At 37.2% G+C, this 72,089-nt stretch overlaps 4 protein-coding genes across 4 annotated transcripts; 2 read left to right on the plus strand and 2 right to left on the minus strand.

Annotated features, from left to right (window-relative positions):
- Nucleotides 1–10,186: 10,186 nt before the first annotated feature.
- LOC109080958 (GTPase IMAP family member 8-like) lies at nucleotides 10,187–24,564 on the minus strand. Its single transcript, XM_042748729.1, has 6 exons — nucleotides 23,942–24,564; nucleotides 23,732–23,788; nucleotides 19,942–20,526; nucleotides 18,436–19,140; nucleotides 13,311–13,907; nucleotides 10,187–12,640 (listed from the first exon to the last, which is right to left on the minus strand). The coding sequence occupies exons 1-6, from the start codon at nucleotides 23,973–23,975 to the stop codon at nucleotides 11,652–11,654; spliced, it is 2,967 nt and encodes a 988-aa protein (XP_042604663.1). The 5' UTR covers nucleotides 23,976–24,564; the 3' UTR covers nucleotides 10,187–11,651.
- Nucleotides 24,565–42,724: 18,160 nt separating this feature from the next.
- On the plus strand, nucleotides 42,725–55,961 carry LOC109062234 (GTPase IMAP family member 8-like). The gene is made up of 6 exons (XM_042749512.1): nucleotides 42,725–42,783; nucleotides 44,784–45,473; nucleotides 51,755–52,432; nucleotides 54,314–54,946; nucleotides 55,107–55,881; nucleotides 55,946–55,961. The coding sequence occupies exons 1-6, from the start codon at nucleotides 42,768–42,770 to the stop codon at nucleotides 55,959–55,961; spliced, it is 2,808 nt and encodes a 935-aa protein (XP_042605446.1). The 5' UTR covers nucleotides 42,725–42,767.
- Nucleotides 55,878–61,226, plus strand: LOC122134101 (vicilin-like seed storage protein At2g18540). Its single transcript, XM_042748730.1, has 2 exons — nucleotides 55,878–56,375; nucleotides 58,375–61,226. Exons 1-2 carry the CDS (start codon nucleotides 56,054–56,056, stop codon nucleotides 60,219–60,221), a joined length of 2,169 nt encoding a protein of 722 aa, XP_042604664.1. The 5' UTR covers nucleotides 55,878–56,053; the 3' UTR covers nucleotides 60,222–61,226.
- A 1,130-nt stretch (nucleotides 61,227–62,356) lies between these two features.
- On the minus strand, nucleotides 62,357–64,438 carry LOC109062188. Its single transcript, XM_042748740.1, has 5 exons — nucleotides 64,254–64,438; nucleotides 63,554–63,871; nucleotides 63,027–63,335; nucleotides 62,790–62,933; nucleotides 62,357–62,696 (listed from the first exon to the last, which is right to left on the minus strand). Exons 1-5 carry the CDS (start codon nucleotides 64,291–64,293, stop codon nucleotides 62,680–62,682), a joined length of 828 nt encoding a protein of 275 aa, XP_042604674.1. The 5' UTR covers nucleotides 64,294–64,438; the 3' UTR covers nucleotides 62,357–62,679.
- Between the last annotated feature and the right edge of the window lie 7,651 nt (nucleotides 64,439–72,089).

Here is a 72,089-nt window from a genome sequence, read left to right on the forward strand (position 1 = left end):
TTCTAAAAAAAAGTCAGATCAAACCAGGTGAACTGATTTTTGTACTGATAAAACTAAAGGAAAAACTATCACAGGGTCCATTTTGACCAAAAGAAAGAAAGAAAAAAAACACGGATTCACATTTATTACATTTGCTTGTGTTGCTACAACTAAATAAGATAATATCACTGAGAACATACAGTCAACTATATACGAAAATTTGTTGAGTCATTTTTCTCATAATGAGATCTGACTTCAGACTGCAGACTTTGGTATTTTAGGGAATCTGAGTATAATAACTCTTGAAACTCTTGTTTAAGCACATGTGAGTTTACCTTGGTCTTCTCTTCTGGAGAAACTGAGCAATGTAGAAGCCTGCAGCAGTGTTTTAAGTTACGATAGACAGAATACACAATTATCACATTTTACACTCAACATTTTAGTGAACCAACGTCTCCAATAAGAGAAAAAGAGCCTCTGAAGCGTCGAGCTTCTGCTGGATGAACTGTCGAGAGGAGAAACATTCACAGACTGAGCTGATGTGCTTCCACTGTTATTAACATCCTACATCTATTAAAGGTTTTTTTTTTTTTTTTTTATTACCTTCACCTTTTTTATTACCTTCTCCTATTACCTTGAGTAGTATTGTGGATTTATCTATTGTTATTTGAGCAAACAGAAATGCATAAATCCCCGTTCATCACTGTGAGTTTATCTGTGATGACTTCTGTTTCTAAGAAACCCGGAAATGGGAAAACAATCTGATTGAATTCACAGATTAAATTAAAGTAGGTGATAAAGACATATCTGTCATGACAACTCTAGAAAGTTTAGCTATGGTAATGTACAAAGCAATAATATTGTGTTTGGTATTGCCAGAATAGATCTGCTACACTGCTGCTGCGGCAGAGCAAGTAAAACTTTATTTTGCCAATACATCCACAACATGCTGCTGTGAGCATGTAAGAAATACTGCTGCTGCAGATATAACATATATGAAATAACCCTCATCAAAGCAGGAGACAGAAGAAATGGACAATATACTGTAAGTGAATATATGCATGCTGCTGAGTGTAAGATTATAAAGGCATATATCCACACACATAGAAGCAATGAAAACATGACAATTTCAATATTTAAGTGTAAATGTGTATTAAGTGTAACACATTGAACACATGTAAAAATATTTAATCAGCTTAAAAAATAAAAGTGCAAGTGAGCTTGTGTAAATATATAAAATATAAATTAATTTTTCATGAAAACTAAAAAAAAAACAGCATTAACAAAATAAACATACAAATATGCATCACAAAAAAAATAAAAATAAAAAAATGAATTATAATTTGGATGTTGTTTTTAATTTGGATGGTGTGTTTTATGTTTAAATTTCTACCACAACTTCACTTTCATCTCCCAATCATTCTTTCACTTCAAATTACTTCATAATAGCGCTGAAGTATAACAAGACTTCGTGATGTTATGAGAGACTATTCTGAGAGGCAAGTTCCAGTCATTTCCAAAATCTAAACAGTAACAACAAAGTCTGCACACAAAATCTGTAACAATACAAACTTTTTCTTTATTTGCCAAAAAAGATAAAGAACACAGACGTGAAGGATTTATTATGGAATACATTATGATTAAAAATCTGAGAGTAATTCTTAATTGTTGTCAGGAAATCTTATGCCTTCACTAAGAGAGACAAAAACTCCTTTACAATGGAGAAAACATTTTTTATTATTATTATTTTTATCAGCATTATTGAGTGCACACATGTAATGCAATGTCTGTTTCATTCACAATGGTAGCCAGAGTGGACAATCACACAGTAAATCCATAAGTTAAACTCATAGCAGTTATAAATCACATGATATTCCAGGTAATCCCTAATATGGACAAAGGCATAGACTATCGCTGTAGCTGAATAAAACACAGATAGAGACATTTAAACCGATGAAACATGATGACAACAAATATATGATTGCAAGTAAATGGTTTATCTCTGTTCTTCAAGCCATGTTGGGTATATTTATATGAATAAACTATATTTATAATGCAAGGCTAATCAACATAGCCTTTATCACTGTATAGAATACTATATAAAATAATGATTTTGTGATTAATTGTTCTCTTTGCTGGACAACAGGTTTGTAAACAGGCTCAAGCCAATGCAAAACCCATGCACGCATGCTACAATAGTAAATTTATTCCTCACACAGACAGTATTTTTATAGGCTATGTCGCATTGCAGAGTCAGAAGGTGTGTTCGGCTTGAAGTGGTGCGGCGCAGATTGATCGATGTATGACATCAAAGTACAGCAAGCATGCAGAGTCGTCTGCTCTTTGTAGCTCTTGCGGTACTTTAAAGACATATAATGATCTGTCTGAGACGCTACAAGTCGAACAAACCTAAAAATTCAATTGCCAACCTCGCAATTACAGGACCCTCCCTTAAAGCAGAGCCCTAGGCGACCGTCTGTACCACTTGTGGGACGGGCTGGCACTGAGTCGAACCCCCCTTTGGTTCAGCTCTTCTAGATTTGATGTCATAAACCAAAACAATGACAGTAGCCACGCCCACCAGAGCAGAGAGAACCAATCGGATCACAGCTTCAGTAGAACCACAACAGTGGACACAGTCTGAGGAATAAAAACATCAAACTGAGATCAGCTCAGTCAATAAACGTTAATACCAGCACCAACATAACTAATATCAGCTCTGCTGTACCTGAACATGTGTGACAGAGTTGAGTGATGTCCAGATGTTGAGTCTGGTTGCTGATGGCATTGGGATGAGATCCTGATGAAGATGATGGACAGTCTGAGCTGATGATAGAAACAGGCATACGAGCTGGAAACATGAGAGAATAAATATAAGAGAGGATGAATGAAGATATTCAAGCAGACAAAAAAAAAAAACAAAAAAAAACAAACAAGACTGATCAAAAGTACAGCATTTAAAAACAATCAGATATACAGATTAAACACACACACACACACACACACAAAATGAATTTATATTTATTGATAATGAATTCATTTATATTTACTTCAAAGCTGGAATAAATAGAACAGGTAAAACAGAAATTTAACTCACCATTAACAGTGAAAATATTAATCTTTCTCACATTGTTGCTCTGTACTTCAAAAACACCAGTGTGTTTAGTTGTCATGTCTGTGATGGTCAGGGATCCAGTTTGATTGTCCAGCTTCAGTCTGTCTCTGAATCTCCCATCAAGAACATCATCATATACAGCGATTCTGTTGGTCTGTTTATTGATTTCAGCTATTAAAGTGTTTGTAGGTATAAACCTCCACTGAACCACATTATTAACCATTATTTCAGTATTACTGGAGCTTAAAGTGAACTGATATCCCTCCATCACTGATATGTCATCTACATCACCAATCATGCATGAAGAACAACCTGAAACAGGTCACAAATGAAGACTTTCAAATAATTTTAAAATGGTTTACTATAGTAAACAGCTGAAATTTACATTTGAAGAGAAACATGGGCACAGATGGAAAATGGTGTATTAAGAATTTAATCTTTGTGGTGAATAAAATATGAATCTGGAGAAATGAACAGTTTACTCACGTTGTACAGTGAGAATGAAACTCTTTCTCAAACAGTAGGTCTGTAGTTCATAAACTCCAGTGTGTTCAGGTCTGGTGTTTGTGATGGTCAGAGATCCAGTTTGTTTGTCCAGATTCAGTCTGTCTCTGAATCTCCCATCAAGAACATAATTTACAGTGCTGCTTCCATCTGTTACACAAATTTTAGCTATGCTTTTATATCCGAACATCCAATGAATCACATCCTCATACATCATTTTATGAAGACCAGTGTGTAGAGTGACTGGATCTCCCTCCATCACTGACACTGACTCGCCGAACACACCTGAAGAACAAACAGAAAGAGATTAAGACTTAAATAACTTGATGCTTTACTAAAGTAAATAGTTTGGAATTTACATTTCAAATGAATAATATCCCAAATGACAAGTTGAGTTGAGCTGCACACAAAATCATACACAGAAAACTATTTTACTTCAGATGAGAATCACTCCACGACTGAAACTAAAGCTGCTGTTTGAGCTTCAGTGTTTTGTTTTATGTGAATTTAGTTTAGATAAATTAATTAATTAAATGAAAATTTCATTTTAAGCTAAAAGATGAGATGGCAAAGAAAAGAACCAAATTATGTGAAACATCTTCAAAGGTTTCAGTCCACAAATATGAAAAGACAAACTCTTCAGAACAGGTTCAGTAATAAAATGACAGATGAGCTGATGAGAGACTGATCTGTAGTAAAGTCATGAGAAACTCTACTGTCAGTCAGATTAACTGCCTATTTATTGTGTTGATGTGCATGACCAGCATCAGTTACTTGTGGATAATTTCATTAAGTTTGACCTTTGCGGTTTTCAGCTTCTGCCGATTTTGTTTTCTGTGTCTGTTCAACCGAGTCTCATGGCAGTTCGTGAGACAGTCATGGACATGAATTTCCCTTTTTTGTGTCATTCAGCAGAACTTTCAGTCGTGCATTTCAATAATAGGAAGTATCTTTTGTGCCCGAAGCATGTTTTTCTTCTGGCACTCAGGAGCACTGAAGCTGTATTGTTTTTTTCTCATTTGTTATTCATTTTTTAAATTTTAAGCTCTACATTACTCAACTTTTGATTCTATCCTTGTTTTTAATTGCTTTATATTCTGAAGGCTTTAACCATTGAAAACCATCACCAGTGGTTCCTTCCAGCCAAAATATAGTAAATATATTCTCATTTATTCTCTTGAAGTCAATCCTAATATCAGAAATGTAACCCTTGCAGGGTGCCTAGGTGTTTCACCTACTAAAGAAAGAGGGGAAGGAAAGGGATAGGTAAAAGAAGAACAAAACAAAACAAAGCTGCTTTGGGTTTTACTAGCATGGCCTACAACTACTGTTGAGCTAGGATGTCATGTGCAGCTAGTGTGTCCTGTACCCTTACTTAGTTTCAGGTGTTCTATCTATTGTGAGGATAGCTGCATGTTTCTTCACGGTGGGTGTATGTAAATTTATGTTATGCTAAAATTTGAGTGGATTTAAAAGTGAAGCGTCCACAGCAAGATGCGCGCACAACGCGGGCAGTCAGCTCCCTTGAGAGATGACTCGGCGTGCTTCGCACCCAAGTAAACAACGCAAAGGCTTTGTGTATCCCCACCTGTGATGTAACGAGGGCAGGGAGGAACACACAGTAAATTGCACTAGCAATGGTGATTTAATCTAACGATCGATTAGCTCATATCGCATCAAACCTTGCAAATTATTGTTATACTTTATTCTCAATTTATTAATGTTAACAACATCAGCATTGCCTATAGTCTGTATTAGCGTGTAGATTTAAACTTCTGTACAGTCTAATCTCTAATTGTCATACCATTCAAATTTCATGTTAAGAAATTATTTTAGCCCAAAAAGCAAATTATGCTCCCTTCGAACTTGTTGTCTTAAAAGTACAAATCATGTGTAATCCCAGGCTATCTGTAATCAGAAGCACGTTTAAAACTGGAATATAATTTAATTTCATTCACATGTTTCATAAACACATAATCTTTTCTGGATTACGATCCGCATTCAAAATTATACATTTAATTATTCCAGCTGTTGTGAGAAAAGGCTATAAACGATACACCACCTGCAGGATCCTCACATGCGATAGCCGAGTAGTCGGGACAACTTCTTTATGTTTACAGACGTGACGTAATGATGCGGCAGCATGCTTGAATTTCCAGAGAAAACCTACCCTTACCACGCAAAATAGAAAATATTATTATAAGATAACTGTTGTGAACTCTAGCTGGTCATGTACTTGCTCATTGATTTCGGATCATTTTTAACCAAAAAAAGTTATGGACCGCAGCTTCAAGTTTAGGTATGGCATTGTTAATATATCAATACATTAATATGTGCTTTATAGTAACTAATAAACAGTCGATATGCTAGCAATATGCAGGCTAATAAGCAACTAGTTAATAGTGAGAATTGTTCTTTAAAATAAAGTGTTACCAGAAGTGTTAATTCTACTCTGTAATTTGCATTGTTGCACTGTTGTAACATTGTAAAGTGAATAAATGTTTTGCTTTGAGATGCCTGTTTAAAATGTTTCATTACACTATTGTACAAAAATTTATAAATATTTAAATAAAGACTAAATACTTTTTAATATGTAAATATTAGGCTACTTTAAAAACAACAAGAATTATGACATTGTGTTGTTGTCTTGGGCCTCTTTGTGGAATTTGGCTCTTTTGGGTTGTTTTAACACCAGTCTGATTGAATCTTAAATTGTCTGATTCACTCTGATACCCTTCCAGACACACAACCACAGCGTTCACCAAACTCGGCCCTGGAGGGCCGGTGTCCTGCACAGTTTAGCTCCAACTTCCCTCAACACACTATCCTTCCCACTTGGGATTCATGCATTGGAGAGAGTGGTTTACTACTTTTATCAAAGAATGCTTTTTGCATTGTCTCCTTTTGAAAAGTTGAGCTTTGACTTTCACAGTGCCCTTTGACTTTGGCTTCAGGATCTGCTTGCTGATGGGCATGTTGGTACTTGTTACCCTGCAAATCAGTGTCTGTTCCGGTGAACCCAGTATCTTATCTTGAGGAATGTTGCAGATGTTTAAAAACAAATCTGTATCATCCCTCTAAATGGTTTCGAGCAGTAGCTTTGCACTATGAAAGGCTCTTTCTGTGAGACTGTTCGCCTGGAGATACTCAGGACTGCTTGTGATGCGACAAAGTCCCATGAACTCACAATGTCTCTGAAGATCTGACTTGTAAACTGGGTGCCATTATATGTGATTAGCTTCTGGGGATGCCGTGCACAGAAAAGAACTTTGGTGCCCGTTCGCAAATGTTTTGCTACAGATCGAGACTTTGGAGCGCGTATCACAAGGGAAGCTGTGGCCTAATGGTTAGAGAGTTTGACTCCTAACCTTAAGGTTGTGGGTTTGAGTCTCGGGCCGGCAATACCACAACTGAGGTGTCCTTGAGCAAGGCACTGAACCCCCAACTGCTCCCCGGGTGGCGCAGCATAAATGGCTGCCCACTGCTCCGGGTGTGTGTTCACGGTGTGTGTGTGTTCACTGCTGTGTGTGTGCACTTTGGATGGGTTAAATGCAGAGCAGAAATTCTGAGTCACCATACAGAACCATACAGAAATGGGTCACCATACTTGCTGCTATATGTCACACAAAATATATATATATATATATATATATATATAGTATATATATCTATATATATATATATATATATATATATATATATATATATATAAATATATATATATATATATATCCATTTTTATGTCAAAAAAACGCAAGAGGGCGCTCAATGTCAAATGTAATATAACATAGAGACTCTTGAACCTCAGAGTGAGAAATCTTTATTGATAAAGGCAAGCAAATACAGACAGCAAATGAACAGCAGTAGTAAAGTGAGATCTGTGTGTCTTATAGAAAAAAACAACAACAAAGCCTTTCAAACGGAATTAAAAAATGTAAAGAGAGAGAGAGAGAGCTTTTATGTTCAACCAGTAGGAGTTTGAGACAAGATCTTTTAATTGTGTTTAAAGTCCCAAATCAAATATGTAGATTAGATGGTAAAAAGGGTAAAAAAAAATAAATAAATAAAAAGTAGTAATGATGAGTATTTATCACGACAAACACATTTAATGTGAGTACAGTATTTGTTGCTTTTGCTCTCAAACAATCTTCTAGTCAGCCACTTTATTTTCCTTATTTATTTGAGATAAAATAATTTCTATCATGACAACTCTCGAAATATTTTAGCATGGTAATGGATATGACAATGTTAATGTATTTGGTCTTGGTGGAATAGATCTACTACGGTGCTGCTAAATTGCTGCTGTTGGTTATTGCAGATTATTGCTGCTGCAAATCAAGTACAGGAACTTGCTACTGCCAATACATACACCGATATGCTGCTGTGAGTATTTAAGAGATGCTGCTGCTGCAAGAATAGCATTCATAATAACCTATGTGATCTATACAGGTGGAGCTGGGTAAGGTGGGGGGTTTCAGAGGAACTCTGAAGCGCTGCGAAGTGTTCTAGTGAACGCTAACCAGCCATTTAAACATAAAGGAGCAAGCAGTGATTTATAAAGTACCTGAAAGCCATACTCAAGTAAAAGTACAGACATCTTACCAGAAAATGACTTTGGTAGAAGTTGAAGTCACCGTTTAGAATATTACTTGATTAAAAGTCTTATGCTGCGTTCACACCAAATGCGAATAGAGCGTCTGGCGCGAATGATTTCAATGTTAAGTCAATGTAAAGACGCATTTATGCGCATCTGGAGGTCTCGCGGCGCGAATGAGGCATCTGGCATGTCTAGTTCATGCGAATGACGCAAATTGTGTGTCTGGCGCAATATGTGCGTTACGCGCGAATGGTGCTTTTTGTGCATTTGCGCGTTTGGCGCGAATTCGCGTCTGCCGTCCGAGTTGAAAAATTTGAACTTTGGCGTCAATTCGCGCTGCGTTAACCAATCAGGAGCCTGCTCAGGAGTCACTCATTCAACATGGAGGAACGACTGTAATTGTCAGTGAGCAGTCACCCGGAGCTATATGACACAAGTTCATATTTCTATAGAGACAGGAATAAAAAGGACCTCGCTTGGAAGAGTGTGTTGTAAATACACATTTAACTTTTGAGTCACGTACATGTTTATCGACCCGCGGCCTTCCCACCATTTTTACAACTATTTTCCCCCTAATATACAGCTACTTTTCGCTAACAAGATAATGTATTTATTCAGAGGACGTGTGCAGGAAAAAGTGGAAAAGCCTTGAATGCTCGATCAACATCAGCCATCTTGCAAACAGACAACCGCCTAATTTGACGCTCTATTCGCGTTTGGTGTGAACGCAGCATCAAAGTATATGATATTTATTGTACTTAAGCATGAAAAGTATTTTTTTAAATCTTAAATGTAATTAAGTGTTGAAAGTAAAAGTACAAGTAAACACAAAATGGAAAAGAAGTATATATATATAAAAAATTCTTACACAGCTTGAGTAGTTTTAACTCTTTCTTCCATTTTGTATTTTTGGGTAAGAATAAGAAGCACTTCATCCTGTACTTAGTGTCTTTCATTCCAACATAAGAAAACATTTCTGGAATCTGCATCTGATATAGCATTTAGATGTATTTCCAGTTTATGTATCTCAGAGGGGACATGGGTGCATTTAAACGGCAGTTGCAGATACATAAATAGGCCTAATGTTTTGTTTTTAACATAAAACATCGAATACTAACATTTGAAATAATTTAAAACATGAAAAAAAAAATTGTTGAAATGTAAAATTAAAACCACCGGTAAGTGTCAGCAAGTGACTGTTAATGAGTGAGTTATTGAGATTCAATCAATTCATTCAAACGACTGATTCATTCAGAAACAAAGCATTTGAATGTGTTAATGAGTGAATCACTGAATAATTTTTATCAACCGATTTGTTCAAAAAGCAGATTCATTTAATAAGTAAACACTGTCCATTGCTCAGAGACGCAAAACAGTGCTGTGATCTTTTTTTGGGACTATTTTTGTTGGCAAAATTAAGCAAAAACAAGCAATAATATGTCTTAAAATTAAGTCACTTATTGCTTTACTGAACTTGTATAAAATGATTATTAAATGTGTTCATGCTGATATCTGCAGAAAAACGGTACTCTATATGGATTAAGTTAACTATATTAAATTATATAAATATAAAAAGCATTTAGAAGCATTTTTGCCGTCTACAATTTAGAATGCCTGGAATTTAGATTTTTAATAGAATAATAAATCAACATGCATGCACACTCTGTGTGTGATTTGGTGATATAGCCTACTTGATAATGTCAGATCGCACATCATTACAACAACACTTAGCATATTATCGCAGAAGATATCTTGTATATCAGACACCCCAGACTCGACGTGAGTGAAAATGAATCATTCGCGCTTTTGCGTGCACTTGTTTGCTCATGAGCAAAGGTGTTTTTTATGAGTCTGGAGTGCAAATTGCAAGAGCAATGATTCTTATTAGTCATATTCATGTTGTTGGTGTTTTTGTTTTTTCTGACTATTTTGTAGTAAGTAACGAATATGCTCCAGAGAAATGTATCGGAGTAAAAGTATACATTTTAATTAGGAAATGTAGTGGACTAAAAGTAAAACTTGGCTGAAATATAAAAACTCAAGTAAAGTACAGATACTCCCCAAAGAATACTTAGTATTGTAACGAAGTATTATTACTTTATTACATTACACCACTGGAGCAAGCTTATTGGCTGCATATGCAACATGAACCAATCAGCTTGTGCCAAGTAGTTAACACTGTGGATATCATCAGTTTGGGTTAAGGACCAACAGCCTGCACCAGCTATAGAGTTGATGACAGAACTTGGTATATGAATTGTATTTCTAGATTTTTTTGTCATGTCTGTAATTTTCATTTGCTACGTATCTTAGAACAGCTGCATGAAATCAATTTTATTTTACTTTTATTTTGTCAGTGTTAGAAACTCCAACAGTCTTCCTTAATTTAATAGATGCCTCACTTATTTTTGTTAAATTGCTGAGATTTTCATGACACTAAATTTTCCTCATCCAATTGAGTCAAAAATAGATTATATTCATTGTAGGCTATGAGCCTTATCATAAACCTGGCGCAATGCGATTGCAATTGCTAGTTTCAGCCTGACACGGTTAGCATTTTCACGTCCAGCACCACATTGTTTAAATAGCAATACACTCGCGCTCATCTTTTCACCCATGGGCGTGCAGGTCTGAAAACGAGGTGTGTTCAGTTTCTTTGTTGGCTCAATGCTTTTCTTAGGCAACTGAAAATGACTGCCCTTGACTAAAAAAAACCTGCTCTAAAGTCTATGGTGCAGTATTTTATTTGTTATTTAAAGGGTGCGTTAGTAATACGCATCTATAGTTGGGGCAAATTCGGCCGTGTAAATAGCGAATCCGCCATTGTTCAAGCACTGGATTTTAAAGGGAATTGGAGATGAGACTCTGATTGGTTTATTGCACGTTATGCCCAAAACACACCCATGACTCATTAAGAGACAAGGTACAACCCTTTTGGACCGATCATTTTTTCAGTCATTAAACTAGCATAAGAGGATTCAGACCATGCACTTAGATCGCTAAAATAGGGCCCAACAGCTGATTGTAGATTGAAAAGAATGCATCACGAACGTGCAGACACTGCATGTATAAGCTTATTCTGTTGTGTGACACCACATTCATTTGCACTAACACCTTTTTTTCTCAACAAAAAGTGTTTTCAAACTAATTTTTGAGACATTTGAAGTATCAATGTAGAACGGAAAAAGATTGTTTCAACGTTTGAGAAATGCTTTCAACAAATGGCATTTCCATCAGCTATATCACTAAACATTTTGAATCCTCGGATTGAAACCTGGCTAGTGAGGATGACGGAGATGATGATGACGATGATGATGAATATTATAAACATAAACAAACGAGTTTCTCACAGGCTGATTTCATCAGCAGTTGGTAGCAGCTCAGTTCTGTCCTTTTCTGTCTCTCTTTAATTCTTGATAGTTGACCTTTTAACTTCTTTATAAATGTGTCTCAAATTCACTCTCTTAAATCCCGCTCTTCTTCATTTTCATCCTCTTGTTTTCTCTCCTCTTTCTCTTTCTGCCTCCTCTGTGTCCAAATGGCTACATCATCGAAAGCTCCAGCAGCAGCAGCAGATCCAACAATGGCTCCAACAGCAGCTGTAACACCAGGAACTCCAGCAAGAGCAGCACCAACAAGGGCAGCAACAATAGCTCCAGCACAGACAGCAGTCACAATTAAAACACTGCGAAAAGAATTCAGTTGTGGTTTTCTCCTCCCTTCCTCTCTCTGTCTCAACTCCTCATCTCTCAGTGCCCTCTCTATTTCCTCTTGTTTAAATCTGTGAGCATCTTCATACATCTGACTTCTGTAGTGTCCTCCTCCATTCTGTTCTATCATTGTGTTAGACTTCTGCTGTAGATCATAGGCCTGTTTTCTGTTATTCTGATCTTTATTGTTGAAGATGTGATATCTGCCTCCACACTGATCAACTAGACGTCTTAATGAATTGTTTTTCTCAATGGCTTGCTCCATGGATTCTCCTCTCAGCAGATCTCCATGAGTGAAGAGAATGATGGAGTATTTTAACACTCCCTCTCCAAACATGGTTTCAATCATCTGAGGAATCTTCTGCTCCTGTTCAGTGATTTTCATATTCACATTAAACACAATGAGAAAAGCGTGCGGTCCAGGACTGGATAAATACACACTTCTGGCTATCTCCGTCATTAACTGCTTTGGATTCATCTCTGTGCCAAAGAATGGAGGAGTATCAACTACAGACACTTTCCTGCCTGAAACTGTGGCATGCTTCTCTGTACATTCACGGGTTACTGCATTTGAGCCACGAGTAGATTTGAACACGTTCTGTCCCAGTATTGTGTTTCCAGCTGCACTCTTGCCGACACCTCTTCTACCCAGCAGCACAATCCTTCTGAATGAGTGACTGTCAGCAGAGATGTCTTGGATATTGACTGGAATACTTTGCCAAGGATTTTTGGAAACTGTATGAAAAAAAATTAAACAGATTATAAACATTCATGTATTTCACTTTGGCATGTATGTCTTTGCGTAATAGACCTTTATCACAGTCTGCATGTCATCACATCCGGCTCCGATTAGTAGTGTAAAGGAATTTCTTCATGCATCATGGACAGGCGGCAGAAAATTAATCTAGTTTCTTCAAAACATCAATATTTTATATATATACATCAGATAAAGGAGTTTGGTGTCTATAGAATATGTATATGCTGAATTTGACAAAAAAAGTAAATTGCTACAATTCCCTGCTATATGCACAGCCATTAATAGAGACTGCAGAAGAGTTTTTTTTTTTTTTTTAATTATTATTATTTATTTTTATGCTACTATTTGAACGCAGAAGTATGATAAAGGCCTATTACTACTTTAACATACTACAGTTTCTATACAGTAAATAGCAGTGTATGCAGATGAAAGAGGCAATATCACTAATGCTTAAACAACTTTTGTTTGTTGTATCTTTACATATTTTCTTATGTTTAGGCCACTCTTTTTATTGATGCTAAAACATTTCTTAAAAGTTATCATACTGGGAAACCCCATACTGGGGATACTGGATACTGGATACTGTCAGAAAGCGATTGCCTCCTTGCCTTGTGAACCCTCCCTCAGATCTAGGTATAATAGACTCACATCTCTGTAAGGCCCTCTGGAAAACTTTAGTTATCAGAGATTTCACTTGGTCACTTGGAACTTTTGTCTTGTTGTTGAACACGTGGAATCTGCCCTCATATTTCTGAGTAAGATTCTTCAAGAATTCTGTCTCATTAATGACTTTATTTATGGTCTTGTTTTCTTTATACAGCTGATCTACTCTGGTGAAGAGAATCCAGGTGTTTTCAACGCGTTTTTCTTCCAGCAGCTCCTCAATCTTTTCCACGATTTTCTGGTCTTCTTGAGTGAATCTGTCTCCTTGGAGAACCAGCAGAAACACACACAGGCCTGATGTACAGTTCTGGAGGACCTCTTTATATTGCCCAAGTTCTTCCTCACTCTCTGTACCAGAAAATCCTGGTGTGTCATAAACAATGACTGCAAATCCACAAACTTCACCAACTTCTGCAGCAATTTCTCGAGTGACAGATTTGTAGCTTTTCATTAAACTAAAAGCTTCTCGTCCCAGTATTGTGTTTCCCGTTGAACTTTTTCCAGCTCCTGTTCTTCCCAGCATGACCAAATGTAAGCACACTTTCGGCAGTAAGTTTGTTCCCTCTGTTTTTATTCCACCACCTAGGAATAAATAACATTAACATAGTGTAAGACAAAATAGAACAGTTTGGGTGCATGTATGTATTCTGCCCTACAAAGGCAAAAGACCTTAACTCGCTAGAGTGTGAAACTGAGAAAAACGACTTCTTTTAAACGAGTTTTTTAATTGTCCTGCCTAATTAATTATAGGTAGTACACTGGAAATTTAACAATTAGATGTTTTGGTAAAGAAAATTTTCTACATTAAAAATAGTGAGCTCAAACTTGATTTTTGATTATTTTGAAGTTAAGGAACTCTTTGCATTGTCTGCAAAATGTGAGAAGTCACACCAAGGCAAAAGGCAGTAACTTCCACATTATCAATATTTGGTTGCTAATCACCATTTACAAAATTGTTATATTAACCCCTGTATAAAATCTAGTGATCATGGGCTGTCTCATATATTGCATATAGCAATGTGACTGTATTAAAGGTTTTTTTTTTATTTATTTTTTTTATCGTAACAAGCAGACTAAAAGTTAAACATGAGTGGATACCAATTCATTTTCTATGCTCAGTAACGGATCCTATGTCTATGTTCCCCTTTCTTTGGGTTTGTGGACTCTTATTTTGAAATGTTCTTGTTCCCCATTGTATCTGTGTTCCCTTGTTCCTTTGCCCATCTTGTTAGTTTCTGTAGTAATTGATTAGCTCCTCCCTCCTCGTTACCTCATTAACCTGTCAGTATATAACTCAGTCTCACACCACCATACCATGCCGAGTATTGTTTAGCCCATGTTGTCTTGCCTTTGTGTTTTGTTTTGGATTGTTTACCTGGTTTTGATTCTTGCTTTCGTATTTTTGGATTTACCCTTTGGATTACCCTGTCTGGATATTGTTCGCTCATCGAAGACCCACGCTTGCACATGGATCCGCACGTCTCACGTCTCGTCGGCTCAAACGTTACAAAAAGGGCTCAGGAAATCACTCTGGATTCCTCACATCCAAGTTTTACCCCCTTTTTGAACTTTTGCCATCTGGCCGGCGCTTCAGAGCCGCAAACACCAGGACAGTCAGGCATAAACAGTTTCTTCCCCCAGGCAATCTACCTCATGAACAGTTAAATGTTCCCCACTTATGCAATAAATTATATTTATTTGTTACCCCTCCATCCTAGTACATCCCTGCATCTCACTCTATTCTATTCCATTATCATCTATAGCACAACTGTTCATACAATTTGTTTTTTTTACAATTTATTTTGTTTTATTTTTCTTTTTTTATTTTTTTTTTTTATTTTTTTTGTTTTTTTTGTTTTTTTGTATGTGTTGTCACTAAAACAAATTCCTTGTATGTGCAAGCATACTTGGCATTAAAGCTCATTCTGATTCTGATCTCCGATGATGTCATCACCATGGATTGATTTTATCGGGTTACAAGAAAAGGTAGGATATGGATTTAATTGCGAACTGTTATTAGGCTACTGATTTTATATTGGTCATGCTAGATACAGTATTCAAGGTCCACACACATCCAAGTAGAAGTGATAGCCTGATGAATAATCTGCATTACAAAAAAAAAAATCTTTAAAGGTTATTCATGATTACATATTGTTGCCAAGGTATCTTGTCTTTACAGTGCTTTGTTATATGGAGCTGTTTGGAAGATCGTGATCTATCTAATTCGTTTGTCTACGCCATAATTAAAATGTGGCAGACTTTAATGGACAGTAAAACAAAGGCAGAACACCGCATGACTCCAAACCGGCACCGTAACTTCATATTTATGCTTGGCTAAACAAAGCAAACGCATGACCAGAAGGAGCGGAAGCGGTCGACTGTGGCATAATAAAAGCTCTTTGTCTTTTATTAGCAATTGCTTCAGTAGCCTCGTATCGCTTCTACGGTTTTCCGCCTCACCCTTCTTCATACTATGACTTTAATAACTCTTTACTACATTAGCTCATCCATGAACATGATTTCTGCCCGAGTCCAGTCAGATTGCTTTGGCTGTGGGGATGAAGATGACAACTCCCATGATTCCACACACAGTCACAGTGTCATCTAACTACGCCTTTGTTTGTTTTGAATACGCACCCTCTAGCGGTAAAAATAACATATTGCACCTTTAATAGCCAAAATTGTTTATGGCAAAACTGTAAATTATCCCTTATATATTCACCTCTTTAAATATTCCTCTTATTGACTTGGAATTGCATCTTGACTCTAACTAGAAGTTATGATTGGGTGCTGGGCAGGCAAAGAGCAGGCAAGGGCGCGGATCCAAATGCAGCAGTTTATTCAAAGGCTAATCCAAGAACATTAAAATATGAAAACATAAAACAAACAAACAAACAAAAAAAAAAAACATTAAAATATGTCAGATAAAAACACTGAACTTGACAGAAAAAAAGAATACAAACGTCTCAAAACTTGTTTACAGTTTGGGTCTCTTGATCTTTGGTACAACTGGTATAGTTGTACATTTTTATTTATTTATTTATTTATTTATTTATTCCTTTTTTAATGAAATAAAAAATTTTTCTTGACAGTAAGAGAACATATCCCTCTGTAATCTCTGTATCAGTCAGTCAGTCTCTTAATTCTTAATCTAAGTCATTAAACTACCAGAGTGAAGATTTGATCTTATTATTTTAAAATAAATTACACAGGACAGCACACTTCACTTTTTTTTTTTTTTTTTTTTTTTTTTTTTTTTACAAAATGTGTCCACCGATTTTAAAGGGACATATCATGAAAATCTTTTTTTGTTTAAGTGCTATAATTGGGTCCCCAGTGCATCTACCAACCCAAAAAACGTGAAAAAGAACAACTCAGTATCTTTGTTTTGGTAAGTGTTTTTCTGTAAGCATGTGCAAAAATCTGCCAATCAGATTTCGCACCCCTACTGAAATAGAAAGGCGATCTTATTATAATATTACCACCCCCTGGGTCTCGACTTCTACCCCCTCCGAGTACCTCTTCCAAGCCGGGGCAGGCACTCATTGCCCAGCTTGGGCAAGCGGCTCTTAACACCCTGTGATGTATCTCCCGATCTGGGGAGAAGGCTATCGATATGCAGAGGGTGATGGTCAAACGTAGGGTGACCAAACGTGCCATTTTTCTAGGACAAGTCCTTGCCAGGATTTCTATATTGCCTAAAATATCCACGTTTTGACAGCAGACCAATTGTTGTATGACAAAGTACCGTGAGAACTCTAGAGAGCAGATGGCTTCTTGTGCTTTTGAATCGTTCTCACGGTACTTTGATGGCCAGGACGTGTCCTGGGAAAATGGCACGTTTGGCCACTCTAGCCAGACGGACACTTCTAGCTGTACATACCACACAAATTTGGTGGAGATCTACCATGGGGTTTGCAAGATATGAGCCAAAACATCCATGAGTCGTCCCGGCGGCCATTTTGAACTGGGCTCAAGGGGTAATTTGTGAATTTCTCAGCGGCAGAGCCATCATCTGAGCTGAAGCCGATCGGAGCACCCCTACTATTTAAACAAACTGTACCGAGCTGAAACATACAGTGGAAAAGTGCCAAAAGCAGCAGGTGGTGGCAGCCTAGAGTGTCAGGCTGTAATTGGATGGTATGGTTGTGGAGTCTGAATGTTGACTGCTGGACAGTGAAAGTGTCGTGATGGCAATGGGGAAGTGACCACCTCAGCTGAAGCTCTCTGTTCAGATTTCAGGCTTTGAAGCTCATGACAAAGCACAGCATTCTGCTGACACATCTCTCGGAATGCTGAGATTATCATTAATTTGTCTCCTTGCTGGCAGAACAGGGATTTCTATTTTGGCATAAGACATATCTGTAGCAGCCTGCTCATTCAGCTAGAACAGGGGTAGGTAAGGTCGGTCCTAGAGAGCACCTGTCCTGCAAAATTTAGCTCCAACCCTAAAAAAAAAAAAAAAAAAAAAAACCTGTAGCGTTTGTAATGCTGCAGAACTTGATGAGCCTGTTCAGGTGTGTTTGATTAGCACTGGAGCTGAACTCTGCAGGACTTTAGCTCTCTAGGACCGAACTCGCCTACCCCTGGGCTAGAAGGAACATGGACAAAAAATATGGTGCTAGAAACCCTTTCTCATCTGGTTTGGAAAGGTTGAACAGCTTGCAGCTTTGTCCAGTTAAAATGATGACGTCTCAAACCAGGAGTTGTTCCAACTACATGTATTATGCTTTATTGAGCAAATTAAACAGAATTATAAAGTATCCTGTCAGCAAATTATTGCTTCATTCTTTCAGCATGTCATGTCCCAGTCGTCAAACCCCTCCTATTATATGAGGACTCAACAACGGAATAGACTAGAAAGTTCACCAATGTAGTAAGTTAGAAAGTTCACTAGTACAACTAACCTGAATACTGACTATAACAGTCACCTCTAAATAACAATGAAATACAAACAGACTTCTAATAAAACTAGGCCTTTTTACAAATTTAATCAAGTACTTACCATGAAATCATTAAGAGCAACAGTCATTGCTTTAGTAGAATTAAATTCATCACTGAAGAAACTTTTAGCACGCTAATTTACGTTTTGATGTTAATCAAACCTTACCTTTTTCTTGTAGCTTTCTCCTCTCTTCTTCTCTCCGTCTCTGCTCTTCTTCCTCTTGTCTGAATCTGTGAGCATCTTCAAACATCTGATTACTGTAGTGTCCTCCTCCATTCTGCTCTATCATTCTGTCAATCTTCTGCAGTAGATCATTCACCTGCTCTCTGTTATTCTCATTTATATTGTTGAAGACGTGATATCTGCCTCCACACTGATCAACTAGATCTCTTAATTTACAGTTCTGCTTAATGAAGCTCTCTATGGGTTTATCTATCCGATCTCCATGAGTGAAGAGAATGATGGAGTATTTTAACACTCCCTCACCAAACATCGTCTCAATCTTCTGAGGAATCTGCTGCTCCATTTCAGTGAATCTCATAATCACAGGAAACACAATGAGAAAAGCGTGTGGTCCAGGACTGGATAAATAAACACATCTCTTTACCTCTATAGTTAACTCCTCGGTTTTTATCTGTGCATGAAAGAATCCAGGAGTATCAACAACAGACACAGATCTGCCTGAAACAGTGGTGTGTTTCTCTGAGGATTTACGGGTTACTGATCTCTTTCCCCTCTCAGATCTGAACTCTCTCTGTCCCAGTATTGTGTTTCCAGCTGCACTTTTCCCAGCACCACTTTTACCCAGAAGAACAATCCGTCTGGTTGAGAGACTGTAGAGAGGAATTCCTTGCAGTGGTTTGTTTGCCACTGAAAGAAAAGGAAACAGATCACACAATCACTTATTTGATTCCTACGTGTATTTTACATGCTTTGCTAACTTACTATAAAACTAACTTCAGCTAACACAGAGGAAATAATGGGGACTGTATGTCCCAAAGCTTGCCTACTATTGTTACGCACTCAAAATTAAATGCCAGTATGGGGCAATGATCATTTCAGCCCAACTTCATTAAGATATGTTTGCAATGTGTAAACTGTATAAATTCAATAAATGTATGAAAAACAAAAAAAGAAGCTGCGCAGAATGAGAAAGCAGAATGCTCTCAAATTGCTCTTGTGGTACTTTGATGGCAGACATAACAGTCACATGGCACTGGCACCGTCTCATGTAAACACAATTACTCGCTTGCATGCACTGCTTCAAATCAGATGGCAGTTATTCTGTGCTGTGTTGCATCAAGTTGAAACACAACTAATGTCGGAACTCCAACATGCATATAATAAACAGGAGGTTATAAAGTTTTGGTCATAGTTAATGGGTAATAGTTATATTTACAGTTATCTTTCTTGGTGTGAACAGCCCTTAAAGAATCTAGATATCCATTACGGCATTAAAACAGTTTAGTCCAATTTGATGGATGTATTCAAAAGTTCCTCTACAGACCATTAAAGCTTCTGCATAAATAATAATAAGAATTAATGTAATATTCAATTTAATAATAAAAATCATAAAAAAAAAAAAAAACTTTTACCCACACTTTTTAGATGAACTGATAAAAAAATAATTAACTTAAGGCAGTTAATTTGATCTTTGGCTCATTGTCTCACCTGGTCTTGGTTCATCAGGAATCTTCAGGTGATGGCCTCCGTTCTCCTCCAGCATCTTCTCGATGCTCTCCAGAAGTTTCTGCACCTCTGATTGATCTCCATTCTTCTGTAGATGATGGTGTGGACATCTGCAGGTCTGCTGGAGAGACTCAACGGCTCTGCTGACATTGTCAGAGTCTTCATTGCTTGCATACTCCTGCTCCTCATGCATGAAGACAATAATCACATACTCAGATGCACCTGCACCAAAAACGATGTTAATGAGCTTGAGAGCTTCTTTCTCCAGATCTGTAAATGTCCCAGGCTTAAGGACCAGAAGTAGTGCATGAGGTCCAGGGTAAGCCAAATCAAAGAATCTTTCCATGTCTTGCTTCTCAGGACAGTGAATGGGATCAAGCAGGTCAGGAGTGTTGATCACCATTACACATCTCTCCAGCACCATCCCATCATGCCACTCAAACAAATTCCAGTGGGACGGCGACTCTGAGAACACCTTTTTTCCCAGTATTGTGTTCCCACAGAAGGCTTTAACATCTGCGTTTGACCCCAGCAGAACTATTCTCAGCTCATCTTTGCCCAAAAACACTGAAATAACACAAACAGGTTTTGTGTAAGTTAATAGTAATGTTACAGTTCCTAGGGGTGTATTGGTACACAAAAATGACATTTTAGTACTGTACATTGCTTTCTTTCTTATTAAATGATGGTTTACTGAAAAATCTTGTCTGTCTTAGAATAAAAGAAAAGTCTGTCAATAATGTAGTATTGTAATTGGGGGGAGGAGATTTGAATTGCTTACATTTTTGGATGCAAATGTTAGCAAAATATTGTGGGATATAATTTGAATTACTGCACTGCCATTATAATCCACTCTGTCTATCTGATGCACATGCATGTGTTAGAATTAATTCAGTGAAGTCTGTTACTGTAAGTTAATCGCTGCTGAGAAGAATGGTCAAATTCTTCTCCGTAAAGGTCAAATTCTGGATTCGTTATGAATTCAGTAACAAAAAATTGCATGGTCAAAAAGCATTACAACATATTTTTGTGTCTGTGAATGCTCATTGGCTCTTGTCTGCTTCGTCACAGATTGCGACGTGTCATGTTTCAGTCACTGTACATTTGAAATGGGAAATGCGCACCTTCACTGAAAGAAGCCAATTAATATTTTCATCAATTAATCACTTATATTTTGCTCTGCACATCATACAAAACATTTATATACCGCCAGAAAGGATCGCGACTGCAACTCATCGTCATTTGAACTACTTTTGGTACCGCTTTTGACATTTTCACAATAAATAAATTTATTTGACTATGCTTCTCTGTCTGTTATGCTTTTCTTCACAACTGTACGTAGATTTAAGAAATGTTTATGGGTAGATTTAGCGGTAGAAGTAGGATTATCGGCTCAAAATATTGTTTTAATGCTATATTGTTACTAAAATGGTCATTTTCCTACACATTTCTGACAGTACATTTTATTCTTTTAATATTCTGCATAAAATGGGTATGTTTAGGTTTGTGGGAGAGTTAAGGAATCTGACATTTATCTACATAATGGTAAAAGGAAAATGATACAATACAATACGTCCACATTGAACGTTTCCGCATCTATCCAAACGTACAAAAAACATTTTGTGTCTTTGAAAGTTACATATTAATACCTACGTATATAATAACAATGAGACACACACCTGGAGCAGTGCAGCAATTGGGGGTTGGGTGCCTTGCTCAAGGGCACCTCAGGTGGCTGTTCATTCACTCCCCTCACTTACATTTCCTGCTGGTACTGAGACTCTAACCCTGACCTTCGGGTTACAAGTCAGACTCTTTAACCATTGGGCCACGACTGCTCAAGGGTAGAGTAGGGCACACCAGATAGCTTTATGATTTAGTATAAACTGCTTCATATAAAGCACATCTTGCACTCAATACATCTTGGATCATGCACTTATCCAACAACAACTCAGTTTTTGTCTATTATTTTTCAGATTTGCTTGCAACATTAAAGAGCAGGTCATATCAGGTTTACATCAGGTTTAAATGCATCTAAGGTCAGAAAACATTGTAATTTTCTCAGAATATACATTTAATATTAGAGTCATTTGCCAATGATTAGGAAATGATTCGTTTCAAGCAAGTTCTTAGCAAGCCCCTCCCTTCCTCAAGCCTACTCTGCTCTGATTGGTCAGCTGGCCAAACCTGTTTGTGATTGGCACAAAGATGAGTCCTTGAGCCAGTTAGCCAGCGCTACCGCTACCATTGACAAAGCACCTTTACATAAAACAATAATATGGTCAATCCGTTCTTATAATGACATAAAATACAAAAACACTTATGCAAGCGAATCGTGCCCACAGCTAAAGTTTAGCTGCTAAACTGTGAACAATAGGTGGATACGTTAGCCCAGTGCTAACGTGACTAACTGATTAAACAATACAGTTTGTAAACCAAAATAAGTCTACTGTAATGTTTGAAGAAGGACAGACAAAAGACGCTTGGTCTTAACTTTTAATCAGAACGCAGAACAGTTGTATCACAGGAGCACCAGCCGAAATCACTCATCTCTCCCGCATTAACCCTGTAACTGCCAGTGCAGCACAATAAACAATTTCACAATTATTATAAAGTCTGTGTGCTACACTACATTCTTTATTATTAAACAAAGTAATTAGAACAACGTCAGTCTACAATAATTGACATATTCTTAGGTTCACTGCGATTTTTTTTTTTTTTAGAACTACTTCAGTAAGACAGTAATATCATGCTTTACCTGGAAACCTAAAGCTGCACTAGGTATACATCACTTATTGGCACAAAAAACTGATATTTTGAGCACTCAATTGAAAATGTACACCTAACGTATCAATCATACTACTTACAGGTCGTGGTTCAGAGAGCTTGTAAATCCAAATTAAGAAGATTAGAAGCCAACAAAGATAAAAGCCCAGATTAGAGAAGCAGTTCTTGATAAAATGACAAGCACAAAACAAAAGGTTTGAATTGTATTTCTGTGGTATCCTTGAACACTGCGTCTTCTCAACATGATGTAAACGCACTAATAGCAAAAGTGTTTGTGGGCAGATCAGACTCTGTTCGTATTTCGCGGGCAGGCGGGGATTATGTAAATGTATTACCCAGTGACGTACACTGGTAACAGGCAAAAGAGTCGAAAATATAATGACTCGTTACGGCGATTCAGAACCGACTCTCTCTTTTGAGAGACAATATCTTTATTTATCATGCACTTTTTTGATTAACAACTTTGCAGATTATTTTCATTTAAGGATAGCTATGTTATAAACTGCAAAAGAGAGATTTTTCAAAAACCCATATGACCTGCTCTTTAAAGTATATTGATATAAATAATATTGTCCCATTCTAAGAAGGAAGCTCAGAGTTTACAATTACATTCCACACACAAGTTCCATATGTGCATTGGTTAAAACAACACTTTTTTTCATTCGGTACATATATGTACCAAATATGTGTACCATTATATGATATGTGATATGTGATTTTCACAATCTGATGTAATTCACTGAATTAACGCAGTGCTTTGAGACACAAACACAGTAATGATTGAAACTGGTAACATGACTACTGCATTTAGACTCCTCTTAAAAGAAAGAAACTAAATATGCAGTACATGCATAACCAAAGAACCCAGTTTTACAGTTAAACCCAGAGTATGTCTTGTATAAATTTGCTTAGTCTTTAAAATGAGTAGCAGCAGTTCAGTTAACGTCACATCTTTAAGTTCTCTTTATTTAAATGCAAATCTTACTTTCTGGAGGTTCACGTTTGCTTCCTCTTCTATGGAATGAACTGTCCTGATCTTCTTCTGTTAAAATAAACAAACAAATATTATCATTACACAGAATGATGTTTTGAAGAAATATATTACCTCAACATGAACTGTCCATTATTGCAAGCCTTATAAACAATATGCACTTTCAAAGAACTGCTGTATATAAAAAAAAATAAATAGACTCACCAGGTTGCGAGGATGGTCCACTGCCGTCTGCCATCTTCACACAACTGTAATTTTTGTACAGTGAAGCACTTCAGATGATAGGAAACAATCTGTGTTTCAGCCGTTTTTGCATTACTGTAAGTCTCTATGTTCGTGTTAAATCAAAAGGTTTATGAACTCAGAAACAAGTTGAACAAGTTTGTGTTCAAGTCCGTGTTTGCCATACATTCCATGCAACGTATGATGCTATCAGTGCAGTGTGATCTGATCTGATGTCTGTCTGTATTATATCTAGACAGCAGGGTAAAGTGCAGTGGCTTTTAATTGTAATCTTCTCTGGTTAATTAAACTTCATCACTCAGGTGATATAAGGAGTGTCAACTCAAGAAACACTATTCACATATAATTCTGATAAAAGCTAGTTTGTGATTTTTCTAAACTCCTAAATTGTGCATAAGACTTTAAACCTTTGCAGCAGTCATCTCTCCTCTTGCTCTGACAGCCAATGCAGAAGTGTGAAGACCGAGTCCCTATCCAGCACCCGAGAAGAAATGTTATTCAAACCTTTGCAATAATGTAATATAATCACAAGGGACACGTTTGAACAAGTTTGAACTGTTCAGGAATTTTCCAAAACAGGTTACTTTAACACCATATCTTACTTACTTTAAAGGCACAAATGTAAGATGCATTAGAATATCCAGAGAAAAAAAATAAAAAAAACTTGCACAGTGTTATATATTTTGTACAACTGCGTACTTACCTTATGTTACCAAGAATTTGTAAATTCTGAAAAATTCAAAAATGAATTATGGACCATGGTATGCAGACTTTGGGACAAAAGGAGAAATAAAATAAGGATCAATATCAGTGTGGAGTTTTTGAGATGCCAAGAGCTTCGCAACAAAATTAAACTTGACAGAGACACTGCTCTTGCGTGTGCTTTATTAGACAGGTGATCAAATTTACATAAAATGATTCAATGTTATATAGCTCAACACGATGAAATGTTAGAATATCATCATGATATTCTAATGTTGATCTAGCTTATTGCTAGTCTCATACAGCCAACATGGCCACCGGAAGTTATGTGCTTTGGATGGGTTTGCTCCTGAACTGGACCGCCCACCCTGGCAGCACAGAGTTTGTTTGACTTGTCTCCTTGAGCCCCACACGATCCAAGTCTCAGCCCCTCGAGCTGCATAGAGCTCAAGGAGCCCGTCCAAATGCCATAATCCCTGTGTTGATAGCCGTTAAACCTATTAAAATGCTTTAAAAAGCACATGGCTCCACAGAGCCATCACTTTACAGTGTCGCAATGACCTTCTTTTGTCAGTGCCTCACTCGTCTAATAAGTGTGTAGACGACATGAAGCTGCCAAAGTTAGATGCGCTGAAAACAGATGAGCACTCTTTGAATGGGTTCCTATAGAGACCGGAACAGAAGAGCATCCAATCGGAAGTTAGAATTCGTAATGGAGGCACTCATCGTTTACTCAGGAAAAAGGTCTATACAGTTAAAAACACATTACAATGGTGAACACTTAGAATATGCTCATGTCATGAATAATGTATGAAAAGACATCTGGAAATGTTCGTGATATAGCTAATTGTGTTTCATTTAAGTCCAGTAAAATGTATGGTTCAGATGGTCCAGTTCAGATGGTACAGTCTTTGCCCGGCTTTATGGCAGCCCATAGGAAAGAAATCAAAAGTAAGATCTCTTTATCATCTCAAATATTTCTCCTAGAGAGAAATGAGGTTACTTTGAGATTGAATGGAGATTTTTGCTTGAGTCTCCTGCTTCTCAAACTTGTCTCCTGAGACAAAAAAACTTGAACACACTCAAAATGGTCTCCTTTAAAGCTTTAAAAGAGATCTCTACAACATCACACACTGTGCTCAGATATTTCTCCTTAGCTAGAGACCCTGGATTTCTCACATTTGTTTCCCTCAAAATTTTAAACAAGATCCCAACAACATCACACTCTGTGCTCAGATATTTCTCCTTACCTAACAGATACTGGATCTCTCACATGTGTCTCTTTTAACCTTTATGCAGTCTTCGTTTGGTGTGTACACTTATAGTCTTTGAGGTCTCTAGAACAAAATAATTACTAAAAATAAAAATTTGACTGTATCTTAATGTTTTTACTCCACATTTGTGCAGTTTTTGGAGGATTTATTATATTTTTTTATTTTTATTTATATAAATAATAATAAAAAAAGATACATTTTAATGTAAAATTCACTTTATATAAGACCCACATTTCTAACTTTCATTCATGAGGATAACGTGGATATTTTGATGTGTTTTAAAAATGAAACAAATATCACTTTTACCACTAGATGGCTGCAGAGCTCCCTTCTTTGCTATTTGATGAAGGTTTTGTTTTTGTTTTTTGTTTTTTTGTTTCTCAGTTGGATTCATATCTAAATATTTTCAAATCGTATTGTTTCATGTAGACAGTGTTTGATTGCACAATGATTTAACAGAGGAAACCATAGCCTATATTTACATACATGCAAAAATGGGCTGTACAAGACAAAATTTTAATGCTAAACAAAGGATAAAAATAAATAATTAAATAAAAAACACTGGTACACTAGTGTTACTTCTGTTTTAAAAAAAGACATTGCTCTTATACTAAACATTTTGCACTTGTAAATCCTTTCTAGTGTGTTTGAAAATGTGGTGTATAATATGCTGTAGATTGAAGATAAATTTAAACATTTCAACAAGTAGCCCTTGATATTCTGAAATGTTAATGCTATTTAAACAATAGTTTAAGTATTTACAATATTAGTAAAAGTTTAACGTTTCTCCTAAAATAAAACTGAAGACATCTTAAGACAAAGCTGATATCTCAATAAGACCTATAAGAGAATCACCCTTAGTATCCTGAGCATAGATTAAACCTCTGTCAGAACTGTAGTCTTATGGGCAGTGCATCGATGTGAAGGCATAACTGCACCTCAGACAACATGAGATCGAATCCCAGCTAAAGGTACTTTCCTGCTTCTGTTCAGTTCTCACCTGTACAATTGTTTCCTGTGTCTACTCCTACTGTCCTGACCATTAAAGGTGAAATTTTAGGAGAAACATCTGAAATGCTGTTGATACTTAAATGAGAGATATATGAGAATAGGCTTGTTTGAGATGCGCCTTGCCTTGCCTGAAATGTAGGCGAGAGTAGGCGGCTGCTGTAAGGGGAGGGGTCAAAAAAGACCTTTGAAGTCGGACACTTCCTGAATCTCGCTGTTTTGTCGCCTGCAAACGTCAGCAATGAAGGAGATCGCGTTCACGTTTTTTATCGCAGACGCAGTGGATGTAATCCAAATACCACAGTTTTGTCATCATTTGCATCAATTTCTTTGTTCTGCTGAACACAAAGGAATTAAGAAGAATGTTTGCAAACAAGCAGGTTTCTGCCACCATTTCACGTCCGTAGTATTTTTCCATACTATGCAAGTCAAAGCTGTTTTGTAGCAAACATTCTTCAGAATTTCTTCCCTTGTTTTAAGCCAGACCCTGATACTTCTCAGATGAAACCACACAAAGATGAGGCATAATGGTTAAACAGTCCATTTAGATATGTATGTGTGCATGTATATTTGTAATGGATTGATTTATTAATTCACACAAACATACAATAGAATAAAGTGAAAATTACAAGGAAGAATTCTAATTAAGAGAAAAATAAAATAAACCCATGTCCTAATTCTTAACTTCACTAGGTGTGTTTTGTTTTTGTTTAGTTCACATGTAAATATAAATAAATAAATAAATAAATGGGTAATCTAATTCTTAGAATAAAGAGAAAATGTATCAGTTGACATTCTCAGCCAATGAGCAGGAAGCTGTGTCGTCAGTCAGTCGTTTCCCATCATGCTTTTGAATAGCGCAGTCGGTGGAGAGCAACTGCGCTCGACTGCTCAATCCGACACAGCCGCCGCGAGAGTTTTTTGGCATACGTCAGCATGACATCAGAGCAAGGCGGATGTAACTCGGACACTTTTCTAACCGGCATGCATCTCGCGGTGATCACCGGTGATCGGTTCTGCGCAGGTTTTGCTCATCTCAAACAAGCCTAATCTCATCTATGTCTCCTCCCAGCAGGCACACAACTTCATATGACGTTAATATTAGGTTATATTTAGGTCACGATGTCAGTTACCAAAATTCAATGTCAAGCCAACGTCTAATGACAACGTTAAATTGACCTCCAAGACCAACATCAGCTGACGTTGATATTTTGTTGTTTTTAGGTTGTGTTAAAAAGTAACCAAACTCCAACGTCGGGCCAACGTCTCAAGCCAACGTCATATTGACGTTAAATACTGATATTAAGTCATCAGGTATGGCAACCATAACCCAACGTTATCTATACGTCATTATGGCAATGTCGAAACAATGTCAAATTATAACATCATTTGACTTTGATCTTTAATTAGTTTTTAGGTTGTGGCATTAGCTAACCAAAATCCAATGTCGAGCCAATGTCTCAAGCTAACGTCACATTGACATCAAATACTGATATTTAGTCGTCAGGTATGGCAACCAAAATCCATTGTCTTCTAGACGTCACTATGGTATCGTCCACACAATGTCAAATTATAACATAATTTGATGTTGAGCTGTAGTTAGTTTTTAGGTTGTGGCATTAACTAACCAAAATCCAACGTCGAGACAATGTCTCAAGCCAACATCACATTGACATCAAATACTGATATTTAGTCGTCAGGTATGGCAACCAAAATCCAATGTCTTCAAGACGTCATAATGGTAATGTCCAAACAATGTCAAATTATAACATCATTTGACTTTGATCTTTAGTTAGTTTTTAGCTTGTGGCATTAACTAACCAAAATCCAACATCTCAAGCCAACGTCATATTGATGTCAAATACTGATATTTAGACATCAGGTATTGCGACCAAAACCCAATGTCTCTTTACCATCATGTTGGTAATGTCCAGTCAAATTCCAAAATCATTAGACATTACATCTTGTGTTGGTTTTAGGTTGTAGTATTAACCAACTGAAATTCAAACTTAAGCCAACATCTGAAGCCAATGTCAAATTATATGTCAAACGCTGACATTTAGTCATCAAGTAAAGTTTTCAATTGAAAAAAAATATATATATATATATATATATATATATATATATAAATATATATATATATCAACTTCAAGTCAATGTCTCAAGCCAACATCAATTTACAAATGAGGAGGGTGGACATAACCCATGTCAATTTAGTGTACTTTTGTTCATAAGATTATATGGAAGTTTATGTTCGTTTATGAAAGGTGTTTGTTCATCAAATCAAATCAAAAATAAAATAAAGCCCGCTCAGATTTATAATGAGGTTGTTGTATAAATATTACATTTGTAATTGTGGACAGCCTCACCTTTCAGGTAATGATTTTGGAGGCAGCATTTAGCACAAAGGAACTTCACAAAAATAATTGCGGACCGAATTCTGATTGAGTTCAGCACTCGAGGGAATTGGATGCGCTTTGCTGCGCTCATTGTGATGCATTCGCGAGACTCTGAGGGCTTGTGAGTATTTCACCATTTACCCGAGTTTGTAGCAACATTTGCATGAGTGCGTCCGCCTCTCGTGGGAATAGCAATGCATACGCGAAAGCAGTTCTTGCTCGTGCTTGATTTCTGTGGTAATCTAGCGAGTGGGCGGAGCGTGTTTAGCTCCCGCGGGAGCTAAATGCATGCTACGCGTTGCATCGCGGTGAGAACATGGAAAGGATCTGATGGGAAATTTCTCCCTATCAGTCTTTTTTTTTTGTTTATGCTGCACTCCGGCTTAAGAGAAAACCTTGCACAGCAAGCACTAGCAAAACGTTTAGAGGATGTGTGCATCCATGTCATCATTATTTGATACCGGATGACACACACACAATCTCTGCGTTGTTTGTTTGGGCTAAGAGAATGCACACAACGTCCTTGAGGGGGCAATTTGTGTGCATTTGTGAGCGTTTTATATATAAATAAATAAAAAAAAACTCCGCTCCCGGTTGTCTCTCTTTTCGAGGAAAGAGGGGCAGACATCTGCTTCCCGTGAGCTGTTGGAGGTTATGGATCATGCCGCGGCGAGGTTGTCTCGATGAGCGTTATCTTTCTGGCCATATCTCCATACAGAGATCAAGTAGAAATGGAGGAGGCCATTTTTCTTGCGCATCCGTCGATTCTAGCATACGAGTATGCAATATCGAGGTGCTGCGCAGAAACGGTTCTGGATGAGGTAGCTGAGTGAACATCCAGGTCTGAGCCCGAACAACATAGGGGTCCTGTTCCATCTCGGTCTGAGGATCAGAGACTGGCACAGAAGGCTAGTGTCGCGGCTCGCGCTCCTCCCCCACCTGCGGGTAGGTGTAGGAGGAATCGCTGGTCAAAGGAAGATAGGCAAAGGGAGGTGATCTAGACAAGGCGTCATCACTTCGTCCGGATCAGACTGACACTTGAGTATCTACTCGTTCCCTTTGGGGGTTTTTACATCTTCCCTTATCTTCCCCTTCCTAATTCCCCTATAAACCACCAGCTCTCCACCTGACCGAGGTTAGGTGGGAACTTCCTGCATTATGGTCTCCTCTTGAGCGGGGCTCCAGCGCGGGAACCAGGGTGGGTGAGTATGATCCATTCTATATATACTTTTATATATGTATTAAATTGCTGGTGGTTATGTGTGTGAGTTTTCTTTGCAGTGCTCAATCACAGTGTTTTCTAAACACTCGTCGGCATGATAGCCCTGATTCCGGCTTCATGCTTCCGGTATCAGATGGCCAGATCATAGGTTTCTGAGGGAGCCTTCTTGATCATCAGGCCCGGCACGGCACTGCAAGGAACTTCCTGGATGTCCGGCCAGGTCACCCTGAGTGGCTTCCTGGTCACTTGGATATCCCTTCTTGCTGACGCATCGAGCGGGAAGTGGAGGTGGCAGTTGCGAGAATCTTCTTGTATATGCTGTCTCAGGTGATACTCCCCTCGCCAGAGGTTTGTAAATTTGAGCCTGCCTCTCCCGTGCGGTTTGGCACCTCTGCGATGCTTAGGAACCTTTAGGTACACACGCTAAGCTCTGTGTACTTTCTGAAAACCATATGGTGGTGAGTGTGCACATTGAACACTTTGCACACTTTCTAAATTCCACATAAGTGGTAAGTGTGCACGCAAGACTCTGCGCACTCTCTGAAATCCTGTACGGTAAGGGTTACGCGCTCAGCTTCATTCCCTTTCCTTGAGTTGGTTAGACCTTGGTTCCTTGGGCTCCACTCAGCGAGTGTATCTTTATTTATACACTTCAAGCATCGCTTCCCTCAACATGAGGGGCTATTTGGGCGGTTCTCGTGGTAGTTTAGCAGCACTCCCCTTTACTATGAGTGCGCTACTCTCTTTCTGAATTCGGAATTCTCCTCTCACGTGAGATTGAGTTCTCTGTTTTTCCTCCAAAGCGCTCCAGCATTATTACCACAGATCGAGTTGATGACTCTCAAACATATTGTTTTGGGATGCACCATTCCATCTATGAGCTGCTCTATCAGAATGCCATGAGAACCCCCTCCTTAGAACAGTATTTAAAATCCATGTTATGGTAAGTGTGCACGTGAACTCTTTGTGCACTTTCTGAAATCCACACTGTGGTAAGTTTTGTGTGGTATGGTGAGGGCTTCGCGCGGTTGCTTTGTGCCCTTTCTTGAGTTGGTAAAAGCCCCGTTCATTTTGGGCGCCACTCCACCTATGTATCCTCGGATACCTATCTAAACAGGGTGTTGCTTCTGGAGATCTGTTGAGACAGCTCCTTCAGCAAGCTTTTGCGAGAGCAAGCGGTAGCCCCTGTGTGACAGGCAAGACTTAGTATAAAATGCTAGATTCTTTGCCGTACTCCTTTAAAGGAATCTTTCTTGATTCCAAGCCTTCAGCTCTACCCCAGGCCGAGGCCCTAACAGGTAAGTTGGGTATGTAGCCTAGGCCTTTGGCCATAAGGGGTAATGCCACGGACAGCCGTCTAACGTCCCAGGGGCAACTCCCATGGAAGTGGTAGAGTTGGTACTTAGTGTTCGCCATGATTCTGGCCTGCACTCCCCTCAGCATGGTGGCGTGGGTAAACTGTTCCCCATAACGACCCCTAGAGGACGCAGTTCGAAGTTCCCTTGAAAGGGAACGTCTCAGGTTTACGAATGTAACCATGGTTCCCTGAGTAGGGAACGAGACACTGCGTCCTATAGCTACCTGCCATGCTTCGGACTCAAGCTTCAGACGTAAAGTGAATGATGTGTCCTCCCGGTGCCTGTTTTATAGTCGCACCGGTAGTGACAACAGGGGCTGTCGCCGGCCAACTGGTTGGTGTTTTTTCAATGTATGCTTCAGACACGGGTCACGACGAGGTGTTCCCCATAGTGACCCCTAGAGGACGCAGTGTCTCGTTCCCTACTCAGGGAACCATGGTTACATTCGTAACCTGAGACGTTTCCTAGATATGTCTAGGGAAGTCGTGGCCTAATGGTTAGAGAGTCGGACTCCCAATCGAAGGGTTGTGAGTTCGAGTCTCGGGCCGGCAGGAATTGTGGGTGGGGGGAGTGCATGTACAGTTCTCTCTCCACCTTCAATACCATGACTTAGGTGCCCTTGAGCAAGGCATCGAACCCCCAACTGCTCCCCGGGCGCCGCAGCATAAAATGGCTGCCCACTGCTCTGGGTGTGTGTTCATAGTGTGTGTGTGTGTGTGTTCACTGCTCTGTGTGTGTGCACTTCGGATGGGTTAAATGCAGAGCACGAATTCTGAGTATGGGTCACCATACTTGGCTGAATGTCACGTCACTTTCACTTTCACTACACATTTTCCTTGCAATTTTGGTAGATTTTATCTTTTTCAGTGAGGTAAAAAACTATTTAAAATAATTTATAAACCCAACAAAGGAAGGCTTAGAACATCTCCACTTACTGAAACGAATATGATATTTACCCATAAGAATAATCATATTGACTAAATCTGATACCGATGAATCTACATTATCCATATAAAAGAGGATGTGTGGCAAGGTGAGAGTAGGGATATTATCAATCTTAAGTGACAGCCAATTATGTAACTCAGACCAAATACTATTGGCCACGGGGCAAAAGAAGAACATGTGAGCCATCTTACAAAAAACACAAGGGTCTACCTCAAATTTGAATCTTTTTCTAAGAAAATCAGCAACCGGATATGTCTTATAAATTATTTTAAAGTGAGTATCTTTGACTTTTGGGGAAATGGGCCATTTGATGAATTTAAAATGTTTTTTTTTTTTTTTTTTTTTTTTTTTTTTTATGGACAATGCAATCATATTCGTAACCTGTACACATAATCCTCTGTTATAATAATAAAAAAAAAAAACAATTTAGATTTCAAAACATCATTAAACTACAATCATTAATAGCTAAATTTGTTAAAGTTGGTATGGGTCTTATTATTGTATATGACAATGTGCTTTGACTTAACTGTAATAATGGTACAGGTATTGTTTTACAGATCTTGTTATATTCTCTATTCGTACAGTTTAAATTATATTTGTCTATGAAAGCTTTATAATTAAAGAAGTTACCATTATCATCAATAATATCATTCACAAACACAACTCCATTTTCATACCAATCATACCTGAACAATGATTTCCTGTTGATTATAATGACCCTATTGTTCCATAAGGTGGATCCATGAGGAGAAAAGTTATGGGTGAATATTATTTTGCAATATTGGAGAATTTGTTTGTGGAAGTTTGATAATTTAACAGGAATTTTGGTCACCTCAAAATCGCATTGCAAAAGGAAAATCAAGCCCTCCTACTTTTTAAATAGTACTTTGATACCACCCTTATCATACTCTTTAACGAGCTGAGATTTCCTTATATAATGGGTTTTATTTTTCCACAGGAATTGGAAAATAATTGAGTTGATTTTCTTAATATTACTGGAAGAAACATACAGGGAGTGACATGCATAAATTACTTTGGAAATACCTTCTGCTTTAGATATAGTAACTCTACCAAAGACAGTGAGGTCTCTGGTAAGCCAACGACTCAAAGATTTCTTCATATCTATTAATAATTGGAATCTTTTCTGGGAGCGTCCTAGGCTTTTTCGCACTGATGGCCTGCACGCCAGCAGAGTCGGAGCGGAACTCCTCTCGGACAACATCTCCAGGACTCTAAGCTCGATATGACTAGTAAGCCAATTCTCAATGCTATGATGGCTTCTGTTATACCCGCATAAATGATATAAGTACTTGCGTGTCCAAGCTATTAAGACCGTGTCTGTTCCCCAAATAGTGAGGTCAAAATATAAATTTAATGTAAGATCTAGAAAAAATCTTACCGTGATTAAACCAGAAAAATGTAAAGTAAATGAACAAAAACAATTTTTAAAGTTTGGGCTCATAAACATTAGATCACTCACACCCAAAGTAATTATTATAAATTAAATGATCACAGATAATAGTTTTGATGTACTCTGCTTGACTGAAACCTGGCTAAAACCAAATGATTATATTGGTCTAAATGAGTCTACTCCTCCAAACTACTGTTATAAGCATGAGCCCTGTCAGACTGGTCGTGGGGGAGGTGTTGCAACAATGTATAGTGATATTCTCAATGTTACCCAGAAAACAGGATACAGGTTTAAATTATTCGAAATACTACTGCTTAATATTACACTGTCAGATATGCAAAAGAAATCTATTGTATCTCTTGCTCTGGCTACTGTGTATAGACCACCAGGGCCGTATACAGAATTCCTAAAGAATTTGGAGATTTTCTCTCAGACCTGTTGGTTACCGTTGATAAAGCGCAAATTTTCGTAGATTTTAACATTCATGTTGATAATACAAATGATGCATTAGTACTTGCGTTTACTGACTTAATAAACTGTTTTGGAGTAAAGCAAAATGTCACAGAGCCTACTTATTGTTTTAATCATACACTAGATTTAATTATATCGCATGGAATCGATCTTACTGATATAGATATCGTACCTCAAAGTGATGATGTTACTGACCATTTCCTTGTATCGTGCATTCTGCGTATTGATGATATTAACTATATGGCTTTGCGTTATCGTCCAGGCAGAACTGTTGTTCCAGTCGCCAAAGACAGATTCGCAAATAACCTGCCTAAATTTTTTATCTCAACTGCTCTGTGTACCCATAAATACACATGAACTAGACAAAATGACTGGCATTTTGAAAAGGGTTAGAGAAAAACATACTGTGCCATGGTATAACAGTAATACCCACTCTCTCAAGAAAGAAACTCATAGTCTTGAGCGCAAATGGAGAAAAACTAGAAGAGAAAACTTGGAAGTTTTTAGAATTGCGTGGAAAAACAGTATGTCCAGCTATAGACAGGCTCTAAAAACTGCCAGGGCCGAGCATATCCACAAACTCATAGAAAATAACCAAAACAATCCAAGGTTTTTATTTAGCCCAGTTAACAAATAACCAGACGCCAACCGATCTAAATATTCCCTCACAGTTAAATAGTAATGACTTTATGAATTTCTTCACTGATAAAATAGATAACATCAGAAATACAGTAACAAATGTAGATTCTACAGCATCTAATACTTCAGTTTTTTCCATCGCACCCAAAGATAAACTGCAGTGCTTTACAACTATAGGACAGGAAGAGCTAAATAAACTTATTACTGCAACTAAACCAACAACATGTTTATTAGATCCTGTTCCCACTAAATTACTGAAAGAGTTGTTACCTGTAGCAGAAGAACCACTTCTCAATATTATTAACTCGTCGTTATCTTTAGGTCACGTCCCAAAACCATTCAAGCTGGCGGTTATTAAGCCTCTTATTAAGAAACCACAACTAGATCCTAGTGAACTGGCAAATTACAGACCCATTTCAAATCTTCCATTTATGTCTAAAATTTTAGAAAAAAAAATGTGTCTGCTCAATTGTGCTCCTTCCTGCAAAAACATCATCTCTATGAAGAATTTCAGTCGGGTTTTTAGGCCCCATCATAGCACAGAAACTGCACTTGTTAAAACAAATGAGTTGCTTCTTGATGGTTTTAACTACTGTCCGCCTGCTCTCACTTGCTTAGTTTTTACTGGGGAGTTAGTGCAAGTCAAGTCACCATATTTATATACGCTTTACAAATGATCCATCGTTTCTGCTTCTTGCTGTCAGACCATGCATCTGGGCTGGATACATTGCTAGTTTTACTTGATCTTAGTGCTGTGTTCGACACCACAGATCACGACATACTCCTAGATTGATTACAAAACTATACAGGTATTCAAGGGCAGGGTTTAAGATGGTTTAGATCCTACCTGTCCGTTCGCTACCACTTTATTTAAATGGGGAGTCATCTCATTTATCACCAGTAAAATATGGAGTGCCACAAGGATCTGTCCTAGGTCCTCTGCTATTTTCAATATACAAAAAGATTGGATGACCAATAATTTTCTCCTATTAAATTCAGATAAGACAGGGATATTACTTATTGGACCAAAAAACATTACACAGAATCTCGTAGATTACAATTTGCTACTAGACGGATGTACTGTTACTTCCTCTACAGTCAAAAATCTGGGCGTTATATTAGACAGCAACTTGTCTTTTGAAAATAATATTTCCCATGTTACAAAAACAGCATTCTTCCATCTTAGAAACATTGCCAAGCTACGAAACATGTTACCTGTTTCTGATGCAGAAAAGCTAGTTCATGCATTCATGACCTCTAGACTGGACTATTGTAATGCACTGCTAGGTAGTTGTCCTGCATCTTTAAGAATCAAGCTACAGGATGGTTCAAAATGCAGTGGCTAGAATCCTTACCAGGTCAAAAAAATATGATTATATTACCCCAATACTACAGTCTTTGCACTGGCTACCTATTAAGTTCCGTATCAGTTACAAAATAGTATTACTTACTTATAAGGCCCTTAATGGTTTAGCTCCTGCATACCTAACTAATCTTCTACCACGCTACAATCCATCACGCTCCCTAAGGCCACAAAACGCTGGACTTTTGGTAGTACCTAGGATAGCAAAGTCCACTAAAGGAGGTAGAGCTTTTTCGCATTTGGATCCCAAACTCTGGAATAGCCTTCCTGATAATGTTTGGGATTCAGACACACTTTCTCTGTTTAAATCTGGATTATAAACACATCTCTTTGGCCAAGCATCCAAATAATGCATCTCATAATTTTGGACTGCAGTTATATCTGATCAAATGCAAATTATTATTCTTTAGCTTGGGTTAAACTAATTAATTTTACTTGGTTGGAACAGTAGCTACGCTAAATTATGTCTCTATTTGTTTCTCTGTTTTGCCACGGGATTTACATCCCGTGGTAACTAGGATTTACTCAAGCTCCAGTCTGGATCCAGAACACCTGAGAAGAGAGGATGCCAACCCCTCAGAGGACCTCAGATGATGCTAACCCAGAGACAACATACAGAACTACCACATTTTGCTATAAGTTTGAGTACATAATTACTGTTAATAGTGTTAATTGTCTGTTTGTTTACGTCTTTAATTGTTTTTTCCGAACATTTCTGCCGTATGGACATAAACTGACAGTCACCACTGATAAGCTACTACTAAATATTGTAGAAAGTTCATTTTCTGTAAAGTTGCTTTGCAATGATATGTATCATAAAAAACGCTATACAAATAAACTTGAATTGAATTGAATTGATGGATGTCTGAAATATAAAAATAAGGAGAAGCCTTAAACAGGCCCGAGGCCCGGCCCTCATCTGAACTATGATGTGAAAACTGTCCCGAAGCCCGGCCCGAGGGGCATAAAAAAGTCGGGGTGAAATGCAGGGCTCTAGACCAGCCTAAAAGTTAAACGTTTAAAACTTTTTGTCGTCCTAACAACAAACAGCTTTACTCATTCTTATACACAGAGTCTTATACTGTCTATCGGCTGTCTATCGGCTAAAAGACAAAATGGGTGGAAAAACAGTAATAAAGATTAGATATAAACAACATAAAATGCAGACCAGGAGCGAGGTCCTCTAGAGGTGCGAGGCCCTATGTGGTTGCACACTTGGCACAGCCCTTGCAACGGTACTGTGCCCCAGACAGGGTGGGTGGAGGTGGGAAAAAAAGCTGTGAATAAAATTGATGTTAATGTTTTGAAAACTATTCAGTTCCAATAAGGTTAAAATGTAATTATTTTGAAAATGTTCTGTTCCAATAATGTTAATAATAAAACAAACAAACAAAATAAATCATATTTGTTATAATCCAGTTCTTCTCTGTCATTTTTTTCTGATAAAACCACAAATCATTTGTGGATTCCATTTTCAGATGAAGTTAAACTATTCATTTTGCTAATGTCTTAAAATTTAATAATTTGGTGTTGTCTCACATTGGATCTTGACCTCTCTTTGATCTTATGTTACACTTTCTCTGTTTTCTCTCTCTCTCTCTCTCTCTCTCTGTATGTTGATTTTTATTTTACAACAAAATTCCTGGCTCAATTAAAGGTTTGATGTCATGTCAACAAAATCCATACTAAGCATATCTTTCTTTAAAGTTTGAATTTGACAGCTTGACAATTTTGACAGTTGTTGGTTTTTGACAGATACTGATTTTGATTTAAATGCAATGTCTGTCAGATGAAGAAGATTGATGTTGGGTTCTGACATCGACCCGATTTTAATTTTCAACCAAAATGCAACATCTGTTGAATGTAGCAGATTGAGGTCAGTCTGAAGTTGGGTTCTGACGTCAACAAGATTTTCATTTTCATCCAAAATGCAACGTCTGACCAACGTAGCAGACTGACGTCAGTCTGATGTTGGGTTCTGATGTCAACACGATTTTCATTTCCACCAAAATGCAACGTCTCTCCAACGTTGGGGTCCACCGTCTATCTGACGTTATATTGACGTCTGGTGCCTGCTGGGATTTACAGAATCTCAGACACTTTGATCAAACACCTCAACAATATGACAGACAGCCATCAAGATTAGAAAATACTGAAAACAGACTACTCTCTGTGTCTTTTAATGCAAATTAACTTCTGTCCCAAAAGGTGATAACTCTACTTGATCAATGCAAATTTCAATCGTTAGTTTCTGTCTCCATTTCGGGGGATGATTGTCCTAGTCTTAAGGTCTTTAAGTGAAAACTACAAGAAAGTCCACACACTCTGTGTTATGTATCTTTCTAAAGGCAGGTATGCATTTTACTTTTAGATTTATCTTTGAGAATTGGATGTCTTGCATTGATTTGATATCTTTGAAATTAGCTATGTAATTGGCATAATACATATTTACATGACTGATAATAAATTGTAATGTGAATTTATTCTGACTAACTCTGAGATTATTGACCCTAATTAATTGTTAAATCTATAACATCACAAATCTGTGTTTAGGTTAGAAGCAGACTAAAATGATGATTTAGAGCTCTGGCTAATTTCAATGGAGGAAGTCGTGGCCTAGTGGTTAGAGAGTTTGACTCCTAACCCTAAGGTTGTGGGTTTGAGTCTCGGGCCGGCAATACCACGACTGAGGTGCCCTTGAGCAAGGCACTGAACCCCCAACTGCTTCCCGGGCGCCGCAGCATAAATGGCTGCCCACTGCTCCGGTTGTGTATTCACAGTGTGTGTGTGTTCACTGCTGTGTGTGTGCACTTTGGATGGGTTAAATGCAGAGCACAAATTCTGAGTCTGGGTCACCATACTTGGCTGTATGTCCCTTCACTTCACTAACACATTGGCATTAGTTTTGTATACCTAGACTGTAGAGGCTATTGGGTTTCTTCCGTTTAGAGCAGCAGTGTGTTGTTGACCAACCTAAATTCAAGTCAGTTTCAACCTCTGATTACTATAATATTATTCTAATTAAGTGTATGTGAGAAATCACGGCATGATTATGTAAAGTTACTTAGAAGAAGTCAAGTTGGTCAACTTGGTTCTATAGCAATGATCATGACATCTGGTTAAATATAGTCTTACTTTAAGTGTGTTCGGATCTATGGGGACTTATAAAAGTATTCTGGATTAAGCAAAGTATGGCACGGGCCATCTAGACTACTAGTCACTCACCTCTGTCTAATGACCAAGACTGATGAGTTTGTGAATATGAGATCCGTACACCAGAATTGTCAGCAAACTGCATGTATACCGTGGTAATTGTTTATATGATGACTGTCAACCAATGGGATGCTACATTTTATTTTTTTCAGACATTACAGCACTTGAATACGACAAGCCCATAATCACGACTTCATAAGTGGGAAATAGGAAATGTCTGATAGCACAAGCAATAGTCTTTATCCTAGGCAGGCCTGCTGGTGTAAGAGTCAAGAGCTGGTGTAGTGCTAGACCCAGGCTGAAATTTCATGATTAGGCTACTCTTAAAGTAAAAGCAGTGGTGTTTAAGTGCCTAAAAGCCATACTCAAGTAAAAGTAGCCTACAGATATCTTACCAGAAAATGACTTTGGTAGAAGTTGAAGTCCATTTAGAATATTATTTGAGTATAAGTCTTAAAGTATGTGATATTTAATATTTATTGTACTTTAGTATGAAAAGCATTTATATATATATATATATATATATATATATATATATAAACATACTTGTCATGAGCTGGGTTTGCTTCTCTGTCTCTCTCTCTCTCTCTCTCTCTCTCTCTCACACACACACAGGATTACACATACACACACATACATACACTATCATACACACACAATCAGGCATGCCATTGCTCATTCTAGCCCTCATCTCCACCTGTTTGTCTTTACAATCAGCATTCGTGCAGGCTTGCGGTGACACCTGTTCCCACTCTGATCTAATCATTATCTTTGTTTCTAGTGGTTGTGCTTGCTGTTTCTGTCGGATTATTGTGTGTCATGCATGTGCTATTGTTTCGCCCTTCGTGTCAAGATACCATCAGAAGTCTTACCATGTCTTGTCTTGCTTAGTGTTGCTGTGATTGTCTTAGTATTCTCGATGTCCTGCTGCTGCTTCCAGTGAGCCCAGCCCCACGACCTCTCTCCAAGATGAGAGTCCTTTGAACCTGACCATCTTCAGTTGTGTTTTGTGTTTCATCCAGTTCTGTGTCATTGTATGACAGACAACCTTGTCTTGCATCTTCATTAAAGACTGTTTCTAATGGACTGCCTTTGCACGTGGATCCTTTATATCATCCTTGACAGTAGTTATGTACTGAAAGTAAAATACAAGTAAATGCATATTATAAAAGAAAAAAATTCTGGATTCTGCATCTGAGATATTTTGATGTATTTAGAGTTCACTGTAGTTCAGAGGGGACAAGGATGCATTTAACCTGCAGTTACAGATGCATAAATAGGCCCTTATGTTTTGTTTCTAACATAAAATGTTGAATACTGATATTTGAAATAATTTAAAACATTAAAAAAATAAATAATGCAAATGCAAATGATGACAATTGATGGATGGACATCTATGCCCGTGAAAAAAAAAAAAAACATCAGCAATCCAACCGCAGAGAAAAGAAAACCAAAGAAAGTAAAAAACTGGCATAAAGTTGGCTTGACGTTGGACGTACAATATTTGCAAATTTAGGGACCGTCTCTAAAGTTAAATGTGATATTGGTATACACTTTTCTAACGTCAATATCATTTGAGAATGACTTAACAGTCATAATAACAACTGTAAACTTCATCTAGGTGTCAACTATAATCCACACCTTTTACATTTTTTATATTTATTAAAATAAACTGTGAACCACATGTAAATTATGCTACTTTTTCACAACAGAATGGGCTCAAATTTCAAGCTCAATAGCATTTGAGGAAAATGACTTACAGCCATAAAAACAACTGTAATGTGTTCATTTAGGTGTCAACTACAATGCACACCTTACGCATTTTTATTATTTATTTAAATAAATTGTAAATCATTTGTTAATTAAAGGTAAAAAACGAAGCCCGTGCATCACTTTCAGGCACATACATAATCCTGTGAAACTTTTTTGGCTGTTGACGTTAAGTTTTAATGTCAGAAATAATTTCACCACCACCAACGCATCTAATATTCTTTCTGACTTTATGAAAATTAGCCATGGTTTTAACACAAATAAAACCAAAAATCATGGTTCTTGTAGCCATGGTAATTGTTATTTTAGCAATGTTTTGTTTCTTCAATTAATAATTTACAAGGTATTAAGATCTTTTTTTTTTTTTTTTTTTTGGTTATAAAAACAGACCTAAGCCATCAATAGCCTTTAAAATGACTTAAAAAGCATTATATAAAAAACAATGAGGCAATAATGATTGGTTAATAACACTGTTAAAATACATTATGTAGGCTAATACAAAATAAGCAATAAAATGTTATTACAAATGCCTGCAAAGGGAGCCAAATGCCATGTAATTACTGCTGTTACACTTACAAGGCAATCAAATCCTTGTTTAGGCTATTGGCCAAACATTTAATTCAAATATTCACTTAATCTTTCATTTTTGGCCACCTTTTTGCTATAGATGACACAGCCTCTATGATTTCTTCAACAAAAAATATGTGGGCATCACAACCCTTACAAAAATAAACCATGGTTTTATCATAGTAATTAACTGCTTAATTTTCTTTTGCATGATTTCTGAACGCTTGAGACTATAAAATCAATTACACAACTGTATTAAATAAAGTAATAGCCATAGGTAACTGTCGAGAGCTACAATTGTAAAAATATATATTTAAATAAAGTTCTATTTTTTATCCCTATATAAGTTATTTGTCTTTGTTTATTGTGGATATGTAGGATTGTAAAAGTTTATGTTTATTTAGCGTTTTTCTTTCGATTTTGATTTCAAGCCGTTGCTGTTGAAATGGCGTCAGGTTCAGGTAAGAATCAAATAAGATAGCCTATGTGCAGCCTATTTATGAAACATTAGCCAGCAGAAGGCAATCGTTTACTTAGTTTATTCAATCATATTATAATTATTATTATTATTATTTTCAGCGCTTTCAGATTTGTTTAAAAGTGGCAATGAACACCAGGAAGAAACTGACGTAAAATGCTATATTTTACATACATTTTTATACATAGGCTAGATGGTGAAATGGCATGAATTAGGTAGTGTACAAATTGATTTTATATCACTACGAGCAAAAATGCTGCCTAAACCAAGCTGTAATAAGCTACAAAAATTAACCCATGACATATTTAGTTGTAATCTTGTATTATTCATGGAAAGTGACGTGAATAGGGAAAGCAGTGATCATAAACTAGCGCAAAAAAGTAAAAATAATGTAAAATCACATTTTCACTGACTGCAGACATGATGTAGGACAGTTCTCACCTTTCACTGTTTGATTTCAAGGCGTTGGTTTTTGAAATCGCATCACGTTCATGAATCAGATATATATTTATCAAATATGTGCTGCAATGTTTGCTCAATGATCTAAGTATTCATGAAATATTAGCCGACAGTGGGACATGTAGTCTACATCTCACATACATTTTTATACATATAAAACATATGAATATACATCAGATCGGTTATAGACTAACGTTACGTTTTTAAATTCGTTTTTGTTTTAATATGTATTTTACATATAGAATACATTTTTATGCGTATTATGAATACCACGCCCGGGGGGGGGGGGTAATCCAACGCTCTCCATTGACTTTGTAGAAACTGCCTCCTTTTCATTTCTGATTTCTAACAAAAACAGAACAATGAATAAAACCTGCTATGTTACAAGATGTACAAACAAGCTAAAAAAAAAAAAAACTACGTTTTTGTAAGCTGTCGACCCAAAAACAAGCGCTACAGGACACAAAAGTAGAATGCAAGTCAGAAATGACTAGTAGGCAGCTTCCAGCAATACAAAGTCAGTTGTGTGGGCGTGGCCTAAATGCGCTCTCTATATCAAAGTTGCTATACAGTATATTTAAGTTTCGTTTTTTTTAAGTTGCTAAATTTCAGTTTCGTTCAGTGTTGCCAACATATTAATTTGTTGCTAGATTTAGCAACTTTTCAGACTACCCTAGCAACTTTTTCTTTCCCAAAAAAGCACCTACAAATGTATCTATTTTTAAAATGTATTTGTCAATTTCTAGCAACTGTTGTGTCTCAAGTGACTCAAATGGTCAAAATGGCAAGCACATGAAGCTGTATATAATTGTCAAATCGCACAAGATATTAAAAAAATGTTTTAACATAATATTCTGCAAGTAATTGTGTGAATATTAGCCTTTATGAATGAAACTGTAGGCTACATATAAATCGTACATTGTGTGAAAAGGAGTTTTACTGCCTCTAGTGTTCATTTCAACTGGAAATTGCAGTGATACGTACATATAGGTACATAATTACGGATTTTGTTTATTTTATTTATTTATTTATTTATTTATTTTTTCAAAAATATGAATATTCTGAGTCTTCAGAGCAAAAACTATTTATTTTTTTGAGAGGAATAGATGCGATCACCATCTCCGTCCACTGTAAAAGCTCAGATCATGTGTGCAGTCTGTGCGCAAATTCAAAAATTGCCACCAAAGAAGCCTTATGCCAAATGTTTCTTATTTAAGGCTATGGAGGACCCTGCATGTCAAAAAATGATGCTAAAGGGTCCTGACCAAGCACCAATATGTGACGAGTCGGGAGTGAGAATGTGTTGGGATCACACACAGGATAGTAAAAGCCTGAAATCTTTTACCTTTCACATTTTTTTCAGTCCCCATGAGGAAAACAATTTATAAATCATACAAAATGTTGTTTTTGGTTAATGTACACATGCAGAAAGCTTTCTGTGAAGTTTGTGTTTAGGTGCAGGGAATAGAATATATAGTTTGTACAGTATAAACCCAACATGTGTGTGTTTGTGCTCTTTTTCAGTAAGTGATCTGAGGATTGTTCTGCTAGGAAAGAACGAATCTGAAAACAATGAAGTGGGAAACATTATACTGGGTACAACGGCGTTTCAGAGTAAAGCTCTGTCTTATTCACAGCATCTCAATGAGATAATCAGTGGAACGGTGGAGAAGAGACACATCAAAGTCATCAAAACTAACCTGCTGCAGTCAAATCTCTTACAGCCTCAGATAATAAAGGGAGTGAGAGAGTGTGTGTCTCTGTCTGCTCCAGGACCTCATTCGATCGCACTCATACTGCAGTATAATGACTTCACAGATGAGGACATGAAAAGAGTGAATTATGTGCTGAGCTTCTTCAGTAAGCAGGCCATTAAACACACAATAGTGGTGACAACTGATGAAGACTCATTTGCATCCAAAATCACCTCAAAGCTATGGAATAATGTTATTCATAATTTAATAAAGGAGTGTGGAGGAGGACATCTTAAGTTTGATTCAAGAAACTCAGGATGGCGCTCTGAGATTTTGAAAAGGACAGAGGAGATACTCAAGAAAGAACATGAAGAATTTCTCATCTGTAACATGTATGAAGATGGAGGTGATGGATCATCAGTGGATGAAGATCTGAGCAGATCTGGAGGTTCAGTCAGAGATGACGACAAACAGGAAGAGGATCCTGCTGAGAGCACAAAAACAGGACGTGGTGGAGGAGGTTAGTCAAAGTCATAGTCTTTCTGAATGATAAGAGACAGGAAATGACAGGGAGAAAAATGAGGAGCACTACTGTGTTTCTTAAACTAATATTTACTAATTTTTACTAATCCATTTTAGTTATGAAGTTGTAAATTATATATATTTTTTTTTTTATATATATATTGTTGGAATATTTATGGATGTATGTGTGTTTGTATTTGTTGGAAGGGGTGTTAGAAGTGATAGAAAGAGTATGACTCAAGTAAAGAGTAAAAAAAAAAAAAACGTAGTTTGCTGAAAAACTACTCAAGTTACTGCGTTACAAAGTACTTTAGTATTATTTTTCTATTTTTACCCAAAATGAGACGATGTGAGCATTATGGAGCAGGGTTAACCCTAACCCTCACACTCATGTACTGTAATGTCTGTTTCACAAGTGAGACCCAGGACAAATGCATCAGATATCACTACAGCTGAATAACATGCAGATAGAGACGCTTTGACTGATCAAAACGTGGGAGGACAATAAACACTCAGTTTGCAATACAACATTATTTGACATAGACTGAATCACAGTAAAGATTATTATAACAAATATTTTCTGTCTCACTTTGATAAGAGCAAACATGGAATCTGTTTCAAAACACGACTGATGGTATATAGTGATTTGGAGCAAGACATGACATTAGTCCAATAAATCATCATGTTTGATGCTATGTTATTACTACCAAGTATTGCTACTTAAGGAATAATTTTTATAATTGTAAATTTGAAATGTACATTCACGTATAAGATTGTGTGGCTGTTTTCAAGAAGGACAAAAGCAACAAAGTGTAAGTGAAGGTCTAAAACCATGTAACCGTGTAAAATAATATGGGGTATGGGTAAGGTTGGGCATTGCTTGAATGTTTATGATTCGGATCCTTGTCAGTTCCTAATTTTGATTCCAATAAGGTAAATAATAATAAATAAATAAATAAATTAAAAATTAAAAGTCTTTGATACCATTCACATTTATTCTAACTCTTATTGCAGAATATTTCCTTGTTAGCTGAATACAATGAATAAAAATCAACAGGTTAAACTTACACAAGGATGTGTGTGCAGCAGGGAAAACACAGAAATGGGGGACAGAAATGTAACTTTTGTCTAACTGACAGGCTTTATTTTTTCATATGTATTTTAATTGGATAAGAAATCCAAACACACTGCTGGATGATAACCAATAATTTGTATTCTATAATATTTTTCTAATGACAATTTTAGGATTGGTTTATACAAACACATAATAAGGCAGAATAGTTTCTAAAAAAAAAAAGCTTGTCAAATTCATTTTTGTTAATGTGTGATTACAAAATTGAAAATCAGGCAAGTGCTTTTGGCTTGGAATTTAATTTACAAGCAGATTTTTTTCTCAACACCAGTATTATATCTGGAATAATTGTAATATTTCTTTACATATATTTATGAAAACCTGGTTTGATGAAGGGGATCTTTTGGTTGGACAGTTGTTGAATTCTCAGGTATATTTAATAAATTATGATTTTTTATTTATTTGTTTTTATTCATATTTCCATATAACCCCAAAAGAATATGCCTCTGTAATTTGAGCTATATCTTCTAGTATTGTGTTTTTATGTAGAGGTATTTCATACTCTAAACATGCTTCTTTACTTCACTCTGCTGACACTTTCTGTGGCAGAATTTGTTTTTCATCTAGCAAAAATAATAAATAAATAAAATAAATAAATAAATAGTGTTTATACATTTATTATTTCAAAAAGAAATTGTTAGTAAACCAAGTGCTATTTTCTGTTAGTCCAAGTTTATTGGAAATATTAATTGGAGGACAGTTTGGGTATTACCTAATAAATATCTCATTACAAATAAAATTAAAGAAATTTAGTTTAAGATACTGCACAAATGTTACCCTGCTAAGTATTTTTAACCAGATTTATTGAAGATATAAATGTAAGTTGTTCATCAATACCATCAAAACCTCATATTTTCTGGCATTGTCAATATACAAAGAGTTTATGGTGGATGTTTCTAGATTAATAATAATAATAATAATAATAATAATAAGTTATTACTTCTACTAGGACGTTTTGGACTTTCTGCATGAGAACGCCCTCCAGCTATTGAGTATAAATGAAACATGCACTGCATGAGAGTGTCTAGTGCGGTATTCTCCATAAAGTCTAGTTTTGGATATGAATAAATCATCCGGTCATACTCGATGGTCTGTCGAGGCGGCAATCCCTGAACCCGCTGGCGGACACCGGAAGTAAGGGATGCGTCAAGCTGAAGAAGGAGTCCTACCAGGCCTGGCTGGCTTGTGGGACTCCTGAGGCAGCTGACGGGTACCTGCAGGCCAAGCTGGCTGCAGCCCGAGTGGTTGTGGAGGCAAAAACTTGGGTCTGGGAGGAGGCCATGGAGAAAGACTATCTGTTGGCCTTGAAGAGATTCTGGCAAACCGTATGGCGCCTCAGGAGGGGGAAGCAGTGCCTTGCCAACACTGTTAACAGTGTTGACCTCAACTGGGGATATTGTTGGACGGTGGAAGGAATACTTTGAGGAGCTCCTCAATCCCACCGATATGTCATCCATTGAGGAAGCAGAGGCCGAGGGCTCGGAGGTGGACTTCTCCATCACCCAAACTGAAGTCACTGAGGTAGTTAAGAAGCTTCTTGGTGGCAAGGCTCTAGAGGTGGATGAAATCCGTCCTGAGTACCTCAAGTCCCTGGATGTTGTGGGGCTGTCTTGGCTGATACGCCTCTGCAGCAATGCGTGGCGGTCAGGGACATTGCCTCTGGAATGGCAGACCAGGGTGGTGGTCCCTCTTTTCAAGAAGGGGGACTGGAGGGTGTGTTCCAGCCAAAGGGGGATCACACTCCTCAGCCTTCCTAGGAAAGTTTATGCCAGGGAACTGGAATGGAGAATTCAGCCGATAATCGAACCTTGGATTCAGGCGTGGAACACTGGACCAGCTTTATACCCTCAAAGTGGTGCTGTAGGGTTCATGGGAGTTTGCCCAACCAATCCACGTGTGTTTTGTGGATTTGGATTTTGTGTTTTTGGGTGTGGCTTTCGTGCGTTTCTGTGGGGGGTTTTTGTGGGGTGTGGTGTGGGGGTATGTGTTTTGGGGGCTTTTGTTAAGGGCTGCGACCGGAGCAGGAGCTTGGTTCGCATTGCTAGCAGTAAGTCAGACTTGTTCCGGTACATGTTGGACTCCGGCAGGGCTGCCCTTTATCACAGGTTCTGTTCATTATTTTTATGGACAGGATTTCTAGGTGCAGCCAGGGGCCGGAGGGTGTCCAGTTTGGGGACCACATGATTTCATCTCTGCTTTTTGTAGATGATGTTGTCATGCTGGCTTCATCAGGCCAGGACTTTCAGAGTATGCTGGGACAGTTTGCAGCCAAGTGTGAATCAGCTGGGATGAGAATCAGCACCTCCAAGTCCGAGGCCATGGTTCTCAGCTGGCAAAGGGTGGCTTGTCCCCTTCAGGTTGGTGGAGAGCTCCTCCTGCCTCAAGTGGAGAAGTTCAAGTATCTTAGGGTCTTGTTCATGAGTGAGGGTAAGATTGAGAGGGAGATTGACAGGCAGATAGGTGCAGCTGCAGTGATGCGGTAGATGTACCTGTCTGTCATGGTAAAGATTTACCGGTCAATCTACGTTCTTACTCTTGCCAGAAAGGACAAGATCTTGGATACAGGCTGGGTAAGGGTAAGGAGTTTGGCCATTCGGGAAGACCTCAGAGTAGAGCCGCTGCTCCTCCACATCGAGAGGAGCCGGCTGAGGTGGCTCGGTCATCTGTTCCGGATGCCTCCTGGACGCCTTCCTGGGGAGGTGTTCCAGGCACATCCCACCGGGAGGAGGTCTGGGTAAGACCAAGGACATGCTGGAGGGACTATGTCCATGTACTATAAAACAAGTAAACCAAATAAACCAGGCTTATTTCAGTTAGTCTGACTCACTGTCAAATGATTTGGTTCCATAAAGCAAATTTAACATAGGCCTAGGTCAAGCCTACTCACTAGCTATGTTTCCATCACCCTCTTTTATGTGCATTTTGAAGTATCGCATCAGAAACGAGTGATGGAAATGACAAATTTCGGAAAGAAATACCTTAATTCACAAAAAAGTTTTTATGCTCGCTTGAGGTGGTTTTTGACTTGTGGAAAAAAGGCTTAATGCAAATAATGGGAGATGGAAACGCATTTAGCTTTAATGGTCTATCATGTTGGAAATTTGCCCTACACCAAACCCTACTCTAAACCTTCCCAATAGTGTGAAAGGGTTAGTTCACCCAAAAATGAAAATTAGACTGTGTTTTACTCGAGTCATCCTAGATGTATATGACTTTCTTCTTTCAGATGAATCCAGTCGGAGTTATATTTAAAATTGTCCTGGCTATTTCAAGCTCTATCATTGCAGTCAGCAGGTGTTGCAGTTAAGCAGTCTACAAGTCGTCAGATAAAGTGCACACATTCAAAATAAAACATGCCACACACAACTCCGGGGGGTGAATAAAGGCCTAATAAAAATGTAATAAACACTTTTCTCACACTTCCGGTATCTGTCATACAGGGAAGCCGTTCCGGCGGATAACACAGCACGTATGCGCAGCGTGCGTGTCTCTGAGATATGCTAGTGTCACGAATTTATTTATAGAAGGAAAGGAAGCAAAGTTTCCTTACTTTAGCGAAGGAAAACCAGTCTTCTCTTGGTTTATATTGAAATCCTCCAACATTTTTCTTTGCAAATCTTTGGTTTGTACTTCTAATTCATGACCAGTGTTTTGATTTGTTCTCTCTCCGCATTCGTCACTAATCACGCAACACCGATGTACTACGACATCTGCTGGTATGACTGTATGACAAATAACAGAAGTGAGAGAAAAGTGTTTATTACGTTTTAAATATGGATATTTTTCTTACAAAAATGCATGCATTCACTACAGAAGGTCTTTGGAGCTGTGTGCGGCACGTTTTATTTTGAATGTGCACACTTTATTTGAGGACTTGTGGACTGTTCAACTGCAACACCCGCTGACTGCAATGATAGAGCTTGAAATAGGCAGGACAATTTTTAATATATCTCTGACTGGATTCGTCTGATAGAAGAAAATCATATACACCTAGGATGACTCGATGGAGAGTAAAACACAAGCTCATTTTCATTTTTGGGTGACAAAACTGATATAAAAACTGCACCATTTGAACTTCCTTATATGTAGATTTGAACTGTTTTTTCGAACTGCGGTAACACAAGATTCAAACCAGAGCTCCTCACCTCTCAAGTATGTCTCCGTACTTCGTGAGCTTCCGAACAAACCTACCGTTGATGAAAACCCATATATATGAAGCTAGATATGTGTGATGCTAACATTCAAAAGCATCAGTTTTCAAATCTCCCAGCATATTAAAATAGTTTTTGAAGTCATAACATAATATTCTTCAAGTAATTGTGTGAAAATGAATGTTTATTAATCAAAACTCTGTAAATTTGTGTGAAAAAGAATAAAAGGTGTCTTAGTTTTACTGCCTCTAGTGTTCATTTCTTTTGGAAACTGCAGTGATATGTACTTACTGGGCATCTCACGAAAATATGTTTTTTGCCATGAGACCAGGTAGCAATTATGGCAACATGAAAATATTTTTGGTGAGTTTATAATGTAATTCATTTATTGTAATGTAATAATTGCTATTTCATTTTGAGCTCAAGATTTTATTATGTTTTGAGAATATTATTACATTATGAACATTTTATTATAAAAATAATGTAATACTTATTACATTATGTGCAGTTTTTACATTATGTGCAGTTATTACATTATAAATTGCTTCAGGTTATTTCAAGTCAGGTTTTGGACTTCCCTGTTTTTCCTCAGCTTACCGTGGTGTTGTGATTCGTCATATTCACGCAGCAGTGGTGATGAGCGTTTAGAGCACAGCTTAAAGAGGAGAAATAAATCTACATTTGAAATATTGGTCACAGTTTATTGGTCACTTTCTAAATAATAAAAGTATAATGCATCCATTAGCAATTATATATAAATAAATCGTTTTTTACCAATGCAAATATGTTAGAAACGATGCATCGCAATATAAATGACAACTTGTAGCCAATGCACATTTTTTGAAGCGATGCATCACATCGTTAACTGTTTGTGTGATGCACTGAGTGAATCGGGGAATCTTCTCATCCCTTATATATATATATATATATATAATTTAAGGAAGTGTACATTTGATACCAACACTGATGTATACTGTCTCTAAATATTGTTTTCAGTGACGACTACTGGAAAAGCGAAGCTGAACTTTGTGATGTGTGGAAATAATGCAACACTCAAGTCTTCAGTGTCTAAAGTCTTTCGAGGGACAGTCAATAAACAAAAGAATAAACTTTTACCGCAGAAAGAGAAGAGCAATGTGTGTGTGAAGAAAGAGGAGAAGACACATGGACGGCAGATCAGTGTAATAGAGCTTCCAGCTCTCTCTCGGCTCTCAGAGGAGGAAGTGATGCGTCAGACTCGCAACTGTGTGTCTCTCTGTGATCCTGGAGTTCATGTTTTCATCATTGTTACTCCTGTCAGTCCACTTACTAAGGAAGACAATGCAGAAATGGAGAAGATTAAAAGAATATTTAACTCTAAAGAGCATTTCATGGTGCTTTTCACTACTGAACTCAGTGTTGACAAAAAAATCACAGATTTTGTAGAATCTACAGAATCTCAGAAGATTGTGAGTCTCTATGGGAGTTGGCACAGTGTGATGGGGTTAAAGGACCAGAGAAGCTCAGAACAGATCTCAGCCCTGTTTGATTGTATAGAGAACATGAACACTGAACCCTATTCTCTTCAGATGTACATGAGAGCTCCAGAGAAGAGAGTCAGAGAAGAGCTAGAGGAGAAACTGAGTGTGAGAGACAATGAAATCAAAGAGTTACAGCAGAAGATTAAGACACTGGGTGAGTGGATTCATTTTTTTCTGGATTAAGAATCTTTGTGAGAATACATTTATAAACTCAATGGTTATTTCAGCTTATTTATAGTACAGTACAATACATCTTACACTGGGATAGCCATAATTGCAGTAAGCAATTTTTGAAAAATTCTGTTGAAAAGTGGATTGGAACGAGCAAAAAAAAAAAAAAAAACACTTGCAACCAATCAGCAGTAAGGGGCGAATACACTCATGATGGAGGAGAGAGAGCTCAGTGCAAAAAATTAACATTAGCAGAATGACTATAGAAAGAGAGAGAGATGGCAGAGAAAATACAAAAGAGAAAAACAATCTAAGATATCTAACTTTTTAAAAGTAAGTGTCATGATCAGGCAGACATGAATTAGGACCCGCGTTAATATCAAAGAAGAGTCATTTCATGTCGTTGCTAATATTTTTTTCTGAAAAAAGTTAGACACGAATAGTGATGAAAGCAAAATATTAAATGTCATGGATGAATATTTACTGAGTAATCCAGTAATCCAATATTTTTGGGGTTGTTCAAAATGCCAATTTTCACCCGAGATTCATAGGCCTTATTGCAGAGGGTTAAAAATGACTTCAGAAAGATGGCAGCAGCATAATGTTATGTATATTACATTATGTGTTGTATTAATTATGTTATGTATTAATACAAAGTAGTATTCTTTGTTCAGAGTATTCTTAAAGATTTTTTTTCTAAAATTTGCATGCCTATAACTCAAGAAGTATTAAAGATTTAAGACATGTCATTTCACTCAGTGGCCATCTTTGAAATGCCTCTCAGGCACGCAAGTTGAAATGGGGAAACATCAAGTTCTTAAAAACTGTTGAGAATCCTTCGTATTCTATTCATATCACACAGATACATTTTCTACGTTTATTTATGCTTTGATTGCATGAAAACAATGTCTCATGTGGTGCAGTTAGTGGATACTCTCCAAAATGGCGCTAGGGTGGTGGGGTGGAGATGAATTGCATACAATGAATTTTTATTTGCATACAAACAGCATTCTCATAGCTTCATAAAATTATGGTTGAACCCCTAATGTCACATGGATTATTTTAACAATCCCCTTGCTATGTTTCTGGACGTTGATGGTGTTCATTACATTGCTGTCTATGGGAGGGTCAGAGAGCTGTCAGTATGCAGAAAAAATATCTTAATTTGTGTTCCGAAGACCAACTAAGCTTTTATGGGTTTGGAACAACATGTAATTAAGTGATTAATGACAAAATGTTCATTTTGGGGTGGAGTAACCCTTTAAAAATTATGATTCCAAAAGAAAAGTTTCAGAACCAGAATTTAAAATCACATAAAGATAACTATAATGCTTCTTGAGTTACAGGCACACAAACTTTGGAAAAATATGACACTCAGACAGTTATGTTTAGACAGAAGGAAACAAGCTACAACTCTAGTTCCAACGTTATTTGTTCTTTAAACATTCCTCTTTAAAAGAAAATAAGTATAATTTTTGCAAAGTGACCTACATTTGGTTTTTGATCACTGAAAATTTGCACATTTTAACGATTTTCTCCTGGAACCATACTGAAATTCCAATGTCTCTGGAACCGAACCATATAGAGCCTTAAAAATTAAGATGCCCAAAGGAAAGTTTGTTAGGACCCAATATCTAAAAGGGCAATGAGATATATTTACATGTAATACTTCTTGAGTTACAGGCATGCAAACTTTAGAGCAAAAAACTTGAAAGTGCTGTTTCCCCAGTTTTGAAAGGTCACTATTGGCACATAATGCAAGAGAGATTGCTAAAATCACATAAAATCACACAAAAACATTGTGAATGCAGCATTAATCTATATTCAAATCAAACTGTTAAACTAGTTTATTCATTTGACACAGTTCCAGAGGGTGTGAAGCTGAATCTGGTTGTGTGTGGGAGTAACAGTGAATTAAAATCCTTCATATCAAACCTGATCCTGAAGCAGAGCGAGGGAAGATCAGAGCTCAGCTCAGAGTGTGTGAGGAGAGACGTGGAGCTTGATGGACTTCTGATCAGTCTGGTGGAGCTTCCAGCTCTGTTCAACACTCAGCTCTCAGAGGAGGAAGTGATGCGTCAGACTCACCGCTGTGTGTCTCTCTGTCATCCTGGAGTTCACGCTTTCCTCCTCATCCTTCCTGATGGTCCAATTAATAATGAAGACAAAGCAGAAACTGAGAGGATCCAGAGGATATTCAGCTCAAGAATTAACAAGCACATCATGATCCTCATAAAGCAGAATTCAGAGCATCAGACAGCAGAACTAAATGAAGAAACTCAGCCTGTCATTGAGAGTTTTGGAGGACGACGACATTTCGTTGGACCAAACACACAAGGGTCTGAGCTGGTGGAGAAACTAGAGGAGATGGTTGCAGAAAATAGTGGCGATTGCTTCTCAACAGAGACATTGTTGGATGCACAGATGGAAAAACTGCAGAAATTTGAAGAAATGAAGAGGAGAATCCATTCTTTAGAGACGTGGTTTCAGACACAAGGTAATGATGAGAAAATATAAAAGAATTAAACACTTTTCATGATTGTTAAAGTAAAAAACAATAAGCTTATATGCAGAATTCAAAACAAATGATGCTTCAGTATAAATTATATACAATTTGCAGTCTTTACTTGAAGTTATTTTCTTTGATCTATCTTTAGATCCAAGAAACAGAGAAGATGAACTGAGGATTGTGCTGCTGGGAAAAACTGGAGTTGGGAAGAGTTCAACTGGAAACACCATCTTAGGAACAGAAGCATATATATCAGACTTTTCTGGAAAGTCTGTTACTAAAGTGTGTCAGAAAGAGACACATGAAATCAACAGAAGACAAATTACTGTGATCGACACTCCAGGACTGTTTGATACTGAACTCAGTAATGATGAAATCCAGAGAGAAATCAGAAACTGCATCTCCATGATCCTGCCTGGACCACATGTGTTTCTCTTACTGATTCCACTGGGACGATTTACTCAAGAGGAAGAGAAATCAGTGAAGATCATCCGAGAGACGTTTGGTGAAAACTCATTAACGTACACCATAGTGCTGTTTACCAATGGAGACAAACTGAAGAACAAAACCATTGAACATTTCTTGGCAAACACTGGATCTGCTCTTAAAAACCTCATTGCTGAGTGTGGAAACAGATTCCATGTGTTTAATAATGAGACCAAAGACCGAACACAGGTGACTGATCTACTGCAGAAGATAGACGAAATGGTGAAAGCAAATGGAGGGAGTTACTACTCATGTAAGATGTTCAGAGAGATGGAAAGAGAAATACAAGAAAAACAAAAGAATATACTGACAGAGAAAGCAGATCAATTGAACAGAGAAAAAGAAGAACTGATAAAGAAACATAAAGAAGAGAAAAAGAAGTTGAAGAAAAAGATGGAAGAAGATCATGAGAAAGAGAAAAAGAGAAGAGAAGAGGAGTGTAAAGAGAGAGAAGATCGATATAAAAGAGACATTAAAGACATAGAGGAACAAGAGAGAAAGATACGAGAGGAGCTGAAGAGAGAACGAGAGGAATGGGAGAAACAGAAACAACAGGAAAGACAAAGAAGAGAAGAAGAGGAGGAGAAAAGAAGGAAGAAAGAACAGGCAATGTGGGATGAATATAATCAGAGACTTAAACAAGAGATGGAGAGAACGAAGATGATGATGAAGGAAGAAAGACAGAATCGTGATACAGAGAGAAAGAGAATAGAAGAAGAATATATAGCAGAACAGTATAAAAGAGACATTAAAGACATAGAGGACCAAGAGAGAAAGATACGAGAGGAGCTGAAGAGAGAACGAGAGGAATGGGAGAAACAGAAACAACAGGAAAGACAAAGAGAAGAAGAAGAAGAAGAAGAAGAAGAGAAAGAAACACATATATTTAATGAACTTCATACAGGAACTCCTGATGCCCAGCACCCAAACAGTGAGTCAAACAATAACCAGCTATTTTTTTAATTAATTTGCAAAAAAATAAAAAAATAAAAAAAAAAAGGGAATAAACTATACCTTTATTTTACTATACTTTGCTGCTCAGCAGTTTATGTGGTTGCTATATTGTTGAGGAAATGTATCACTAGTTTATATTAATTAATTATGACTAGCAGCATTTTAGGATTTAGATTAGTTTAGTTACAGTGGGGCCCCCTTAATGATTTTGTGACTGTGCGATTAACAGAATTTTAGTTTCATTTTTGAATTCGGCTTCCACCAATTATGAAAACGCAATGCCACATTCCATTCTGTCCCTTTGAGTTGGTGCGCTGTCACCCTTCAATATAAAATCCATATCAGTCAAATCATGAAATGTGATACTGAAGTTAAAAGCGTATTGTTTTGCGAAAGAGACACCATTCCTCAGGCGGTTTTATGTGCACAAGATCAGAGATGAAGGGAAACACGGACAAGTACAGGTTGCTTTGGGATTCAGGTGTGTGTGCTTAAATTGACAAATACACACAGAAATATGTCCAAATGTCCGCATTGTGAGTTTTCACGTAAACACAGTCAGTAATGCCTTATGTGAACATAAACACTTCCGAACGTAATCAAATGCATCTTGGTATATTAAATCTGTGCATTAGGTTTTGGGGGGGGGGGGGGGGGGGGGCAGCTTACGTCGAGCATGAAATCAGCCGCGTACCGGCAAAACACTGAGAACACACAACAATCCTGACGAGTCACAGCAATAGAGCGGAGGCGCCAAAGCTCGGCCGGAAACTTCTGAAACTGATGAAGATTTACAGAAAATTGCCGTTGTTTTCAAATAAATAATTTTACATACTTATTCCCAACACTTTATTAAGCTTTATGTCACATCTCAGATGACAAGGGATCAACTTATAATCAGATTTATATTAATTAGGCCGTGGACTCATTCTCTCAGCCTTGGTATGCAGAGCATTCACAGCTTATGTGGACGGAACACCACTGTTTTGTAGATGCAAACATGTAAACAAACTGTTGTCACAATTATGAATATGGGACTGCTGATATAAACTTCTTGTATTTTATTTGTACAATAAGCAGAATAATTACAACATGAATCATGAAGCTAGCGGTGTCAGAATGCCAATCAATCAAATCCAAGGCAAAATGCAACCAATAGCAATGCATTATGACAACGATGTCTCAGATAATCTAACGGCAGATAAAAGTAAATGATAAATGAAAGAGAGATCGTTACAAATACACTGAACACAGAAGCTCAAGCGCGTTACTCACGCACATTTCTTATTTTTGGTTTTAATAGCGGCTGAACATGCACATTTGAGAGTCTCCTCCTTTTAAAGGGATAGTTCACCCAAAAATGAAAATTCTTATTCGTTCCAAACCCATAAGACCTTCGTTCATCTTTGGAAGTCAAATTAAGATATTTTGATGAAATCTGAGAGCTTTCTGACCCTACATAGACAGCATCACAACTGAAATGTTCCCAGGTCTAGAGATTTTTGTACACAAAGAAAACTAATATTTATTCAACAATTCTTCTCCGAGAAATTACGTCTTTCATCATTTTGGAGAATACCCAAGAGCATAATCAGCGGTTTAGAAACCCACTTAAAGGCACATATCGCCACCTACTGCATGACACAGGATTGGATAAGGATCAGGCTTAGAAGAGACGATACAGATCAGTTAAAAAAAACGCTTGATCGGACCCAATCCGGATCCTTGAGATTGCCTCGTGACATCCCTAATTTAAACACAGGGAATATTCAGAGCAGACAGTTAGCTTTGTTTGATATAATGGGGTAAGAGACCTGTATAATGGATAGGGAAGCAATGACCCAGAAAAAAACCTGTTAAAATTTAATAGTTAACTAATAGTTAAAATATTAGGTTTGAGTCAAACACTTGTTGGTCAGAGTCCCAAATTTAATACATTTTTGTTCATCTGTAAACTCTATTATTGTCATTTTCAGGTGATGAAACGGATCCAGAATGTTTGAGAATCTTGCTGTTCGGGAGGACAGGAAGTGGAAAGTCAGCAACAGGAAATACTATCCTCGGAAAAAATGTGTTTTACAGTAAGGACAGTTCATGTTTAGTGACCACTGCTTGTACAAAGGTCATCGGTGAAGTTGATGGTCGGTCAGTAGCTGTTATTGATACTCCAGGACTCTTTGACCCCTCCCTGACAAACGAACAAGTGCAGGAAGAAATAATGAAATGCATTTCACTGACAGCACCTGGACCTCATGTGTTCATCACTGTGTTTAATATGGGAAAAATCACCAAGGAGGAGAAAGACACTTTAGAAATGATAACGAAGATCTTTGGCCCAGAAGCAGCAGATTTCAGCATTGTTCTCTACACCAGAGGAGACAAATTAAAAAAACAAACAATAGAACAATATGTAGAGAAATATAAAAACGATGAACTCGACAATCTGATCAGAGATTGTGGAAACAGATTCCTGGCTTTTAACAATACAGAAACACAAGATCGGGCACAAGTTAAGCAGCTGTTAAATATAATAGAAGAAATGAAGAAATCTAAGCAGGGCAGATATTTCACTAATGAGATGTTTGAGGAGGCAGCGGTCTCCTTTGAACAGAGAATGAAAATGCTAAAAGAAAATGAAAGAAAAAATCAGGCTCAAGTTAATGAATTCACAGCCAAATATGACATGGAACACAAAATCATGAGAAAAAGACTGGAAGAGAAAAAACGACGGACAGATGAGGAAAGAGAGAGACTGAAAAAGAAGTTCAGAGAACAAGAGGAATCACTCAGGAGAGAGTTTGAGGAGAAAGACAAATCAGAGCAAGAGAAGCAAGAGATCGAGGATCAGAAACAATCAGAGCTGAAAAAACAGCAAAGTGACGAATATGATCAAAGAATAGAGGAGATGAAGAGAGAAAATGAAGATCAGAGAATCCAGTATGAGAATCAGCAAAAAGAAAGAGAAGAAGAAGATAAAACGAGAGAAGAAAAATATAAACGAGATCAAGAAAAGATGAAATATGATCATCAACTCATCATGTCAGAGTTAAGAATGAAACAGGAAGAGGAAATAAAAAAGAGAGATTCAGAGGAGCGAATAAGGAGGAAACAAGTAGAGAAAGAGAGAGAAGAATGGAAGAGAAAATTAAAAGAGGCTGAAAATGACGAAGAGACCAAACGACAGCAGAGGGAATGGGAGGAAGAGAAGAAACGACAGATGAGTGAACAAAAGGAAGAGGAAAGAAAGAGGAAAGAGAGGCACAAGGAACAGCTGAGAGAAAAACAAGAAGAACTGGAGAACAAGGAGAAGAAATTTGAAAGAGAGAGAGAAGAAGAAAGACAAAACAGAGAGGAGGAGAAACAGCAACGGATAAGAGAGAGAGAACAGAAATATAGAGAATATGAAGAAAAGAAAGACAAAATGGAGAGACATTATGAAAAGCTGGAGCAAGAGAGAAAAGAAGAATGGAAGAACAGAAAACAAGAGGATGAAGAGAGACGAGTGGCAAAGAGAAAGAGATGGGAGAAAATGATGGAAGATCTGAAACAAGAGCAAAAGGAGGAGATCAGGAGAAGAGAAAGAGAGGAGAAAGAAAGAATAGACAGAAAAGAAAAAGCGTGTGATGAAATGAAACAGACACATGAAGAGGAAATAGAGAAGATGAAGAATGATCATGATGATGAAACTAGAGCACAAGAAGAGGAACTGAATTATTTCAGAGAGAAAGCTGATCAGAGCGTTCAAGAGCTGAAGAACAAGATAGCCGAAACCTATGAGGAGGAAAAATTAAGAAGGGAAAAAAGCTCATGTCATGTCATGTGAAACATGTTTGAAAAATTATTGAGAAGTCAAATGACTAGAGACCTAATGTCTTTCTCTCTAGCATAAGTGAGCTACTGTATCTGTCTTCACGTAATCTGGGATTTATTCATTCATGCTCATTTAATTATATAACCATTCATTGAATTATTCATTGTAATCACATTATCAGTTCTCAAACATTTTAACCATTTAGTCATTTATTATTTGCCTTTTATATTTTCCTTGCTTTTATTGTCCACTACAGCATCAATACTCTGCTCAGTGCCGCTGACAAAAACAACAACAACAACAACAACAAATGTGTTTATTAATGTTTTTATTTCAGTACATGGCCAATATAATCATATGAAAGCATTCAAACCACAATATGTAACATTTACATATGGCAACTGCAAAGTATCCAGTGTGTAAACAACAACATTTATGCACTAAAGCCATATTTTTAAACATGTTGAGCATTGCTTTAAATGTGCTTTAAATGCATTCTCCCATCCGTTGTCAATCGCAAAATCCACCACACAATTCATATTGAAATGAATTGAAACTACTAGCTCTGTGCTAGTGGACATACACCATTATGACTGTGTGTTTCAAAGAATATTTGTCTTCAAGAGTAAGAGAGTGTCACCATTTTAAGGTTTTAAACATCACAGGACGATGTTGTGAAGCAGTCATTTTCTATGGCTATTGCTTTGTTGGATTTGCTGGTCAGACAAAGGAAAGACAAAGTAGCGATGAAAAAGCCAGTGAAGTCAGACTGAGCACTGAAACTCCAGTAGAAAACAACTAAGCACTCCTGCTTTCTTTCTGCTATTTAACACATGATTGTTAATGACCGTTTTGAATACAGGTTAACGGGTTTTGGGGATCAGACAAAATAATATTTTCTGACAGGATCTGGCGTCTGGGGTTGGATTGAATATTGCAACTCAATGTAACACGGGTCACAATGATACTTATTTTCTGGTAACTAACAAAAAATAAAAAAGTTTTTCCATTAATAAAGATCACGTGATTCTGTTATTTTTTCATAACTGGGATTCTAAAATGCATTTTATAAAGCATTTAACAATATAAACACATTTTCAAGTTATCTTTCTTTTTTAAGAAATATTATTCACCATTAAAAGTGTTAATCACAAAACAAGCTGCTCCTGCATGAGCACTGCCAATCACAAATGTTGCTTTTTAGACTATATAATTGCTTTCAAAATATTGAATAATTGTACTGAGCATGCAGAAAGTCATTTGTAACATAAATAAAACTCTGTTAAATCCTATAGATAAACTTGTATGTACAAGACTACTGCTACTTTACAAGTTAATTAAGCATTTTAAACTCTTTTAAAACTGTTTTACAACTTTGCAAGGACACTCTGGCGCTTCTGACTCACAGTCTGTAAGTATGTTTACATATTTAAAGAATTTGCCACTGATGATTCAAAATTGAGTTTTTAGCAGTAGAGTAGCACTTGTTGTTTGTTGTTTCTCCGATCACAAATGCAGACATGGTTTTATGTTAACGCAGTGCTATACAAAACACGTAAAAAAGACAGTATAAGTCATTATAATCAGTAATTATGTCCCCACTGGATGAAACAAATGATTGTAATGGGTATTTCAAAAGACGGCATCACAGTATTGTAAGGTGCATAACATTTTGTTCACATGCGTGAGGCATTTAGCCTATCACAACTCACTGGATAGCTGGCCAATCAGAGCACACCTCACTTTTCAGAACTATGAGCTTTGTAAAAATCTACTCATTTCAGAAGGGAAACAATAATGTTATGTGGAACAGTATGTGGAAAATATACAGTATGTGGAAAATAATGTTTTTTTTTGTTTTTTTTTACCTTCAACTACATAAACACATTGCATTACGTCAAATACACAAAGTAATGTTCTTTTTAGCAAAGCTTTTGCCAATACTTTTTGCCAATATACATAAAAATAAAAAAGTAATAATAGTATTATTGCACTTTAATTTATAAAGTATCAGTGCTATAATACTATATTTTAAAATAAAAAGTGAGTATTAAAAGTAAAGCTATTTTACAGTACACTGAAAAATAAAATGCTACTAGTTTCATTTATTTATTATTCATTTGTTTATTTATTTAAGTTATTCACTCAGTACTTTTTTTTTTTTTTTTTTTTTTTTGGTCATGCATTTGCACCTGTGCACCACTTACGTGCATCCCTGTATATTGTTAAAAGCACATACACATAGCATATGGAAAGCATAGTAAAGTGAGATCTGTGTGTCTCTTCATTCATTTGTTTTATTAAGCTGAAAGAAATATAAACAATTAAGCATTATAAATTTGATTTTTAAAAATCTGACACCGAAAAAAAAAAAAAAAAAAAAAAAAAAAAACTCCACAGTATTTATTATGACAAAGAACAAAGCTACACACAAAGAGCCTTTAAAGTTCAGCTTTCACTTCAGCAAGTTTTAGATTTCAATACTTCCTGAAAAAGATTGACATTTAAAGGCATAAATTAATAAATTTTACAAATCTTTATATATGCAAAAACAATTAAACTGCATCATCAATCAAGTACCTGATGTGTGAATTTGTGCTTGATCTTGTTCAGCTCTTCTGGATCTGATGTCATAAACCAGAAGAATGACAGTAGCCACGCCCACCAGAGCAGAGAGGACCAATCGGATCACAGCTTCAGTAGAACCACAACAGTGGACAGAGTCTGAGGAATAAAAACATCAAACTGAGATCAGCTCAGTCAATAAATGTTCATATCAAGGAATTTTTAAGAACAGGACAAATGATCTCTACTCACAATAGACAGAAACTCTGAAAGCTTTTAATGATGGTTTTGCTCCATTTATCAGTATATAAGCTCCAGTATGTTGAGTTGTGATGTTTGTGATGGTCAGAGATCCAGTTTGATTGTCCAGCTTCAGTCTGTCTCTGAATCTCCCGTCAAGAACATCATCACAGATGCTGTCATTAATTAGATTGATTTCAGCTATTATAGTGTTTTCACTCCCAAACAACCACAAAATCTGATCATCATCCATTATTTCAGTAAGATCAGAGTTTAGAGTGACTGAATCCCCTTCCTTCACTGACACTGACGTCACTTCATCTGCATCACCAAAAAACAAACACAAACAGGAACAAGGTTTGTCCGAGTTTTAAAGAACTTTATGACTGCTTACAAAAAAAAAAATAGATTGAAATTTAAATTTCAAATGTATAATAAACTAACAGAACAGACACTAAAGAAGCAAAAAAGTGTTTGGATTAATATTGTGTCTGTGGAAATAAAATTAATAAAACAGTTGAAACTAAGATTTAACTCACCATAGACAATGAGCATAAAAATCACACTGGTGTTGAGGTTCTCTACCGTATAAAATCCACCATGTTTCATTTTAATGTTTGTGATGGTCAGAGATCCAGTTTGATTGTTCAGCTTCAGTCTGTTTCTGAATCTCCCATCAAGAACATCATCATATACAGTCATGCTGTCAGTCCGTTTATTGATTTCAGCTAGTAAATATTTCCCAAATCTCCAATGAATTTGATCATCATCCCTCATTTCAGTAAGATCAGAGTTTAGAGTGAATGAATCGTCCTCCATCACAATCACTGTCTTCAGTTTATCATCACTAAACACACCTAAATAACAGTTTTATGGAGGATAAAGCTTGATTTTTGGTTTGATGAAGCCTTTTTTTAAATATATATATTTTTTTATTATTTCAATGTAAAGTGAGTAATATGCTTCAGCAGCACAAACACTAAATATGCTGAATGAAAAGATAAACTGATTTATTTATTTAGAACAATAACTAAATTAAAAAGACACATTAAAGTTACTTTAATGTCACATTAAAAAGAAACTAATTATATTGGGTATTTGAGTTTCATATTATTTTATTTAATTAATCCATCCCTAAAAACTGAGTACAGAGTTGAATTGAAAGTTGATTACACAGTAAAACAAAGTTCAGTTATTTCTATAAGAAACTGAAATCATAAAACCACATTTTGAACTCACCAACCAGATGCCACAAACAGAACCACAATCTGTGAAACATCTTCAATGTTTTCAGTCCACAAATATGAAAAGACAAACTCTTCAAAACTGCTTCAGTATATGACACATGAGCTGATGTGAGGCTGATCTGTAGTAAAGCGAAACGACTGTTGCTTCAAGCTCCAGTAAGCGTCAACTTCCTGTAGAAGAGTTGTGTCAGAGAAGTTAAAACTGTCTTAAGTGTTCTCCATTGACCAATGTAATACTGCTTTTACATCTATTCTGGATGAGTTTGCCCTCGTGAAGAAACGTGTTGTTTCTTTTAAGAGGTCTTCTCCGTGGTATACGCCTGAGCTATGTGAGCTTAAGGCAGCTGGTACGCAGTTGGAGTGACAATATAGGAAATCAGGCCTAACAGTTCACAAACTTATGTATGTACAGCATCAGATTGAGTACCATAATTCTTTGAAAATTCAAAAATCACTAGTAGTGGGGTTTCTAATCCAAGAGTATTGTTTACTACAATTAATAATCTAACCCAACCAATCACTAGGGTTAATTACCTCACCATAGAGCAGTGAAATTATTTTCTTAAATATTTTCATGTAAAATCGAGAACGTTTATAATACTATTGCATCTGTCTCTGCTTCATCTGAGCTATTAGACCTGCATTCCTTTACTCCCCCTCCTCTGTTTTCAAGTTTTACTGCTGTTAGTTCTGACTTACTTTATTTCAAAATTAGTTTCAACAATGAATTCTTCATCTTCTATACTTGGTCCACTTTCTACTAGTGTTTTGAAAAAGTCTCTGCCAGTTATTATTCCTCATATTAAAGCAATTGCGACCACCTCACTTATTTCAGGGATTGTCCCCCCAGGACTTAAAGTAGCAGCAGTCAAACCAGTTTTTAAAAAGATGTGGGAGTGATATTGCTGACATGTCTAATTATACAGTCGGCCTATCTCAAACTTGTGATTTGTTGCTAATGTTCTTGAGCGTGTGGTAGTTGCTCGGGTAATCAATCATTTCTCTGCGAACAGACTACTAGAACCTTTTAATCAGAGTTTAGGTCTGGACACCGTACAGAGACTGCCCTTTTAAGGGTAATGAATGATTTCCTTGTTGCAGCAGATTCTGGGGCTTGTGGCATTTTGGATTTGTTAGATCTCAGTGCTGCATTCAATACTATCTCACATACTATACTGCTGGACAGGTTACATAAGTGGATTGGTCTTTCTGGTATAGCTTTAAAACTGTTTAAATCATATCTTTCAGAGTGCACTTAATTTATTTATTCTGGTACAAATTGATTTCAGACTGTTCCATTGCGGCAGAGCATCCCCCAGGGGTCAGTATTGGGTCCGACTCTTTTCAGCATTTATATGTTGCCTTTTGGACAGATTATTCAAAATAATGGTCTGGATTATCATTGCTATTCAGATGATACCCAGATTTACATTAGTACTCAACCTGATGTTACATCAGCACTTTCAATATGTGCATCAACGCAATATGTGCAAAATCCTGCAGTCATATCACTCCTGTGCTTTCTCAACTACACTGGCTTCCGGTTCAATCATACATTGATTTTAAAGTTCTTATCTTAACCTATAAAGTAGTACATGGGCTGGCCCCAGATTATATTTGTAATTTGGTCACAGTGTCCACACCATCTCAGTCTCTCCGCTCTGATGGTTCTCTTACTCTGTGCCAACCACTTTGTAAACTTAAAAATATGGGTGAGAGGTCTTTCTCTTGTATTGCTCCCAGGTTGTGGAATACGCTGCCTTCTCCTATTAGGAATGCTCCATCTTTTGATTGTTTTAAGAAATTACTCAAAACATATCTCTTTAGTGAAGCTTTTAAGTTATTATTTTAAACTTCAAACTGACTCCATTCATCACTGTAATATGCTCTGGTCACCTTCCTGCTTACCGTTGTGATGAGATGCATAGCAGATTGTCATCACTCAATGGCCTGGTGCCCGCAGAGTAACAGAGAGACAACTGGTTTCATAGACAATTGGACAAGCTTCTGGGGCAGATCTGACCTGTTGAAAAGAGATGTTCTTCATCCCTCCTGGGGTGGTGCCGCACTTCCCTCTAGAAATATGGCACATAGTCTTAGAGTTTGTACTTGACTAACTGGTTGCCCAGGTCAGGAAGCAGACAGACTGGCTAAACCGACCATCTGGTAGCCGCCTCACGTCACAGAAGTCAGTTAATTCTTAGCACATAGAGACTCTTTCACCTAGATATCACACTATAGAGACTGTGTCTGTTCCCCGAACTAGAAAACTAGAAAAAAAAAAAAAAAAAAAAAAAAAAAACATCCAAACTAAATTAAGAGTAACAAACAATTTAATTGAAGTTCAACAAATAAAAAAACAGATGCAATACGGATAAACAAATGATAAAGCTTGGCTTATTGAATATCAGGTCCCTTTCTAAGAAAGCACTTTTTGTAAATAATATGATCACTGATCATAATCTAGATATGCTCGGTTTTTACAGAAACCTGGCTAAAACCTGATTACTACATTATTTTAAATGAGTCTGCCCCCCAAGATTACTGTTATAAACATGAGCCGCGTCCAAAAGGTAAAGGGGGAGGTGGTGCTTCAATTTATTACAATGTTTTCAGGATTTCCCAGAGGGCAGGCTTCAAGTATAACTCATTTGAAGTAATGGTGCTTCATATAACATTATCCAGAGAAACAAATGTTAATGATACAGGCCACCAGGGCACCATACAGACTTTATTGAAGAGTTTGCTGATTTTTCATCTGAGTAAGTGCTGGCTGCAGATAAAGTTTTAATTGTTGGTGATTTTAATATTCATGTTGATAATGAAAAAGATGTATTGGGATCAGCATTTATAGACATTCTGAACCCCTATTGGGGTTAGACAACACGTCTCAGGACCTACTCATTGTCGAAATCATACTGTAGATTTAATACTGTCACATGGAATTGATGTTGATGGTGTTGAAATTATGCAGCCCAGCGATGATATTTCAGATCATTATTTCGTTTTTTGCAAACTTCATATAGCTAAATCTGTAAATTCTACTTCTTGTTACAAGTATGGTAGAACCATCACTTCTACCACAAAAGACTGCTTTGTAAGTAACTTTCCTGATGTATTCCAATTCCTTAGCATATCTAAAACCTCAGAACAACTTGATGATGTAACAGAAACTATGGACTCTCTCTTTTTCTTGCATTTTAAATACAGTTGCTCCTTTACGCTTAAGGAAGGTTAAGGAATCCAGTCTGACACCTGGTATAATGAGCATACTCACACCCTAAAGAGAGCATCCCGGAAAATGGAGCGCAGCTGGAGGAAAACAAAACTAGAGGTATTTCGTATTGCTTGGCGGGAAAAGTAACCTATCCTACAGAAAAGCATTAAAAACTGCTAGATCTGATTACTTTTCGTCTCTTTTAGAAGAAAACAAACATAACCCCAGGTATTTATTCAATACAGTGGCAGAATTAATGAAAAATAAAGCATCAACAAGTGTTGACATTTTCAAGCATCACAGCAGCAATGACTTTATGAACTACTTTACTTCTAAGATCGATACTATTAGAGATAAAATTGTAACCATGCAGCCGTCAGCTACAATAGCGCATCAGACAGTGCACTATAGATCCCCTGAGGAACAGTTCCACTCATTCTCTGCTATAGGAGAGGAAGAATTGTATAAACTTGTTAAATCATCTAAACCTACAACATGTATGTTAGACCCTATTCCATCTAAGCTCCTAAAAGAGGTGCTTCCAGAAGTCATAGATCCTCTTCTGACTATTATTAATTCCTCATTGTCATTAGGATATGTCCCCAAAACCTTCAGACTGTCTGTTATTAAGCCTCTCATCAAAAAAACACAACTTGACCCCAAAGAACTAGTTAATTATACACCGATCTCGAATCTCCCTTTTCTGTCCAAGATACTAGAAAAGGTAGTATCCTCACAATTATATTCTTTCTTAGAGAAAAATGGTATCTGTGAAGATTTCAAGTCAGGATTTAGATCCTATCATAGTATTGAGACTACTCTCCTCAGAGTTACAAATGACCTGCTCTTATCATCTGATCGTGGTTGTATCTCTCTATTAGTGCTATTGGATCTTAGTGCTGCGTTCGACACTATTGACCACAACATTTTTTTGCATAGACTAGAAAACATTGTTGACATTAATGAAAGTGCATTAGCATGGTTTAAATCGTACTTATATGACCGCCATCAATTTGTAGCAGTGAATGAAGAGGTATCATATCAATCACAAGTGCAGTATGGAGTACCTCAAGGCTCAGTACTAGGGTCGTTACTCTTCACGCTTTACATGTTACCCTTGGGAGATATCATCAGGAAACACAGTTTAGCTTTCACTGTTATGCTTATGATACTCAGCTCTATATTTCTTCATGGCCCAGCAAAACATACCAATTTGAAAAACTAACGGAATGCATAGTCAATATAAAAAACTGGATGACGAGTAATTTCTTTTTTGCCAAATTCTGAAAAAAAAAAAAAAAAAAAAAAACAGATGTGTTAATTAACTCTGTATGTAATAACCTAGAACGCTGTCTAAGACTTAATGGCTTCTCTGTCAATTCTTCGTCATCAGTTAGGAACCTAGGTGTGCTATGTTTCTTCTATTTGTGAAACTTCATTTTTCCATCTCAAAAATGTATCTAAATTACGGCCTATGCTCTCAATGTCAAATGCAAACATGTTAATCCATGCATTTTTGACCTCAAGGTTAGATTATTGTAATGCTTTATTGGGTGGTTGTTCTGCACGCTTAATAAACAAACTCCAGTTAGTCCAAAATGCAGCAGCTAGAGTTCTTACTAGAACCAAGATGTATGATCATATTAGCCCGGTTCTGTCAACACTGCAATGGCTCCCTATCAAACATCGTATAGATTTTAAAATCTTGCTTATTACTTATAAAGCCCTGAATGGATTAGCACCTCAGTATTTGAACAAGCTCTTGTTACATTATAGTCCTCCACGTCCGCTGCGTTCTGAAAACTCAGGCAATGTGATAATACTTAGAATATCAACTCAAATCAACTGCGGGCAGCAGATCCTTTTCCTATTTAGTGCTCGGGAGGCAGACACACTCTTGCAGTTTTAACCTAGATTAAAGACCCATCTCTTTAACCTGGTTTACACATAACACACTAATATGCTTCTAATATCCAGATTTTTAGGCTGCATTAATTAGGCAAACCGGATTCGGGAATATTTCCCATAACACCTGATGTACTTGCTACATCATTAGAAGAATGGCATCTACGCTAATATTAGTCTGTTTCTCTCTCATTCCGAGGTCACCGTAGCCACCAGATCCAGTCTGTATCCAGATCAGAGGGTCACTGCAGTCACCCGGATCCAGTACGTATCCAGCCCAGATGGTGGATCAGTACCTAGAAAGGACCTCTACAGCCCTGAAAAACAGCGGAGACCAGGACAACTAGAGCCCCACATACAGATCCCCTGTAAAGACCTTGTCTCAGACAACCACCAGGACAAATCCACAGGAAACAGATGATTCTTCTGCACAATCTGACTTTGCTGCAGCCTGGAATCGACCTGCTGGTTTCGTCTGGCCAGAGGAGAACTGGCCCCCCAACTGAGCCTGGTTTCTCCCAAGGTATTTTCTCCATTCTGTCACCGATGGAGTTTTGGTTCCTTGCCGCTGTCGACTCTGGCTTGCTTAGTTGGGGACACTTCATTTACAGCGATATCGTTGACTGGACTGCAAATAATTGCACAGATTCTATATAAACTAAACTGAGCGGATGACATCACTAAATTCAATGATGAACTGCCTTTAACTGTCATTTTGCATTATTGACACACTGTTTTCCTAATTAATGTTGTTCAGTTGCTTTGACACAATCTTTTATTTTTAAAGTGCTATATAAATAAAGGTGACTTGACTTGACTTGACTGATGAAGCTCCAGATATCAGTCTTTGAGGAAGAGGAATATGGAAAGATATATGGTGTGTCTGAGTCCACAAGCTCTGCTTAACTGTAGATATAGTTTAAAACACCATGACATGACGTATAAAACATTGCACTATGTGCATGCATGTAAAACAGAGCTGTCAGTTATATTCTATAAAGATTAATAAAACTTTATGCAACACAAGTTAGAACTAAACTGCAGCAACATTCAATGTAGAAACACAAAAGGAAGAAATGCTTTTCTTCAGAACACTGATTGTGCGGTCAAACAGTTTCACAAGAAAAACCACACTGGTCAGCTAGTTTCACCAGCTCAGTTTTGCTTCAGAACAGCATGACAAAGAGTTTGGACCAACATTTTATTTATTTTTTATTTTTTTTGCAGGGAGGTTTCATTTTGACTCACAAACATAACTACTCACACTACATTCATAAATACAAAGCTGATAATGTTAATGAGAACTGTGGCCTGAAAAGTTCCTGTGGCTCAGTGGTAAAGCATAGCGTTAGCGGTGCAAAACTTTGTAAGTTCAATTCCCAGGGAACACACATACTGGTAAAAAAAAAAAAAAGAAAAGTATAGCCTGAGTGCACTGTAGTTTGCTTTAGATAAAAGTGTCTGCTAAATGCATAAAAAAATTGAAAATGTCAAGTTTATAATAAGATATGTGGCTTTTTGATTGGAGAAGACCTTGGTCTTTTCTTCTGAAGAAACTGAGAAGTGTAGAGGCCTGGACCAGTGTTTCCTGAAAATCAAGTTATAAAGCACTTACACAATTTTCTCATAATCTCACTGGGTATATAACAATAATGACTGTGATTAAAGGTAAAAAAATATCCAGTCCACAATCACCGCTACTCTCTCTATTATTGCACCATTGCACGCACAGCTCCTTGATGAGATGTGCTCGACTGCCAGTGATTCGACTGTTATTAAGGAACTCAAATCTGCCATGCATGACAACTTGAAGTTTAAGTATGTTTGCAAAAACAACTAGTAGTATCTATAAAATGTAAAATTTGTGTGAATGTTACAACAGATTGCATTCTTGTTAATTGTAAGTTTGTGTATGTTGATGCCATAATGTAATTTAAATGTGAATGTCTAATCTTTAAACATATGCAAATCTAAAAGAGAAGCTGCATGTTGTGTCTGCCCTGGACCCTCGTTTCAACACTGAAGAGGAACGCGAGGACACATTCACAACATTGATCAGTGAGATGGTCATTCTGAAGCAAGTTAAGGCACATGATGTACTGTATGTTGTATAAAGTTTTAAAACTGAAAATGTAAACAAACCAATATTTGTTAACTGCATATAAATATAATAAATTAATGTAAAATAATAAAAAAATGTATGGTGGAGATGGGCAACATTAAATTCAAATAATTTAAATTGGTATTTTCCTTATTTTTAATTATCAGCAGCAAGAATCTGATAGTGCTGGTAATGGATGCAGTGCACCTGCACAGGAGCAAAATCCCTTGGTGAAGGTGACCCCTCCCCAGCCCAACCAAAGAGGTCAAAAAAATCCTGTGTGCTGTAGGATCTGCTTGAGGCAGCCTATGCACCAGTGGCGAAAGTAAAAAGTGAAAAAAAGTGAAAGTGACATGACATTCAGCCAAGTATGGTGACCCATACTCAGAATTCGTGCTCTGCATTTAACCCATCCGAAGTGCGCACACACAGAGCAGTGAACACACACACACTGTGAACACACACCCGGAGCAGTGGGCAGCCATTTTTATGGTGCGGCGCCCGGGGAGCAGTTGGGGGTTCGATGCCTTGCTCAAGGGCACCTAAGTCATGGTATTGAAGGTGGAGAGAGAACTGTACATGCACTCCCCCCACCCACAATTCCT

This window comes from Cyprinus carpio, chromosome B22, assembly GCF_018340385.1.
Source record: "Cyprinus carpio isolate SPL01 chromosome B22, ASM1834038v1, whole genome shotgun sequence".
NCBI lineage: Eukaryota > Metazoa > Chordata > Actinopteri > Cypriniformes > Cyprinidae > Cyprinus > Cyprinus carpio.

Excerpts from the sequence above, each read along its gene's own strand:
- LOC109062234 (XM_042749512.1), top strand. Across the intron at positions 45,474-51,754 it reads AACAGGACGTGGTGGAGGAG|TGACGACTACTGGAAAAGCG; the intron begins GTTAGTCAAAGT and ends TATTGTTTTCAG. Across the intron at positions 52,433-54,313 it reads GCAGAAGATTAAGACACTGG|TTCCAGAGGGTGTGAAGCTG; the intron begins GTGAGTGGATTC and ends CATTTGACACAG.
- LOC109062188 (XM_042748740.1), bottom strand. The coding sequence starts at position 64,293 with ATGTTTCACAGATTGTGGTTCTGTTTGTGGCATCTGGTTG. Across the intron at positions 63,872-64,253 it reads CTGTTTGTGGCATCTGGTTG|GTGTGTTTAGTGATGATAAA; the intron begins GTGAGTTCAAAA and ends ACTGTTATTTAG. Across the intron at positions 63,336-63,553 it reads TTTTATGCTCATTGTCTATG|ATGAAGTGACGTCAGTGTCA; the intron begins GTGAGTTAAATC and ends TTGGTGATGCAG.
- LOC122134101 (XM_042748730.1), top strand. The coding sequence starts at position 56,054 with ATGTGGGATGAATATAATCAGAGACTTAAACAAGAGATGGAGAGAACG. Across the intron at positions 56,376-58,374 it reads TGATGCCCAGCACCCAAACA|GTGATGAAACGGATCCAGAA; the intron begins GTGAGTCAAACA and ends TGTCATTTTCAG.
- LOC109080958 (XM_042748729.1), bottom strand. The coding sequence starts at position 23,975 with ATGGCAGACGGCAGTGGACCATCCTCGCAACCTG. Across the intron at positions 23,789-23,941 it reads TGGACCATCCTCGCAACCTG|AAGAAGATCAGGACAGTTCA; the intron begins GTGAGTCTATTT and ends TTATTTTAACAG. Across the intron at positions 12,641-13,310 it reads CCAGAGGGCCTTACAGAGAT|TTTCCAAAAATCCTTGGCAA; the intron begins GTGAGTCTATTA and ends TTTTTCATACAG.